The sequence below is a fragment of the Hippoglossus hippoglossus genome, chromosome 9 (genome assembly GCF_009819705.1).
Source record: "Hippoglossus hippoglossus isolate fHipHip1 chromosome 9, fHipHip1.pri, whole genome shotgun sequence".
Taxonomy (NCBI): Eukaryota; Metazoa; Chordata; class Actinopteri; order Pleuronectiformes; family Pleuronectidae; genus Hippoglossus; species Hippoglossus hippoglossus.
In genome coordinates this window covers 25898428-25968889 of record NC_047159.1, presented here as the reverse complement: position 1 = coordinate 25968889, position 70462 = coordinate 25898428, and the positions used below count along the sequence as shown (strand labels likewise).

At 39.1% G+C, this 70462-nt stretch overlaps 7 protein-coding genes and 1 long non-coding RNA gene across 14 annotated transcripts in view; 5 read left to right on the top strand and 3 right to left on the bottom strand.

Moving 5' to 3' along the window:
* Window positions 1–4091, top strand: part of LOC117767845 (radial spoke head protein 4 homolog A-like) — a 5022-nt gene extending 931 nt beyond the window's left edge. Inside the window, exons 2-7 of the mRNA XM_034595789.1 lie at window positions 322–544; window positions 792–1070; window positions 1438–1887; window positions 1986–2127; window positions 3350–3467; window positions 3573–4091. Of these exons, the coding sequence (XP_034451680.1) occupies window positions 322–544; window positions 792–1070; window positions 1438–1887; window positions 1986–2127; window positions 3350–3467; window positions 3573–3801 (1441 nt within the window). The 3' untranslated portion in view covers window positions 3802–4091. The remainder of the gene's footprint in view (window positions 1–321; window positions 545–791; window positions 1071–1437; window positions 1888–1985; window positions 2128–3349; window positions 3468–3572) is intronic.
* A 3676-nt stretch (window positions 4092–7767) lies between these two features.
* Window positions 7768–9141, top strand: LOC117767765 (leukocyte surface antigen CD53-like). Its single transcript, XM_034595617.1, has 4 exons — window positions 7768–7926; window positions 8628–8729; window positions 8843–8947; window positions 9049–9141. The coding sequence occupies exons 1-4, from the start codon at window positions 7876–7878 to the stop codon at window positions 9139–9141; spliced, it is 351 nt and encodes a 116-aa protein (XP_034451508.1). The 5' UTR covers window positions 7768–7875.
* A 4508-nt stretch (window positions 9142–13649) lies between these two features.
* Window positions 13650–19394, top strand: LOC117767885 (leukocyte surface antigen CD53-like). Of its 2 annotated transcripts, none has more exons than XM_034595851.1 (8): window positions 13650–13802; window positions 14592–14677; window positions 15470–15658; window positions 16603–16677; window positions 17375–17476; window positions 17590–17694; window positions 17796–17879; window positions 19166–19394. In XM_034595851.1, the coding sequence occupies exons 2-8, from the start codon at window positions 14615–14617 to the stop codon at window positions 19235–19237; spliced, it is 690 nt and encodes a 229-aa protein (XP_034451742.1). In that variant the 5' UTR covers window positions 13650–13802; window positions 14592–14614; the 3' UTR covers window positions 19238–19394. The 2 variants fall into 2 exon arrangements, with proteins under 2 accessions (XP_034451742.1, XP_034451745.1); XM_034595854.1 differs by having other exon boundaries at window positions 13682–13794; window positions 14579–14677.
* Window positions 19395–19873: 479 nt separating this feature from the next.
* araf (A-Raf proto-oncogene, serine/threonine kinase) lies at window positions 19874–40857 on the bottom strand. 2 transcript variants are annotated; one of them, XM_034595770.1, is made up of 17 exons: window positions 40699–40811; window positions 39230–39452; window positions 38124–38227; window positions 35550–35652; window positions 35214–35368; window positions 34364–34462; window positions 34109–34253; window positions 33459–33486; window positions 33200–33330; window positions 32816–33018; window positions 32389–32565; window positions 31938–31984; window positions 31032–31150; window positions 27727–27858; window positions 26249–26383; window positions 25848–26012; window positions 19874–25797 (listed from the first exon to the last, which is right to left on the bottom strand). In XM_034595770.1, exons 2-16 carry the CDS (start codon window positions 39338–39340, stop codon window positions 25872–25874), a joined length of 1830 nt encoding a protein of 609 aa, XP_034451661.1. In that variant the 5' UTR covers window positions 39341–39452; window positions 40699–40811; the 3' UTR covers window positions 19874–25797; window positions 25848–25871. The 2 variants fall into 2 exon arrangements, with proteins under 2 accessions (XP_034451661.1, XP_034451662.1); XM_034595771.1 differs by having other exon boundaries at window positions 19874–26012; window positions 40699–40857.
* A 484-nt stretch (window positions 40858–41341) lies between these two features.
* Window positions 41342–41870, top strand: LOC117767930. The gene is made up of 2 exons (XR_004614966.1): window positions 41342–41724; window positions 41767–41870. It is a non-coding gene; the product is annotated as an uncharacterized LOC117767930 (long non-coding RNA).
* An 84-nt stretch (window positions 41871–41954) lies between these two features.
* Window positions 41955–48582, bottom strand: imp4 (IMP U3 small nucleolar ribonucleoprotein 4). The gene is made up of 9 exons (XM_034595846.1): window positions 48484–48582; window positions 47868–47976; window positions 47686–47769; window positions 47465–47574; window positions 46155–46287; window positions 43508–43662; window positions 43304–43398; window positions 43145–43218; window positions 41955–42085 (listed from the first exon to the last, which is right to left on the bottom strand). The coding sequence occupies exons 1-9, from the start codon at window positions 48484–48486 to the stop codon at window positions 41973–41975; spliced, it is 876 nt and encodes a 291-aa protein (XP_034451737.1). The 5' UTR covers window positions 48487–48582; the 3' UTR covers window positions 41955–41972.
* A 1685-nt stretch (window positions 48583–50267) lies between these two features.
* On the bottom strand, window positions 50268–65390 carry rabl6b (RAB, member RAS oncogene family-like 6b). Of its 4 annotated transcripts, none has more exons than XM_034595753.1 (17): window positions 65238–65390; window positions 63502–63896; window positions 63257–63391; window positions 62852–62899; window positions 62654–62683; window positions 62229–62281; window positions 61943–62031; window positions 59338–59478; window positions 58034–58139; window positions 57698–57801; window positions 56726–57105; window positions 55487–55640; window positions 55101–55304; window positions 53930–54188; window positions 53380–53566; window positions 52821–52876; window positions 50268–52737 (listed from the first exon to the last, which is right to left on the bottom strand). In XM_034595753.1, the coding sequence occupies exons 2-17, from the start codon at window positions 63629–63631 to the stop codon at window positions 52546–52548; spliced, it is 2268 nt and encodes a 755-aa protein (XP_034451644.1). In that variant the 5' UTR covers window positions 63632–63896; window positions 65238–65390; the 3' UTR covers window positions 50268–52545. The 4 variants fall into 4 exon arrangements, with proteins under 4 accessions (XP_034451644.1, XP_034451645.1, XP_034451646.1 ...); XM_034595754.1 differs by having other exon boundaries at window positions 63502–63742; XM_034595755.1 differs by having other exon boundaries at window positions 63502–63650.
* Window positions 65391–69511: 4121 nt separating this feature from the next.
* Window positions 69512–70462, top strand: part of traf2a (Tnf receptor-associated factor 2a) — an 11032-nt gene continuing 10081 nt past the window's right edge. For both annotated transcript variants that reach the window (XM_034595776.1, XM_034595775.1), the window contains exon 1: window positions 69512–69918. In XM_034595776.1, the coding sequence (XP_034451667.1) occupies window positions 69731–69918 (188 nt within the window). In that variant the 5' untranslated portion in view covers window positions 69512–69730. The remainder of the gene's footprint in view (window positions 69919–70462) is intronic.

Sequence of the window (70462 nt, the reverse complement as noted above, 5' to 3'; positions counted from 1 at the left end):
AGCAGTAAATCAGATCCACTGATTTTGCACAGTGACGTCAGTATGAAGCAACACTCTCACTGAACTGGAAATTGAAATGAGTGAAAACCTGTGCACTAGCTGAGCTACAGCTATGAATGCAAATATATATAATTGTTTACTCAGTTTTACAACAAACACTAACAGAGAGAGAGTAATGTAAATACAGTAAACATACAGAATACCACTCTCTGAGGAAAAGGTCAATTATATGTGAGAATATAATTTCTGTGCGCTTATTCTCTTTAATGACCAATGGATGATCCAATGCTCAGGAACTGGTGTCGTTCTTTTATGTTCCAGCTATGACCACCTGACCCGGTTACTAATAAAGGTGATGGATGAGCAGCCACAGGATGTGGTGGACGTGATCGAGGATATGAGTCGTGACTTGAAGCGGGCTTTGTTTGAAGACAAGCAAAGCACCCTGCGAGACCTGCCACACACTACAGCTGCTGAGCTGCTGGCTGAACAGCAACTTCATCTTTTTCGTCAGCCAGAGGACAGTGAGCAGGAGGATGAGCTGGTATGGGCTACATACAACTAAATTGTCCATTTGTCTTAGCGGTATGATGGTGAAATGGAATTTAATTTAATTTGTAACCGTTTTTTAGACATCCAATGACACCATGTTACATACTTTCATTGGTGGCAGGTGGCAGAAACTTTCATTTTCACCTGAAAATATATGAGAAGAATATTTTGTTAATGTAACTGATATATATATGAAGCTAAATATTCATATTGTGACAGTGGTTATTTGTCTTCACCAGGAGGGTTACCCTCTTCCTAATTTGAATGAGATCGGCTTCTACCTGGAGCAGGCTGGAGTGGGTCTGGGCAGAAAGGAGATGCAGATGATTTTTCTCGCGCTCAAGCAGCTTGTTGAGTCGCAGGAGCTCCTGCGCTGCAGACTGTGGGGGAAGATTCTGGGATTAGAGAGCAACTATATTGTTGCTGAAACTGAGTGCAGAGAGGGGGAGGAGGAAGAAGAGCAGATCTCTGAGGAAAATGAGAGAGAGGCAAAGACTCAGGAGCATGACGAAAATGAGGTGAGGAATTGGAACGTAGCCAATCAATGTACCAGAAAATCCTCATTAATTCTCTGAGAGTATCTGCCTTAAGTGCAGAGAGGACGAGGACATTAAATATATATTTGTTCATATTTTAGTCAGAGGCCTTTCTGTTTTTGACCTAAATTATTATTGATTGCTAGAATGTCATTGTCCAATCAGAATCAGGTTTAAAGATAGGGGTTAACTTTCATACTTGTATCACACACAGTGTAGGAACTTTGAGTTTTACTCATACAGAATGTTTTCTGCTTTGAATCTTTACACAGATTTTCACAAAAAACTTTATTTTGAAGATAAAGAAATGATATTAATCTTTCTGGTCTTTTGATGGTTATATTTTCAGATGGATCCTCTTCCTCAGTCGACATATAAACCCCCACCAGTGTTGCCGAAGGAGCCCATAGGAACAGGCGTTAACAAGTTTGTTTACTATGTTTGTAAAGTGCCTGGTCTTCCTTGGGTAAAGCTGCCGTCAGTCAGTCCTGTCCAGATCGTTGTTGCTCGCCAGATCCCTAAATTCTTCACTGGGAAGCTGGACTCACCGATTAACAGCTACCCACCTTTTCCTGGGAATGAAGCCAACTACCTGAGAGCACAGATTGCTCGGATCTCTGCTGCCACACAGGTCAGCCCCCGGGGCTTCTTCCAGACTGTGGAGGACGAAAGTGATGAGGAAGATGAGGAACCACGAGACAGCTATGAAGTGAATCCTGATTTTGAAGGCATTCCAGCTGCTAAGATGGCTCAGTCTCTGTCCAACTGGGTGCATCATGTTAAGCACATCCTGCCGCAGGTACTAGTCTGATCAAAGCAAGTTCTTGAAAGCAAGTACCATTCTCTCAGCTGTTGTATGTGTATGCTTATTTAACATGTGAATGTGAACTGTTTCAGGGCCGTTGTACTTGGATGAACATGACCGTGGAACCAGAGGACTCGATTGAGGAAGGAGAGGCTGAGGAGAAAGAAGAGGAGGCTGATGAACCTGAGCCAGAAGTTGGGCCCCCTCTGCTCACTCCCCTTTCCCAAGATGAGGGTCAGTCTTTGTCTTTGATCATTGTTCTGCTAAACTAGGAAGGGGTACGTTTTTTAAATACTTGAAAATACATTGCAAATCCCGAACCACACTCTGTGATAAGTGTCCTCTGACTGTCCAGCTGGTAGGACCCAGAGAGAGGGGTCAGGAGGGTATAAATTGTGATCTGATGACAATTTTAGAATTTAACAACAATCAAAGATAAGGGTTGCTATGGTGCTTTCAGCTTCAACATGCAATTGTCACAACATTTTCAGCCTATTAACATTGAAACAGTATAGTGTTACTGCCCAATCAAAATAAGTGCCTTTTGTTCCTCTAACAAACTTAACCATACACTGCATGCCGCTAACCTCTGCTCTATTCTTATCATGCAGCCAAGTAGAGCAGCTTGGCTGTTTGAAACTGTTACATGATGTGTTTTAAACTGTAAAATATCAATGCACATCTTGGACAAATTTCTTAGGTTCAGTGTGTAAGATTTAGGTGAATGGGATTTAGTGGCAGAAACTGAATCTAAAATAATCCTTGTAATGTTTCCACTAGTGTGTTTCATCTAAATTGTTCAAATTGTTGTTTTTTTTACCCTAGAATGGGTTCTTTATATTTAACTTCTTTATATTTACATTGGGAGTAGGCCACCATGTTTTTTTACAGTAGCCCAGACTGGACAAACTAAACACCTTTAGATTTTTTATGACAACTGAAGGCTACCACAGGTTCTCTTTCATGTTTGAAAGGGGAGGAGGGGGGGTATTCAGCTGCAACATGAAACTTTCCCACTAGATGTCACTAAATTCTACACACTGAACCTTTAAATGAACTGGATGTATTCACGCTTACACTGTAACATTTACTGTTGTTCCGTCTTCTCAACCAACCTCAGAAATGTTCTTGTCAGTAACATTATGTGACATTATGCTCACTAGAACACGTATTTATGTTTTCGCATTTTTGCACTTCCCTTTCCCTCCCTCCAAAGTCAAAGGTTTTTGTTTAGATGTCTTAAAAAAGGTCTGTGGTTAACACAAGCTCAAGACATGTTCATGTTGTAATTCTACAACATAAAATACATCAGTAAATACCTGATAAATACCCTACTCATGGGGGCTACTTGTGAAGATTATCATGCTGTGCAAAACATGTAAATATCATAAACTTGTGTTTTATCACAGAGCTTGTTTTCCACAATAATCCAAACACCAACTTTATCTTGTCTCAGAAATATTCAACACCCCTCCCTGGAGCTCAAGGTTGTCCTCCACTCGCATCCCTCAGTATGCAATAAATGTGCTGCATTCTAACCTCTGGCCGGGGGCAATTGCATATGCTAGTGAAAAGTAAGTGAAAAGATCAGGATATTCTGACTTTCTGAATCTGTTTTCTCAGTATACTGAAAGCAATATTGTAATTTACAAACAACCATCTGCTGTCTCTTAATTTAGGAAGTTTGAGAACATCTATATTGGATGGGGTCTGAAGTATGTCGGGGAAGGGTACAGCCCACCTGTCCCACCACAACCACAGAGAGAATATCCCAGCGGTCCAGAAATCACAGAGGCACTGGACCCAACACCGGAGGAGGAACTGGCGCTGAAAGAAACTTTGGAAGAGGAGCAAGCTGCCCAGGAGGAGTTGGAGGAGACAGATGAAGAGGATGAAGATGATGACTGAGAAAACAGTTAAAGATTTTTAAAAATCAAAGTTTGACTTTTCAGGTTTTATTTATTAGGCAATGGCCAGTAAATCACTTTAGTTGGCTTGAACACTCGCAGCTTTATGAATCAATGTTTTACATGTGGGTCCTGTCATGACAAGATGTAGAGTTCCTGTTTTTATTGTTTCTATGTTTTTCAGTTTAGCCTTGTTTGAGTCTTTTCTAGATTCCGGTGTTTTTCTGTTTTGGGGATTCGTTTTTATTAAATGACCTTCACCTTAATTAAAGGAGACTTTTTGATATCTTACTTGTTTCTGCATTTTGGATCCACATGCACACCTTCATTCTGACAGATCTGACTGGTCCCTAGAATGCTCTAGCCTAAAAACATACATGGGGTGACGTGCTGACACACAATGATTTTAACAATGTTCCACTGGTCTAAATGTGGTGGCATTATACCAAGAAACACTATGTTCCAACAAAGGCAGTGCAGGAGAAGACTGCTGATTGAATTCAGCTTAAATGAGTTTCCAAACCTTAAAGAAAAAGGAAATGTATTATTTTATTATTATATCATTTTCTTCCATAGGGCCCAACATTTTTAGCAGCGCCCCTGATCAGCACTACTGATAACAATTCATATGAATTAATGCCGAAGCTTGCCATCTACCCCATCCCAACGTAAAAGTATATGAATTAAATATTTACCGATAAAACTAAAAAGGGTAGCAAAAAGGTGGCTAGGTAGCATTAGCTTCAAACCACCACCTATGTGTAGGGTTATTAAATGTTAAAATATATTTTTAGAACGCTGCATTATATTTAAATTGAAATAGCACTGTTATATTCATTTTCATTTAGTGCTTTACCATTGTTTTACCTTTGTAAAAGGAACAAAACAAGAAACAAGTATATATGGAGTTGTATCTAATAACATACAAACATACAAGCCAGGGTGTTGCTGGTGAGTCAACTTTTTAACAACGAGGGAGCCATTCGCAGAATCTCATTCTGAACCCAACTCTCAAAGAAAAGTGATTTGTTCTTGAACAGAATGTCTCTATTATTCCATATTAGATACCTGTGTAGCGAGAAGTTGTGCTTGTATATCAGAGACCAGGCGAGAACAACCTACCTCTGGAAAGTGGATAGCTTTACAGGGAGTTTATATACATTATAATTACAACTTAAAATAAGGTTCAGGCAACCAAAACGAGAGAAAATGTGGTGGGGACTAATATTCCACATTGAAGTAAGATTTTGTTAGAAAATGTTTAGCCCAATTAATATTATCAATTCATTTGTATTATTCAGGGTCGTAAATTCATCAGTTTTTGTGTTAGATTTTTCCAAATAAAATAAAAAAGCATCCAATCAATAGCTTTACTAACATTACTATCAAGATGTAAGGCCAGTGCATGTATGTGAACCGAGATAAAACATCATCCTTCCTAATTAAGACTTAAAAATAAAAGTCTCTTTGCAACCACTGTTCCAATTTCTTCTGAGTTTTTTGGATCGATTGATTTAAGTTTAAGGAGCATCTTGATTTTTGGTCTTTAGCAATGTGGATCCCCAAATAAGTAATTTGGTCTTTTACAGGGATATTGCAAATAGTGTGTACATTACAGTCTTTAACAGCCAACAGTTCACATTTATTTAAAGCGTAGTCCAGATCAGCAGCACCGAGAGTGAACCGGTGTGAAACAGCTCCGGGTTCTTTGTTACAGCTCCAACATCCAGCTGTTCCCCTGCTCCGACATCCACCACCCTGTGGGTGAAGAGGCTGTCTGGCAGCAAAGTCACCACCCCAACGTCTGCTTGGTATTATTATATCCTGTGATGTCAGCTCAGTGTTCATCGTCTCCACCATCACATTTTAACCCTCCATAGCACACAGGGAGTGACGCCTTTATCCTTCCCACGGCACACAAAACGCAAGCAACATGGAGCAGTTTCACCTGGTCCGTGTCTGATCGTTGCCCCGCAGCTGACCCCGACTTGCACAGGTGGGAGGGCCGAGGGGCGCTCCCACCCGCTCTCAGCTTAAAAAACAACTACAAAAAAAAAACAGAAATTGTTGACAAGTTACTGTCTAATTAGGAGGTGGAGAAGGGATACATGAGGGGGTCATTTGATGATCATCCATTTCTCATATTTCGCTTAAGTCCTATCTGCATAGCAACTCGCAATTACTCAGGTAAAAGTAAAATAAATAAATTGATGATAAATTTTAAAATAAATAAATCTTATTATAGATCTGTCAGCCTGCCCATGACTATGTTGCTTACAGCATTAATAGCCCATACCTCTCTCGCAGTTCACCTTATCCTATGCAACTGCTGATAACTGTCGTGCAGCATTTTCAAAATCCTTTCAGAAGCCCTTTGTCAGAAATTGCTCAATAATAATTGCAACTTGCATTTGTTTCCCCTACCCGTCAATTATCCTCAGTCGAAAGGTGTTTTTAGCTAAGTGTCCCGCTCTTAGAAGAGAACTCAAGGTTTAGACAGCGATGCTACAAAAGCTATTGCGAATTACAGAAGCCACGAAAGTGTGCTGGATGCACCATTACCAAACAGACACTCCTGTCTTTATTGGGCCATTTTAATTTTGCCCTGCATATAATTCCCCAAGGCAGATCATTTATCTGTAGATTATTGGACCTCTAACAAATTGCGGACAAACTGCATGATCTTGTCAATCTAGATGAAGAATATAGATCCGATCAAAAAGAGTCACTGCCGCGTGAAAAGCGGACAGCATATATAAATGTATTTATTTATATTTCTCTACAACAACAAATCAGTGCATCACTTGCCCTCAGATACTTAACTGATGCTGCTCCCTCTATTGGTTTTGGGGGATCTACAAAAATGAGTGGTTCGCTGATGTTTGGCCCAAAGAACTGCTCGCTCTTCCCTCGTATGTCAATCCACTGCTCTGTTAGAATTATATCCTATTGTCGTTGCATGCATTCTCTGGGGCAAATCCCAGTCATGGAAACATAATAGTTTTCTGCGATAATGAAGCAACAGTGCTTTTATTGTTCTCTGTTTTAAATCTCGAAACATGAAACCTTCATCCACCAAAGCTACCTGCTGGTATTCAGTTAATTTAAAATGCAAAGATCCTTCAGTATGTAGCCTGCTCGGGAATCCCTCCATTCGTCTCCTCCTCAATGGCCTTAAAAAGAACATCCAGGAAGCAAATGAAAATGAAATTTGGCTTGATTTTTGCCAGTTTTTTGGCTTTTTGACACCTGCTACGAAATCATACTCCTCCTAGAGCTTTCATCAGATCAACTTCAAATTCAGTATGTGCCATCTTAACAAAATTGAGATTCAAAGTTGTTAAAAGCGTGACTTTTCGTCACACGGTCTGAAGGTGGCATGGCATCAAATTTTGATGTCTCGCCATCCAAACACGGTGTTGTTGTATCTCGGACATATCTCGGACTTACAATGTCCTATCTACTCCAAACTGGACATGTATGACAAGAGTCTCAGCCTGATGAAAACTTCACAGAAATCAAGACTTAAAATCACAGCGCCACCTGGTGGCAACAGAAAATGTCTTGTTTTACACTTTGGTGTACTCCTCGTCCATTGACTGCAACCATGTCAAACTGTGTCAGAAGGGTCACAAGACAATGATGATGTAGGCATATGGAAACTGTGAGTTTTCATCAAACACCGTTAGTGGTGTGGCATCTAATTTCAACGTGTCTGCATATACATGCTGCAGACTAGTCATACAAAAGTGCCAAACACAATAAGGCCAACTTTTTCTATTCAATGCACAATATTCAAATTAATATCAATTCACATTTACAATGCACAATATGTAGCTTATCAGTTCCATAACATGTTCTGCAGAGGAGCTGCTACTGCAGCACAATGTTTTTACATATAGGCTTTGATTTTCATATGGCCACAAATATGATTATTGCCTTGTATATGAAAGTGTATATGAAAGTTGCAATAAACTTGGGTCAATTATGTGGGAATGTCAAATTGACAAATAAAAATGCAAATGGGTTTTGAAATATGCTCTGTTGACAGTATTTCCTGCTGCTGTTCCTTCTGATGCTGGTGGAGCTGACCGCAGCATGTCTGCTACTCGTGTTCGAGGGACAGGTAGGGTGCATCCGTCAGTTGTTTCGCTGTGGGTTGTTCTTAAAGTCCCATGAAGAAGCTTATTAAACCCCCTAAAACTCTGCTTTGTTCCTCAAAATTACATATTCACAAGGTTTGTCACAGAAAAGTCCCCTCAAGACATTAAAATGTCTTAAATATAACTTCACACCTTCCTTCCTCATTTCATAAGTGATTTATGAATATGCTAATATGGCCCGCCCCTGCCCCTAGTCTCCCAACCCAAATAGCGCCACCTGCAGTTGAGGAGCCTTTTCCAGCTACTGAGACCCGCCTACAAGTTGACAGGATGGGTTTCTTAGGCTTGTGACATCACAAACCCTGGCTGTTTGAATCTGCTTTTTATAGTCTGCCATTTGTTTACTGCATTGTCAGGGACCGGTCACACAAACGCAAATTTTTCAGCGGTGAACCTTTGCCTCCCGTTCACTTTCTGTGGTGAAGTAAAGCTTCACACGGAGTTCAACTTTGTTAACTTTCACCCACGATATTTGCTTTAAATTCACGTATGTGTGACCATGCCCTCAAGCTGGAAATACTCAACCATGCTAATATGTCTTTTATCATATAGAAGGTATAAGGTGGACATATTAACTTGTTTAAAAACTACATTTCACCAGAGGGGGAATTTAAAATCACGTTTAGACGAATGTATAACCTGCAGCTCTCACCTCACTTGTTAGGTTGCTACAATGATAGAAGACGATCTCAACAAGAGTTTGAAAGAAGCCAAAGCAAATTCTACAGATCCAGTACTGAGTGAGTGGGATCTGGTTCAGAATAACGTGAGTGTGCCCGAGCAGACATAATGACAGTCCACTCAATTCAATAACTATAGAGATCTCAGTCTGTTTTTGTTAAATATGTTTATTACTTCTCTGTGGATGATTTGTTTCAGTTTGACTGCTGTGGAATCAATAATGTGTTGGACTGGGAAGACAATGTGCCGAAATCTTGCTGCCTGAGCAATTGCAGCAGCCCTGAGCCTCATTACAAGCGAACGGTAGGAACAGTAAAGAAGTAGGATTAAGACCCAGAGGTCAGAGGTCATATTATCACATTTGACTCTGGGTTTAATCATAAATGCATGTTCTCTGTTTGCAGGGTTGTGTGGTAAAAATGAAGACCTTGTTTGAGGACAATTTCCTTACCACTGGAATTTCCGTCATCGTCCTCTGCATTATTGAGGTAAGCTGATGGTGGACATAATGGATGTATTTAAGATAAGACTTTATTAAGAATTATTAAATTATTGTGCCAGCTTGCTCCAAGATTACAGCAAAGAACAATGTAAAGTTGAATAGAATACAGAGAAAAAAAGAAAAGAATTAAGTCTAAAATACAAGTGAAGATTAAAATAAAGTAAAAATATAAATGTATTGTCAATGAAATAAAACTATGTGTAACGAATACTTAACCACAGTGGCGGTAAGTAGAAATTAAATGATCAAGGAGTTAGTAATATGGCATACTGCAAATGATATTGAAATTTAAATATTGCACATTATATTGAAATGTAATGACATAAAATATTGCACGATATTGAGAATATTGCACATGATAATAAATTAATGTGACGATGAACAAAAACAGTTTTGTTACACAAGTTCCACTCCCAGGACAGAGCCAGCTTTCCATTATATTACATTACATTACATTTGTTTTAGCTGATGCTTTTATCCAAAGCGACTTATAATAGGTGCATTCAACCATGAGGGTACAAACCCAGAACAAGAAGAATCAAGAAAGTACAATTTTCTCTCCCAGTGTGCTTGTTGAGTCTGTTAGTGTCAGCTGCCTTCAACCTTTATGAAATGTAACCACCAAACTGCTAGGAAAGAGGTTTTTGTTAATTTCTCCATTCAACATCTATTTGATGTTCTATTACATTCTATTTGGGGGGGGGGGGGGGGGGGGGGGGGTTAATATTAGCACCAATCTGGGCATGTTATTGTGGATTGTCAAGCTCTTAAGCGTAAAAACCAGCAGATATATTCTCAGAATGCGCCACAGCCAAAAGGCGTCGGGTTACTTAAAGCAGGGCCTCGAGACCCCTGATCCACCGTTGGCTGTTGGTCCGGTCAGCTCTGCTCTGATCGTGGCGTAGGCTCCCCCTGTGTCCGAGGGAGACGATGGTTTCGTTCTGCGTCATCAAGGTGCTTGGCAGTCTAACTGGATGTGGTGGGCTTAATAGGACGTTATCCGTGTCTGTTCTCTGATATCCCGAGCATAATGACCGATATTGATGTTAAAGGGGCGAAACCCATTAAACAACATCATTATCGTGTTAATCCTACCAAGCGCGCACTGATGAGAAAGGAGGCAGAGTATCTCCTGCAGCACAGATTAGCCACACCCAGCTCCAGTCCCCTCTCCCTGCCTTTTAGAAACTAAATTGAACGGTTCCCCCTGATTTATAACAGATTTTCATAAAGTACATTTACTTTATGAAAATCTGTCAGTCACAGTTCCTGACTCATACCCCCTGCTGCGGATGGAGGAATGTTTAGATAATTTGGGCACCACAAAATTCGTGAGTTAGACTTGCTTAAAGGTTACTGGCAGGTACCGCTGACAGACCGCGCCTCCACAGTCTCTGCCTTCGTCATCCCCGATAATTTTCTGCAATACACATTCATGGCTTTCGGCCTGTGTAATGCGCCAGTCACTTTCCAGCGAATTATTAATAATATTGTTCTAGAAGGTGTGATAAATTGTAATGCGTACTTAGATGATCGAATTGTGTATACCGTCACATGGGAGGAACACATGCAGATCCTTGACCAGGTCTTCACTCATCTCGCTGATGCATCGCTCACATTGAACCTGGCGAAATGCGCGTTCGGAAAGGCCACTGTCACCTATTTGGGGAGACAGGTGGGCCAAGGCCAAGTCCGCCCAGCCGAGGCAAACATTTTTTTATAAACCTTGTCTTGGATGTGAGAACGTAGAGAGCCTGCACACAGAATGCGTACAGGAAACCTGGAGTAATAGAAAATGATAACCTTTATTATTTAGTTCATACAGCCACAGCTTTGCACACAGGGTTAATCGATCACAGTCTGAGTCCTATACATCCCCCTAAGTGCCATCCCCCATGGGCAGAAAACTAGTGTAAGGGCACTGCCAATCTAACACACCACAAGAGAGTAACACACTCTTAGGACACTGCAATTTAATACAGCACTGCAACTCAAACAGGAACTACACCCCCTCAGGGCACAACACACAATATTGCACCACAGCAAACTCACATCCCACCATGAACTCACACGTGCTATCAGGGCACATACAAAGGCACATGAGGATCTGATCGAGGTCCTTCAGCTGTTTACTTCCACCCCAGTACTCGGCAATAAGCTGGTCCCTTTAAAATCAGTAACATTTAACATAAATCACAAATGACATGACACACATTACCAGCCTTGGTGCTGGAGCAGGGGTTGCTGGCTTCACCGCCAGCCTCGGTGCAGGAACAGGAAGTGGCGTGGAGACAGGACCAGGCGTGGAGACCGGAGCATCCATCGACGTCACAGCCGACGTACCCGGAACCGGAGCTGCGCCCTCCACCAGCCTCAGCGCTGCGCGAGGGGGCGCGGAATCGGCGACATGATCAGAAGATTGAGGGTTTGAGTCCCTTCGTGATTGAATATCACTCAATTTACACAAATATCAACACTGTAGTGCTGCCAGAAAAAAACTGAAATGCTGGCTGTGGTGTACATTTCTTCTGATATAGGGTTGAAACCATTACCATGGTGCTGTAACTGGTCATGTCCTCAATACCCTGTGATATTCCCAGCAAGCTTGGTAAAAATGTATGTCCATTTTGAGTTACTTTGTACACACTTGCTGAAAAAAAACAAGACCAACAATTGACCGAGACAAATCTAAGTGTATGATATGAGTAAATACATTTTCTATTCAATATCTTAGAGCAGTGGTCACCAACCTTTTCGAGCCCAAGATCACTTTTTAATTCCAAACGTAAGCCGAGATCTACCACCCTGATATCTTCCAAAAAAAACACTTAGGAAGGTCATATTTATTATTTTTTGCAATTTCTGTTCAAGGCTGAATGTACAAGAAATAAAAATACACAAAGAGAGGCAGCTGTGCAACTTTTTCTATTCAATGCACAATATTCAAATTAATATCAATTCACATTTACAATGCACAATATGTAGCTTCTCAGTTCCACATCATGTTGTGCAGAGGAGCTGCTACTGCAGCACAATGTTTTTACATATAGGCTTTGATTTTCATATGGCCACAAATATGATTATTGCCTTGTATGAAAGAAGTCCCTTGTACTCAAATAAATACCAGTACTGCACAGTATGAAGCCGTGCATCTTCCGCTCCTGCAAATATTTCACAATAAAAAAAACTTTTTTAGACAAGGGAATGGATTCCATCAACAGAAACGCTGGAGTGTTTTTATTTTGAAAAGGCATACAGAAAGTGTTGCAACCATTTGTTTGTGACATAAATTCATCAGAAAAACATTAAAACTCAGGTAATATAATTTTCTCTGTTTATTCTGCTGTGAACCACAATGTTTATCTGTTTATGACACAAATGTATTTACAACACTTTCAGAACCTGTTTCAAAGTAAAAGCACTACAGCGTTTCACTTTCTGAATCCACTCATTTGTTCCAACGGGGCGTTGTTTGTTATCAACAGACCGAAAGATGCGCATCTTCATACCGTAGAGTCCTGACATCTAGTCTCGTACATAATCCGACTTGTATTGAAGGAAATGCAGGAGATAAACCTGCAACTCCACCGCCAGTAGCAGACACACAGCGCGTGTGAAAAACAAACAACCGACACACAGCTGATCTGCGGCGCGACGACAGCCAGTGAGTCCAGAGAGTTGGGGGATCGACAGTGAAGACTGGGAGATCGACCGGTAGATCGCGATCGACGGGTTGGCGACCACTGTCTTAGGGGTTCAAGTCCCTTTGTGGTTGAAACTAGAAGCTCAATTGTTCTGAGCTGTCATGGTAGACAATGTTCACTACTTGGCTTGGATACTGGCCATAATAGTGAGTGAACAAACACACTGGTGCAGTTAGAACTCAGTTCATGCTGGATATTTCACTAAGTGAGCAATCTTTCTGCATCAAATACTTTTGTTGCATCTCTTACAAACAGCTGGCCAGTATGGGGGTTGCACCCATACTCTTATCATCTGACCTAACTGGCCATGTACCAGATTTCATTTAATATATTTTTTAAATGACAATCATTTACATTTTGGTTTTTTTTTTAGTTTTTTGACTCCATAACACATGAATTACACATACTGCAGGAATATGAGACTAGGTGACTAAGTTGACAGACAAACAATTGCACAGACACACAATGATACAAATAATTAAAAAAAACATCTTAGTATCTGCATATATTAACCCTAACCATCTACACATGCACCATGAGTCTGAACAGATTTCAATCACCATTGTGAATTGTTCTTCTTGTTCAGGGACATTTTTGCTTTTGAGTTCTTCTCATATTAAGTTATATAAACAGCACAGCTTTTGACCATGTCGGCCTCTTTTAGTGAAGCTTTAATTCTGAACGTACATCTTGTCTAAATATAAGCAGTGCATCACAGATGTGCACCTTCTGATTACGGTGCTGTTATTTTGGGTCGCCCTCAACTGCTCGTTGTGAGTCATACATTTTCCATGTAGTTCATGTTGACAAAAAGGAAGTGAGAAGTGCTGCTGAAAGCCCCATGAGGGGCTGCATTACGAGAAGGGGAAGTGTGAACAGCAGCAGCAGCAAAGTTTGCGAAACTGTCAGAACGCAGACAGACTATTCAGATACAGATTATTCTTCTAAGCAGGTAAGACCGTAACTTTATTTCTTCTCCTTTATTTGTCACCCCTTAATGTTTGAATGACAACTTTTAGAACATCAGAAGTGTTATAAATACAATGCTTAACAGATAGTAGATTCTTCTTTTATTTAAATTTAATTTATATAAAATTAGTTGACGTTATATCTCATGAGATTACTTGTGAAAAACGACTCTAGAAGAAGCTGAAAAGAACAACAACTAATCCAACACAGCTGTCTTTTAATCCTAAATATCAATAGCAAGTATTAGAAAAAATATTTATAGTTGTGATTCTTCTTTATTAATCTTTCTCAAAACAAAAACCTTTTGTTTTTGGATTTAATTAACATCTTAATCCTTTGTGATTAGTTAGTTAGACATATTCATTCTATTTTTGAGGAAGTGCCGATAATTCCACAGAACACCAAACCCCGGTGATGTCATCAGCAACATCCCAGCAACAGTTTGTTTAGGTTGTCGTTAATAAATAGAGAATGCATATGAAATGTACTTTCTTCCTATAAACTGAGCGGAAACACAGGAAGTGAGATGTGTCAGCATCACTTGTACATACAGTGTGAACATGATGTTCGGTCAACTTTAAGACACACACACACGCACACACAAACACACACGCACACACAAACACACACACACACACACACACACACACACACACACACACACACACACACACACACACACACACACAGAAACAAAGAGTAAAAGCAGCTTTTGAGTGTGGATCAGTCAGTCAGTAGTTTTGGCTTTGTCTGTTTATGTTTTGTTTTGCAGGTCTGGTCAGAGGGTGTCACATTATGGCTCAACGATGTCTCAAGTTTTTGAAATACACCATGTGTGTCGCCAACTTCCTTTGTTTTGTACGTATCTGCATCACATTCACAGATGTTACATTATGTTGTTAGTTTCCATTTTTGCATCAACCAGGGAATTTTTTATGAGGACCAGGTGCTGTGGGGAAAGACTGTGGTATAGCTCAGCATGTAACGTAAAAATGATAATCGAATAATATCGACATGTTTGTCAAGTAAAACCTGCTTTATCTGAGCATGTGAAAACGAGTTAGCAAAGTGGCAGAAGAGGCTAAATGAATAGATAAATGGTTTAAATGTTCAGATTGTGCCACTTTAAATGATAGTGGTGCACAGAGTTCAGAGCCTACTGACAAAAGTCAGTGGTGGAGGAAGGATGTAGATTCTTTAGTTTAATAAAAGTATTATCAGTGAAATGTACCCAAAGTAACAAATGATTGTCATTATGAAGTGCAGGTGATGTTGTTATTGTTATATTATTGTCTATACATTGTATAATTAGGTTGTTTTAATGCATTCACGTGTAAGAAGCATATAATGTTGCAGCTGCTTGAGTTAAATCAAATACACTGCAGTGCAGATCATTTTTGTCATATTTTCTTCTTCTTCTAATTTATTAAATAAATGTAATGGAGTAAAAACTACAATATTTCTCGCTGTAATAAAATGAAGAAGTACTTGAGTAAATGTGCTACATTCAACCATCAGATCAGACTGTCCATGAGCAAGGCACTGAAGCCCTAGTTGTTCCAGTGGTGCTGCTCAGTGAAGACACTGTTAGATGGATGTTTCTGTGACGATGTAATCAGGAACCTGTGGTGCACGTTGTTTTGCTGTTAGTGTTGCGGCATGGCGGTTCTGGGCTTGGGCGTGTACATGATGGTGAACTTCAGGATGGTCACACTCCTCCCCACCCTGGTCATTATCAACATAGACAAAATGCTGCTGATCTGCGGCATTGTCATCACCTGCGTGTCCTTCCTGGGGTTCCTGGGTGCTCTGAAGGAGAACCGCTGTCTCCTCCTGATGGTGACAAACACACACACACAGACACACAAACTATACACCCCATGAGTAGTTCAAGTGATTGTGTAGCACTTGTCCTGTTCAGTTATTAAAGCAGCTTTGTTGTTTCTACACATTTTATCTGACATAGCTACAGTTTGTGGTGTAGTAGTACTCACCTTTGTTTTAATGTTCCTTTGTGGTTGGACCATACATAATCATACTTTAGGTACATAGTCCGTTTACACTAAACATCCACACTGTAGTGCCAGCTGTTAAAACTTGTTCAATGCTAGATGTATCTGTCATGTACTTTTCAAAGAAGTGTATTGGAAGGCTCTTCTTATAAACTATTGGCCAATATTGCGGTTGAACCCTTGGTGTTATTAGCACCACACATGGTTAGGACACCTAACCATGTCCTCAATCCCAAGTTTGGTAAAAATCTGTCCATGCGTTTATGAGTTAATTTGTACACACCACACACACACACACACACACACACACACACACACACACACACACACACACACACACACACACACACACACTGAAACAAACCAATACAAACAATTGCAACACTCAAATGATACACATCTACAAACAAACCTGAGGATATATATATATATATGGTCTCCAAATCTCACAAATATTTTGTATTGACTCTCAATCAACAAGATGATGGTCTATAGCTCAGCCAAAAAGCACAGCAATGATTGAAGTAACCAACCAAAACAAGATTGCACTATATGTGGTCGTGCAGGGCTGCATCAAGTGGTGGAATGTTTTTTTCATCAGGTTCCCAGATCTCAATGATCCTGGTACCAATTATTATTATCACAGATAAGACTAACGGGTAATACCAAGACAATTAGAACCAAGTTGCAATAAACTTGGGTCAATTATGTGGGAATGTCAAATTGACAAATAAAAATGCAAATGGGTTTTGAAATATGCTCTGTTGACAGTATTTCCTGCTGCTGTTCCTTCTGATGCTGGTGGAGCTGACCGCAGCATGTCTGCTACTCGTGTTCGAGGGACAGGTAGGGTGCATCCGTCAGTTGTTTCGCTGTGGGTTGTTCTTAAAGTCCCATGAAGAAGCTTATTAAACCCCCTAAAACTCTGCTTTGTTCCTCAAAATTACATATTCACAAGGTTTGTCACAGAAAAGTCCCCTCAAGACATTAAAATGTCTTAAATATAACTTCACACCTTCCTTCCTCATTTCATAAGTGATTTATGAATATGCTAATATGGCCCGCCCCTGCCCCTAGTCTCCCAACCCACATAGCTCCACCTGCAGTTGAGGAGCCTTTTCCAGCTACTGAGACCCGCCTACAAGTTGACAGGATGGGTTTCTTAGGCTTGTGACATCACAAACCCTGGCTGTTTGAATCTGCTTTTTATAGTCTGCCATTTGTTTACTGCATTGTCAGGGACCGGTCACACAAACGCAAATTTTTCAGCGGTGAACCTTTGCCTCCCGTTCACTTTCTGTGGTGAAGTAAAGCTTCACACGGAGTTCAACTTTGTTAACTTTCACCCACGATATTTGCTTTAAATTCACGTATGTGTGACCATGCCCTCAAGCTGGAAATACTCAACCATGCTAATATGTCTTTTATCATATAGAAGGTATAAGGTGGACATATTAACTTAAAAACTACATTTCACCAGAGGGGGAATTTAAAATCACATTTAGACGAATGTATAACCTGCAGCTCTCACCTCACTTGTTAGGTTGCTACAATGATAGAAGACGATCTCAACAAGAGTTTGAAAGAAGCCAAAGCAAATTCTACAGATCCAGTACTGAGTGAGTGGGATCTGGTTCAGAATAACGTGAGTGTGCCCGAGCAGACATAATGACAGTCCACTCAATTCAATAACTATAGAGATCTCAGTCTGTTTTTGTTAAATATGTTTATTACTTCTCTGTGGATGATTTGTTTCAGTTTGACTGCTGTGGAATCAATAATGTGTTGGACTGGGAAGACAATGTGCCGAAATCTTGCTGCCTGAGCAATTGCAGCAGCCCTGAGCCTCATTACAAGCAAACGGTAGGAACAGTAAAGAAGTAGGATTAAGACCCAGAGGTCAGAGGTCATATTATCACATTTGACTCTGGGTTTAATCATAAATGCATGTTCTCTGTTTGCAGGGTTGTTTGGTAAAAATGAAGACCTTGTTTGAGGACAATTTCCTTACCACTGGAATTTCCGTCATCGTCCTCTGCATTATTGAGGTAAGCTGATGGTGGACATAATGGATGTATTTAAGATAAGATAAGACTTTATTAAGAATTATTAAATTATTGTGCCAGCTTGCTCCAAGATTACAGCAAAGAACAATGTAAAGTTGAATAGAATACAGAGAAAAAAAGAAAAGAATTAAGTCTAAAATACAAGTGAAGATTAAAATAAAGTAAAAATATAAATGTATTGTCAATGAAATAAAACTATGTGTAACGAATACTTAACCACAGTGGCGGTAAGTAGAAATTAAATGATCAAGGAGTTAGTAATATGGCATACTGCAAATGATATTGAAATTTAAATATTGCACATTATATTGAAATATTATATATTTCAATTATATTGAAATATTGCACGATATTGAGAATATTGCACATGATAATAAATTAATGTGACGATGAACAAAAACAGTTTTGTTACACAAGTTCCACTCCCAGGACAGAGCCAGCTTTCCATTATATTACATTACATTACATTTGTTTTAGCTGATGCTTTTATCCAAAGCGACTTACAATAGGTGCATTCAACCATGAGGGTACAAACCCAGAACAAGAAGAATCAAGAAAGTACAATTTTCTCTCCCAGTGTGCTTGTTGAGTCTGTTAGTGTCAGCTGCCTTCAACCTTTATGAAATGTAACCACCAAACTGCTAGGAAAGAGGTTTTTGTTAATTTCTCCATTCAACATCTAAGCACATGAATTGTGCTTTGAGTCTCTACAAAGGAACTTGTGGAGGAATGAGTAGTGTTATTAGCAAATCTGTGTAAAATAGCTCTGATAAACCCACCTCACTGGGGACTGTATATGACCGTGGACATCCAAATGTGCAAAAATGAAGCCAAAATATCCCGGACAGTGGCACTGCAATGTTGTGCTGGTGATGTCATTTCGATCCAGAGTCTGTGCAGTAGTGATCATGGAGCAGAGCTGTGTTGTCAAAGTCTCGCCAATACACGACCAGTCAATTCAATCTCAGCTGTCAATCATGATGTCTCACCATTATTTTAAAGCAAACTTTCAGAAACAAGAGCACTAGAAGATACATCAGTATGATGAGATCAACTTAAAATGACAGATATCATGGAAAAATGTATTTGACGTATACATAGATTTTTTAGTTTGGTCCATGTCCTATTTGGACACTGGAATAAATGGTGGTCGATAAATACAGCACGGCTATAATAATGCTATAATAATGTTTATTCTAGTGCAGAACCAAACATCAGGTAACAAGTTTATGTCATGTTCAGTATTTGTCTTTTCTTGTTTGTGACAGGTTTTGGGGATGTGTTTCGCCATGACGCTCTTCTGCCACATCAGCCGATCTGGACTGGGCTACAAGTTATAGACCAGTGGAGGGCAAACAGTGGCCTATGGACCAAATTAGGCCCCCTCAGAAAAATATTTTGCCGTTCAAAGAGAGCTGAACTTTTTGCTTTATTATTCACAAATCTACTGTAGGTAAATGTAAATAACTGTTGATTAAATGTTGGCTCTTTTCCGTGGCAAAAAAAACAGTATTTTTTTTAACCATAAAGGACACAGTTCTCTATGCTGAGTTTGAATAAGTTATCAATTACAATTTAAATCTAATTGTGCGTAAATCTTTTTTTCAAAATTGTTATACAGCAACACAAGCAGCACTCACTAGCTAAAATCTTGCTTAATAGAAAAAAATATTCTTAATACAACTGAAAAAAATTGAACAGGACATGAGGCTGCATCTCCAGTGTAGCTGTAAAACATTGTCCTGTGATAGAATACAAAAATAAACTTACTCACAGTTACACCTGCTGATGACATGTTATAGACTATATTCACTTTTAAACAACAAATCTTGCACCTTTGTATTTCAGAGTTATATATTGTACAGGTCTGCCCTTTAAAAACAGTTTTGTGTAGCGGGTTAGGTTTTTTTTTAGATCAGAAGCATGTTTGAAATCTTTTAACACAGCGGTGACCGCTGCATTGTGTTCCATTTTTAACTTGACAAACTTTCTCATGTACCCGAAAGTAAAACTAAAAATATTTCATACGTGATCACAGATCACTATTTGTGTCTGTGCAGTCAAACATCTACACACTTATATTTCATAAGGAATAATTGTTTTGAACATCACAATATTCCACACAATTTCACTGACAAATTTTATAAAACCTATAAAATACCAATAAAATATAGTTTACAGTATTAAATGATACCGTATCCTCCATTTTGAGGCATCTACAGGTTCTCAGCGTTTCCTGTTCAGCTCACAGTTCACTGATCTGTGATGGAGCTGTAAATTTAACCACTTCCTCTTTTGAGAGGAGAGAGTTCAATCAACAATTCTTTTCTGTCAGCCAGTTGTGTTATCTGTTCAGTTTCCCCTTGTTAATAACATTTAGGATGAAATATGTTCTTTTAAAATACAGACACAAACTAAATACGTTTCTTGTCGTCTCACAAGTGCGAAGCAAGCACAAAAAGTTAAATACAAGCAGGTAACACAGAAGAGTTTATTTATTTAAAGAATAAATCCTGCATCAATATTTTAAGACAAAACTAAAAAAATACTAAGATTTCCTTTACACTTCTTTTTGAAACATCACACAAAAAATAGAAACAAGTACAATTTTTTTTAATTAAAAAATGTAACTGTACACAGCAGAATATACCATTTATTGCAAACGGAACAACCCTGACACCTCAGTAACTATAAACACAAGTATTGTAATTCACCTACAGATATGAAAAGACAAAAAAAAAACTATTCTGATACAGCTCTCATCCTCTTCTCACTCAGACAATCAGCTGTGTTAAGACTGGTTTTCTCCTCCAGTGGCCCTGTGATTCTCCAGAGGCAGCACAGTATCTTGAATGAGACAAGACACCATTCAGGTCCATTTTTACAGGGATTTCCAGTGAGTGTGGCACTTGCTTCCCTCCTCCTTTCGATACCTGATGAACACAGTCGTCTGTGACAGTCTTTCACAGTCCACACTAACAAAAAACTGAGCCACAATGATTAAATGTCCTTTGTGAACAGGCAAATACATAGTCCTTGGCTACATCAAGTCCCTCTGAGCTCTGAGCAACGATGCACTCGAGTCATCGATTCACAGGAAACCTGGTCCGACATTGTTATAAAGTATTCCTGATCTTGCGTTCAGATTTTTAAAAAAGACATTCTGTCCTTGCTATTGCTCAAAGATTATACAAAGCGCCTTGTTTAGAAACGATGGGTTTGTTCCATTCAGCAGCTTCAGGCCATTCAAATACTTAAAAGCTACACTTAAATATCACAGGACAGGCTCAAGTTGATCACACCACTCACCAAAATAACAAGGTACTTTTACAGTATTCTGAAGTGTTGCCATTAATAAACGCTATCGTAGTGAAACCCTATGAACAAAATGTTGCCAAAACTACTTTGTGCTAAAGATGTCTAAAAGAACAGCCATGACAAATGCCCCTGCAGTAAACGGTATCAGAATAAAAGTGATTTGAAGGGACAGACAGTACCGTGCCTAAAATAACATCCTTGTTGGAGATGCCGTGGAGAATAAACGTTTCAAAGCGCGATCTGTCTGTGGAAACATTTCATCCACTTCAGAGAGCCGCGGTCTTCAATAAATAAGAGTAAGACAAGCACTGTCTTTTCCAACCCCAGTTCATAAATGCCCACCCCCCACACCTAACCATGATCCACCAGTATAACTGGAATGAGAAAGAATAGTTTGGGTTCCCAGCCCCTAGTTTCACAACACTAAAGTTCCAAGGTATAAACATCTAATCTGCTGACAGTTCGTCAACAACTGACAGACATAAACATCTGTTCCACTTCATGCTCAGTCGCATCACATACAGTATTACACAGGAAGCCAGTCAGCAGAGCACCCAACACCACCCAAGACTTCTCCCTCACAGCTGCTGCAAGTCTATTTAGACTTGAGTGTGACGCTAAAAACCAAGACTCATATGGATCATAAAGCTAATACAGTGAGCTCTGAACTGATCAAATCCAAACAATAGTAGCAACCAGTGCTTAAACAACTAAATAGAAGAGTAACCCTAATTGTTACCTTTAGATCCAGGAAAAAGACCAGTCACACACAGGAGAGTGCTACAGAAATGTAGAACATTTAGAGAAAATATGTCTGCGTAAAAGCTCTGGGAAAGGAAACTCTGAAAGAGTAGATACAATCTTAAGGAAGGTGCTGCTCTTTCTACACTCTGTATTTGTATCCACCCAACGATCACCATGTCTACGTAGGATCGCAGGTGTTTCAGTGGACGCCTTGACCACAAGCACAAACTGGACAAACAATGTGCAACTGCAGTGAACAGAGACATAAACTTAACACAAGGTCCTTTTAGTGGCTGTTCTGGCTTCTGATCATTTCACTCAACGCAGTCCCCATTTAGAAATGGAGTTCACAAGATACTTAATGGATCATGGGCTGAGATCTGCTGTTTCTGACAACAAGAATCAACTCCTTAACACATCAAGTCCTTAAAGTGCTTCGAAAAATGGAAAACTGAACATCCACAATTCTATGACCATTGGGCAAACTGTTACAGAAACTATTATTATTCAAATATCTACTTTTGTGTCTCGTTTGCTTTCCATCAAACAGGAAAGTTAAAAAAAGTACTACTTGTACTGTGACTGAAAAGATCAGGTATGAATCTACTGACAGAACCTTTATTCAACCCAAAGTACAACAACTGCTGCTGATGCTACCATTTGTTCTCTGTAACCTTTTTGGCAGAAGGCCAAAGCTAAAGTTTCTCAAGTAGTGCTTTTATTTTGTCTCTGATAATCTGACCACTTTAGGCGTGGTTACTTCTATTCAGAGCAGATCTGAAACCACTAAGCAGACGCCACATCCTGTTCTGTTGAAGCCCCACTGGAATCATTAACATTGGTAGTGCAGACACTAACAACAGAAATACAGTGTCTCCCACTAGTGTCACAGATCAGAGAAGCTGAGAGAGAGCAGCTCTCGGCATGGTTCAGCACAAAGTCCCACCTTCCACATGTCTCATGGGTCAATATCAGTGTACAGTGCTTTCACATGGGATTATCTTTATAATCCTTGAAAGGGCTCAGCGTGTCCCAAACTAAACTTAAATTCCATGATGTATTTTTGCTCTCAGTGGGAGCAGTGTTTCACTTAAGTCTGCACCCCGATCAACAAGGCACAGGAAGTAATCTCCAACAACTGGAGCAGCCGTCATGTTCGCCCAATCCTGAGCTGAATTCAATGTCAACAAGAGCCCATAATGCAGCAGAGACACTGACCTCTAAACTACAACCCAAACACCACTGTAGTTCCATCTTTGATTAGGAAGGTCTTAAAGCAGCTGTAGCCTGTATTTTGACCCTGTGCTATCGTTATGTAAGGCAGCTTGTATTAACCATTTCAGCTTAAGTTACGATACATCCACCTATTGGAAAGTTATTGCATCATGAAGCCTGATACACCTGAGCATTGCCTAAGGGGTCAAAAATTAACTGGGGGAAAAGAATGGAGGTTTCTGTGTGTGTCCATTTACCATGTTGGACAAAAGACATCAGGAACTAGTTCCATGACTAAAGCAGAGATAACACTGTGAGCAACATGGTCAACAATACACTGTTTAGCTCGATCGATTTAGCTTCTTTTCCAGAGGTGAGAGCAGGAAAAGGAATTTTTATTTAAGAATTAAAAAACTAGCGGAAGAATATGAACATGTTGAGTTACTGTCATCATACTTCCATCAACAGATTCCCATGCTTTGTTTCATTACAAACCTAATATTGCTTTTTGCATGGAAAAAAGCAACAAAACATTCTGACATTGAGTTCTAGTTTCCAGGTCGTCTACAACTTTCATTTTGAGGAACCAATTACCACGTCACTCACAGTGTCAATTCCTCCGCTCAAGAACCACAGTAGTACTTTAAGTGTATGCGTGTGGGCACATATGCATGAAATATAGTAGCTAATCCATGGTGCAAGGTTTGAGGGCATCAAGAATACGTTTTAAGACAGGGTAGCAAAAGACGTGTTAAGCAGTGTGCTGTCAGGTGGGACAAGTGTGTCTCATGTTCTAGGTGTAGAAAAAAAATGAAAAAGTCACAAAATGTAGCAGCAATACAACTTAACATTTACCTTAAGACTACATCTTACTAGGATCTGTCAGTTCCTCGTTAGGCTAAAATGACAATAATTTATGATATGACCTCAGTAAAAGCCATCCTATCTCCAATCCTGGAATCCGGAGAGTGATGACATTCTGATTTTAAACTAGTAGAAAAGAAATGTGGAATAAAACGATGCAAGAATTGTTCATTGTCCCTGTGTTGGGGTAGACCAGCAAACTTTAGATTTTACACAAGATAACATGTCAACCTGTCACACTCACCCATGTCTGAAATGTTGGGAGTTCTTAATAGTGGTCGGTTTACTGAGCCCCGAAACTGAACATTTAAATATTTTCCTGGGTGTCCTGTGATGATTTAACTGATGTTTTTCAAGGTTTTGTTTTACTGGACTGACATAAATGAAATGTGTGGGAACACAATATTTTGACTTGGAAATGTTGAATATCAGAAAGATTCTTCCCTGGAGAATATTGGTCCTAACAAATTAAACCTGCGTTCCACCTGAATTTACTGCAAAAACAAAAGTCAGGTAAATAACATCACAACTTGAAATACTTTTGATTCAGGAATTGATAGCGGATTAAAATGGAGCATGATTCCGTTATTAGGTTTGTAATAACTCTGAAAAAAATTACTGAATCCAGTTAAATTTGGCCAGTTGTATTGTTCCCAGATAATTTGGTTTTAAGACTAAACAGATTATAAAGGGAATAAGAATGCACATCTTTACCTAATGCTTATCTCTGGTTTGGATTTACAGCCAATATGACCAGGTCCTGCTGGGACAACTCCTCAACTTCCACACGTAAAATCCTCTTTTGGTGTTTGACCTGTGACAGTTGAGTCGATGGAAGCTTGGGTTCAAAAGGACTTGGTAATTTGAAAGACAAAAGAGTGCCTGCTTAAGGACATCTGTCCATATAAAGACATGTTATTCTAAAGAGTTAGTCTTTCACTGCTATGCTTCTATGTGCAGACAGTTTCACATAGTCCAATAGTTCTGCATAGTTCAGTGTATGGACAAACCTTTACAAACCTATTCTGCGCGTCTAAAGGTCTTAGTGTGTCTCCCTCTGCCTCCTCAGGCTGCTTTGTTGTTGTGATTAAATATATTGTTTGTGTCTGCAGTAATGACTGGAGGTTCCAATTGAGACAAAATATCCTATCTTTAATAAAAAACACTCTCAAACAGGCACTTCATCTGCTTTGAAATCACTTGCTTCACATCTCAGCACTTCAACCTCATTTACATTACATTACACCAAAAGAGGCGCATTACCACAGAGTATTTGAAGTATGTAAGCTAATCAGGTGACCTGAACCAACAGGCATCATGGCTAAGTTAAACAGATTAAAATGTTTGACCATGATCACAGTGCTCCTCAAAGGTCTGAGTAAGACTATTTTACTGTTTGAAATGGGCAGTGCAATTTTGCAGTGCACATGTAAAACATGATGATTTTACATTTTTGTCAAAACAAGTCAACATCCTGTAACTCGCGTAAGGTCAGTGTCTCATGAAGTCAACCTGTTAGATGAATTTTCTCTGTTGGCCTGATCTTAGGCATTTTAACTTATTTCTAGATACAGTCAACCATTCTTTCATGAGTGACCAGATATTTCTCACTTGTATAAAGAAGAACAACATTCACTATCACTCTAAGCAACATTTTAAGGTTATTTCTGCACTTTGTTACTGAGTGGTGAAGCTCCAAGGCTCTGTGGGGGCAGAGAGTGAGTTGGGGGGTCGTGGTCTGTCAGGAGTTCCAGCTGTGGCCTCTCCGAGGCACAGGAATGATGTGGTGTTGGACTGAGTGACAGCATCTCTCTGCCCACTGCTGCAGGGAGCTTAAAGGGGCAATAGCCTGGTGGTGTGGAACAGGAGGGGATTCAGGTCCTCGGCATGGACGGCCCGATGGAGCGATGGCTCTGAGCGACTCCGCTCGATTTTTGGCAGCAGGTCTTGTACCTGCTCAATGGCCACCAGGATCTGATGAAGGAAAACCAGATGTAAAGAAAACTGATAAGGTTTAGGTATGATGTTCATATACATGTGGTTGTTACTATCAGGTCTGGATTTATCAAACAACTGAGGAGGTGCTTAATTTAATAATTGCCGATAAGTAATCATTATCAGCATTTACAAATCAATAACTACATGACAGATGAAATTCCAGTGAGTCATGACAGCTACAGTACATCCACAGTTACCTATACACCACTCACCTGTGGAAACAGGGGCCTCTCATCACGTTTAAACTTCAGGCAGTCAATAATCAGCCTTTTCATTGACTTGGGAGAGGTACTATACAGCTTACTGAGGTCGGGAGACAGGTAACCACGTCCAACCATAAAGATTATCTAAGAAAGAAAAAACAGGAGACAGTTAGTGAAAAGTGCTTTTTAGGTGTGGGAATCTCTAGGCACCTCACGATACATAACAATGCATCAAAGAATTTTATTTCTATACATGATTCTTTTTTTTTTTATCAGTTTAACTTCTAGAGATGCATCTTCACTAGCCTTATGATTTGTGCTTTAAAAAAGTATTTTATTAACAAAACAAGGTTTTCAATTCAAAAATCAGACTATCAGTCTATAACAGTGATCAGTGCTCTCCACAACGATCTGCCCCCCCTTGGCGCATTACTCTGCACTGGTCAACAAGAGATTCTTCTATTTTCTAATCACTCACACTTAGAGCTGATCTTTATAAAAACCTGCAGAATTCATATTTATGTTCCGACTACTTCTGGTTTTCAAAATAAAAACGTTAACAGATGATAGACAAAATACATAATATGAAAATAAAATTGGCGGATATAAAACAGTCACTAAAGTTGAACAGCTCCAAACCTTGAAACATGACCATGAAGATGTTTAATATATTGTTTTTTTTTATGTCTGCATTTTCATATCTTGCGTTAATTAGTTAAATATTTTTAAGCTAAATTTCAGTTTGTTTTGGAAACTGAATGCGTGTGCACACACAATGCAGGCTGCATCCAAGCATTTCCTTGTATCCTAGGATCAAGTTTTATTCTTAAAGCAAACAGTGCTTAAGCTGCCACCAGGAGGAGTGAGCAAGATACAGGTATAATGTCAGCAGGTATATTTGAATTGTCATCTATGCGTTCGCTGAACAAAGATCAGTGTTGATCAGTGCTCTGTGATGATATAGCATCTAGAGTTTATTTCCTGTGTCCTTCCCTATAGCATTGCATGGACATCTAGCATTGCATCTTAGCACAAAAACTGTCTATGTTGTGTGTCCCTAGTGGAAGTTTGGATTCGTTGTCGTTAAGATGATCGCACCAGCACCAAGCGTCAGGCATGTCCACTGTCAAGCATTAAAGTACACAATGGGATTCAAGTTCACGGTTTCAATCCCTAGTAACACACGTGTGGATCAAGCTAAAGGTAGAGGCAATATGATCAAGTAAACCCGGACCTCTGCAAGTTGCTTCTGCGCACCCATTTTTCCCCATTGCGCACCAATTCATTCTTTCCAGGGATGTAGACAACTGTAACACACACTAAACGTCAATTGAGTGGCTATAAAAATCAAATGTGTTGTGTAGGTTGTTGGTGTAAGCATGTAACACAAATTAACTAATGTGAAGCATGTTCAATTGCCGTGCTCTGCAAAAATTAATAACTGGATGAATGAGTGGGTGTGATGTGAACACAGAGTGTGATATAACCTGGTCTCTGTTGTTGATATTGGAGTAAGGCAGGGTCCCCGACATCAGCTCAAACAGCACTACTCCGTAGCCGTATACGTCAGACTGGAACGTATATGGGTTGCTGTCCTGCATTCGGATCACCTCAGGAGCCTGAGGAAGAAAAGGACAACATTTATATTATATATTTAATAATTACTACATAATAGGTGCAGGAAATCTAATTGAATCACCATCATATTATCCAAAGTTGGACAATGATGACCCAATTACATTATGTATGGCACATCATCATCTTGGAGGCACATAAAGGTTAAAGGGGACATAGCATGCAAATTCCACTTTAGTTTTTTGTTAGTGCTTCTACACGTTAATGTGGGTATCTGGCATGTCTACCAACCCAAAAACATAACATGCCTCCATACTGCTCTTGTGGTGTCATCCAAGTGTCCGCAATCCCCGACATTCATATTCGACTCGAAACGGCTTCACTTACACCATGTTTTAAAGGGGACATAGCATGCAAATTCCACTTTGTTAGTGCTTCTACAGGTTAATGTGGGTATCTGGCATGTCTACCAACCCAAAAACTCTGGAAAAAAAACACTCGCGCGTTTTGTTATGGTTCCTCTAAGTCAGAAACGTCATGCTTGAGTGACTCAAATGAGCTTCCTGTGTTGTGTGTCGTAACAATACACTGGAAGTCTCCCTACTTGGCCTTGGCCCACCCCCCCGTCACGCCGGGTTTACACCGGACGCAGCGAGGCAGCACAGCGCCGTTCCCAAGCGCGCAGCCGCCTGGCTGTTCACACTGGACGCGCATTTCTCCGCGCTGGTCAGCCCGTGATTCACTCACATGTGGCATTTGTCTGGATCGTTGGGACTGGGAGGCTGCAGCAGTTGCTCGGGCGCGACCGCTCGCTCTCCCATGCATGAGCTGGAATTTGTGTCAACACCACACAGCCAGCAGTGTGGAAGACTTCCGCAGTGTTCAGCGCTACTGTAACACTGGCACAAACACACAGAGCCCCCACACTCGTTACGCCGGGTTTACACCGGACATGGAAGGGCCGCGCAGCGCCGTTCTCAAGCGCGCAGCCGCCTGGCTGTTCACACGGGCATTTCTCCGCGCTGGTCAGCCCCATAGACTGTATATATAAGGTCAGCCCGCGATTCTGCTTTCTCCGCTTGTTGTTGTACCCGTTGAATGTCGGGGTTCGGGGGTAAATGATGGTCTTCATAGCCCCCCCCCCCCCACCTCTCTATCTGCTTGTGTGCTTGTAGTGGATGGGCAGAGGGGGACATTTAATTATGTGATTGGGAAAATTAAAACTCCAGGACAACAGAAGGGGAATACAAAGTATGGGATGCATATTTGATAATTATATCATATAAAATATGTAATTTATATCGTTTAAAATCATGGGGGGAGAGGGGGGAGGGGGGAGCTGGCTCATTAGCATTTAAAGGAACAGGCACTCAAAACAGGTCACTCTGTGGAGGGCTGTTTTAGACAGGGTAAAAAGGGTGCTGTTTTAAATGATCCTTGTGGTATTTTGACCAAAGTATGTTACAGACATTTCATTAAGACCCCAAGGAACCATATCAACTTGTGGTAAAATGGGCATGCTATGTCCCCTTTAATGGACCAAACCAACCATGTCTCTGACTGAACTGTGCCACAGATATAAAACTGTGCCACATCTGATTTTTTGGTCCAATATTACCATACAAAATTTGGCTTCACACAAACAAAGACAATTTACCAGCATTGACAAGACTGCTCATATTGCTTAATCCAAATTTTTATTAAAATTTAGATGGTTAGATATGACAGGCTAGATCTATAATTGAGAGAAGTAAAGGAGGAAAACATGAAAAAGTAAATAAATGCAGAGATTGTGGCAAAAGCTCTTAGTCAGTTGACACAAGGTGTCACAAAGGGGATGTCTCTGTTGAATCCAAATCATCATATACAGGGATCCAGAACGCGACCATTTGTTGCACAGTGCGAAATCTGAATAAATATTTTAATTTGAAATTTATCAGGTCCTAAAAAATATTCTTAAATAAAAAACAACTGGGTGTATGGACATTTGCCTTTGACAAACATTAAAGTGATTGATTAATAATGATTATTTTGTCAGCGTATAGCGTGGATTTTGTGTACACACTCTCAGACAGGCATTGCACGCTTAATGTGAGCAAATGCGCAATGTGCCTTACTAAAGGGTGGAGAGCACTTTGTGTCGACCACACCCACATTCCTTGTAGGCAAACAGAACACACAAAACGAGAGGACAAACGTAAAAAAGAGGGTATATATATATATATATTCACAATGAAGAGAACAATTGATTCTTTTTTCGTCAAGATAAATGCTGCTGTGCCCGTTGCACCTGCTCCCGAGGTTGAAATGCCCAATGCAGACCCGACATCATTGGCCTATGTTGTTCCAGTTGTTACACCTGCCCCCGCTCCGAATCCTGATTTACTATCTTGCGTGAAGATGGCTTCATCCGATTCAGAGCCAGATCAAGACCCAGAGCCTTCTAAAACATAGCTGCGCTATGAAAAAGTGACCAACTTGATGCATTGTATTTACTGCAAAGACTGCGGCCAAAGCATTGCAGGGAAAAGTGCTTTTGCTGTTTCGACATCAGCATTCAGAATTGAAACCCTAAAAAGCACATCTTGTGCCGTGAGAGGTGCGTTGCTGGCAGAGCAGCTCCTCTCACAGCAGCGTGTCAGCAGCAAATCAAACAAGTGAGGAATCAGAAATGATGATCAAATTTAACACTGCCTTCACTAAATTCAAATCCCTGATAATCCTCATGAAAAATAACGGGTTAAATGTCAACCCAAATTACGCCAACGACACTGCCTGCGCACAGTTCATCGGAGTGATTGCTGACTCATCCCCCCCCAAAAAAAGACGTCTCTGAAGATCGCGGATTCCATGCACATTTCATTTATGAATGATGGAGACACAGGCATTTCCACGAAAGAGTGTGAAATCGTCTACTGCTCCTTTTGTTTGAGTTATTTTTGTTTGGTTTATCTATTTATTTGAGTTTTTCAAGCACTTAAAGTTTGTTTTATTATCACAATTTTTTGAGTGCTCTGTGATTAAAATAAAAAGAATTGACAATAATTTCTATAATTAGATATGAATTTACCTATGTCTATGGGAAGCGACGCTAAAAATGAAATATTGGGTGCAACTAAAATATGTAGTGGTGCACCTAAATGAAAGTTAGGCGCACCAGTGCAACCAAGGAAAAAGTAAGTCTGAAGCCCTGATATACAGTAAATGAGAAGCTCACCATCCAGAGAATGGATCCACTCGGCTGTTCCACCTGTTGAGAGCCGCTCCACCGAGACTTCACTGTGGCCAAGCCAAAGTCGCCTATCTTAACAGTCCAGCCCTCATGGAGAAAAATATCTAGCAGCAGAGCTCAGGAATCATCTCAACACACAGCTGGTGCAATAATCCCATCAACAAAAACTGACTAAACCCATCTTCAGATTTTATTATGTCATGTTAATAATAATAATAATAATAATAATAATAATAGCTTGAATTTATATAGCGCCTTTCAGGGGACCTAAGAACGCTTTACATATGTCCGTGAGGACAAAATAAATTTGAAGACTGTGAAAATATTACTTCGGTTACACATTTAACCCAATATGGATGCTATCACCTTTGCAGTTTATCTTTTTTGACCCTGACAGTTATTGTTACCTCTGCCAAAGAGGTTATGTTTTCATCTTAGTTTTTTTGTAAGTTAGTTAGCAAGGTTATACAAAAACTACTGAACTCATTCCCATTTAATTTTGAGGGGTGGAGCATAACCCAAAGAACCAATACAATTTTGGAGCGGATCCAAATAAACGGGCAGATCGAAGAATCTTTTTCACGTTCTTTAACATGACAAGTTAGGGCGCTAAACTTGGCAGAGGTATGTGGCATCTGAGCAGCTTTCTAGTTATATTTCAAATACAAATCACCAGGGTAGAGACAAAGAACGACCATCTTGCTGTGCTAATACTCTGCTACTGCTGTGTGCCTGGTTATGATTCATGTTTGTGGTTAGCTTGCTGCAGAAGATTGTGTTCAAAATTGCCATCGTGGTGATTGTTCGAGACTACAGCGGTGAAAGCTCAAACACCTACCTGTCTCACACACTTAACTGGCAGTCAAAAGCATTGGAAAATAAGAAGGATACTATTTGATTTCAGATCTCGATGAATTATGTTCTTCGCATGAAGGTAACTGAAAGAGAGAAAAATAATTCAATCATTGATTTCATCAAGGGAACAGCCAACAAATTTTAAAAAGACAGTGTCATCAGTTTTCTTACAGGTTCTCCTACACTATCAACAACCATTGCTGCAAGTGTGCCTCCAGCACTATGTCTGACACTGTCAAATACCTTTTTTGCTTTTTAAATCATATTTTAAACTAGTTAAATGGGCAAAGCAAGTTTGGCAAGTTTTAAGTTCATTAATGCGATGTTAAAGTGATGCAACTCAAAGAATTATCCATCTCTACCACATTGCCATCTATTATTACAGAATACTATTGTGTTCTAGAAAAAGCTAAACATACACTAACAGAAAACGTGTCAGTGGTGAGTATGTAGCTATGGTGAAATGGAAACTAGTGGCAGGGCTTACTCCATGCCCTGTGCCGTCTGTCTGGCCACATCAATGCGCCTCATAGTCTCAAACTTGGTTTCAGAGACATGCAGATGGCGGTACAGGCTGCTGCCTTCACACCACTGTGTGATGATGGCAAAGTTGGGCTTAGTCATGTAGCCCATGAACAGCAGGATGTTGACGTGGCGGGTCTTCCTGCAGAGAACAGCAATGATAACAGGGTTAGAAATTCCATTGTCTCATTCAGGGCCAGATGAAGTTGAAGTTATTTAAATGTAATAGTTATGTCAGAGTAAGTGTGATCATGACATGAAAAGAAAATTATATACATAAAAACCAGTGTGAAGACTAAGAAAAAGCTGCTGTGTTGTTTATCAGTGTACTCCCTTTAAAAAAAAATATATATATATATATATATAAAAGGCCTAAATATATCACTACTGACCGTAAGACCTGCATTTCATTTTTGAAGGCCTGTAACTGTTCAGGCGTTGGCTCAGTGACCTTGAGGATCTTGATTGCCACGTCTCCATGCCATTTCCCCTTGAAGACTGTCCCAAAGGAGCCAGAACCTATTCTCTTCTGAATGTTCACTTCTCGAGAGTGGACCTCCCAGTAGTAACTTGAGTCTCTGCAGCCACCTCGGTGCTGAAACAACACATGGACTGAAAGTTCTGAACTAATAACTCACACCATAAATGAAACCTGTTCATTTTCTGCCGAACGCTTTTTTGAATGGATGTTCAAGGTTTTTCCAGCCACTATTAGCTTTCTGTACACCTGTCTAAAGACAATCAGTGATCTGTAAATAAGGTCAAAGACTACCTACCACTTTCTTTTTGTCATCGGATGAGGAGGGCTTGCGCTCCTTGTGCTCTGAGGGAGACTTTGGTGGTCTCCTACCTGGAGAGCCAAGGGAAGAGGGTGGGCTGGTGGAGGGCTTCGGTGAGGGCTCAGGACCTGCAGAATTGTGAGGCAGCACAACAATATGACAGCTCAAAAGCAGAATGACAAAATATGCAAGATCACAAAATACTGATATATACTGAAATAGCCCCAAAAAAATTACCAAAAAATTAAAACCCTACCCGTTGGGATGTGGAATTTCAGTGCTTCCTAAAAAGAAGGAAACCACAGCATATTGTTAATTCACATTAGACAACTTCATACATTGGTAATAAAAGAGTTTACATCAAATCAGAGGTCTGACGAGAATCTGGTTAATGATTTCTAACAAAATACAAAAAACAATATCAAATCTATTAATTTTATTTCAATGTGCAGAAAGCATATTTAGACGTATTAATTTTTTATTCCATGTTACCAAACTGGAGCAACATAATTATTTGTTGTATATTTCCTATGTTTCAAAATATTTCCAACCAATTGACCAAAAGTATTTTTGGTCAATTGGTTGGAAATATTTCACATGCAATAAAGATACTCTTTTTTTTATAGACTGCAACAATATTCAGTTTCTGTAATAGGCCTAACTAAAGGGGAAGTTATTCTGGGTTCAAAAACTGTATTTAGCTTACTTGTTTACAAAATGACCTAATTGTTAGCAGATTAAATAGAGACGCTGTATTGACTCTTGTATCGAAAGGTCCAATCAGCTAAGGAGAGCTGATAATGGCTTAACAGTTCAAGTGAACAGCAGTTATTTAGTTAGCCCATTTTTATTATTTCCCAATGAAAGACAGTTACAATAATAACCAATCTAAACATGGTCACTGACCTCGATCATGCTGGCACTAACAGGGCCCACTGTGCTGACCATATGAACATTGGGAGTGGAGGTGGAGCGATGCCTCTGTAGGGACTGGCCATCTCCTCCAGGCATGGGGAAGTGAAAGGCCGAGGTTGGGGACAAGAGGTCCATCCTGTGTGATGAATTGAAATAATCAACTATTTGTATTTACGTATCAATTTCACAGACTATGACCTTGCTGTCCTTTTAGTTAAACATAATTTACTTCATGAGGGAGCTTACCCAGCAGGCTCTGGGGTTAAGGCTAGGTTGCTCTGTGAAGGGGAATTTTCTGGCAATAGTATCTGTGGGTACTCATCTGTGCAAGGATTAGGATCACACCTGGACAAAACATAGGGGAAAAGTGAGGGGACGAGACTCATGAGACAAAATGAAACATGATGAAACAAGGGGAAGACAAAGGACATCCAATTGGCGAGGCTCTGGTTATGTGAAATGTTTGCTTTTTTTAACATGGACCTAAAAAAGAAAGCCAGCTAACAATGAAACATATTGATCAACAACCTTTTGTTTGATGACAAAGGTCTTTCTGATCTCATAGTATCGAAGATGAAAATAAAGGACAGTAAATAAAAAGACATGTGATAATCAACTATTTACAGATTTTTAACCCATCATGCTCATCTGTGGATGTTGACATATTTTTTTTCCTGATAATTTACACCCAAATTCCCTTCACTGTAGCACCAACATTTCAGCTTGCAGCAGAAATGTTTAATCCCTTTTTAACAAGAGGATAGTTGTCTTATATTTGTTGGATTTATCTTATCCTTAACACTACTTTTTGGACTGTGACTGTTAAATCTTGACCCCAGACACAGTACTATTAACTCTAGACAACAGTAAAATATTATTGGAAGCACCTGAAAAATCTAGTAAGTGGACTATTAGTGATGTATTTAGTCAAACACCATTTTTAAAAAAAATTGCATCTACTATAGCAGGTGCAGTTTTGTTTAATTATGAACAATTATTTGAAGTTCAGGAGACCTATACTATGTGTGGCAGACCTGTTACAGAAAAAGTGACAAGGTGAAAAATAATTCTTTGACACAATTCTTCTCTAACTCACCGTTTGCTCACAGTATCCATGTCGACGCAAACAGTAGGGACCTTGCTACTACAGTGCTGGTGAAATTTGTAGCCACATGTCTGACATCTGAAGCCATTAAAAAGAAACTTGTGGCAAAAATCACAGTAAGCTAGCTTGAAGAAGGTTTTCCGTACCTGCAAAGACAAAGAAGCCATGGTAAAAAAAAATAAAATAGGCAAAAAACAAGAAACTAAATATAAGGTGAGTTATTTTTTTCAAGTTCTGGATAGGCTGGCATTGTGTAAATAGAAGGTATTTTAGAGAAGATGTTAAAAAAAAAAAAAAACAGGGCGCGTGTGTTTGCCAGCTACTTACAAAGTTGTGCATGGTGAGGGGAATATCATCAAGGACCTCGACTAAAAGCTCCTCTCCAACCAGAGGAGTGATGTCTGTGTCCCAGTCTGTCAGTCTCTTACGACTAAAGAAGCAAAGACACAAAAAGGAAAAGAGTTAAATGGCAAAACTCAGGTTGCAGACTTTCTCTATTTTACAGTCGTTTTACAACCTTTCCTTTTCCCTTGATTGTGTATGGTCTGTTCCGGAGGGGTAACCAGCTCAAACATTGGTTTTTGAAACAGAGCAACTTCAATATAGCTTTTCCCCCCCTTCTTTGTGAAAATCAAGTTACAGCAACATGCTAATAAATGTGATTTTTAGTCTTATAATAAATTTATAAATATGGTTACACAAGTAAGTGGGTAGCTGACCTAGAGATCACATCTATGAGAGGGACAGACTGAAAGAGACTATGCACACTGATCTGAACTTGCTTTGTGTCTGTTAAAGAGATATATGATCTCTGGATATGAGATGTGAAGCACTCGAGCAGTGTATAGATTTTTCAGTCTGTGTCAGGCAGATCACTTATCAACACTAATAGTGCAAATTAATTAGACAGCAGTATTTTAGTTTCAATCCTGTCTAAAAGTGACTATTAAAGAGGATTTGCTGAACTTAGTTGAAGCTAATGACAGGCAGTGCATTGTTGCCCAACTGTTTTGCAAACCTTGGCCTTAAAACTGACATGTGTTATGTTTAAATAATTTTACATTTGCAAAGGAAAATAATCTTTTAATCAATGTTTTTTTTTGTGTGTTGCTCCCTCGGCGAATGTTCACGAAATTTAAGATCCCAGGATAAAGAAATAGCCCTTACATACAATAGGTGTTAGTCTGATGTAAATGAATTGATTCTGCACTTTGTGATTAAAAATGTAATCAAAAGATCAGTGCCAATAACTAGTTCAGAACAATCATGTTTTTTGAAATTGTATAACTTTAAATTTACTATGTACCTGTTTTTTTCAGTCAAATTTTACAGAGCAATAATTTCAATAGAATTTATATTTGAACCGGGTTTCAGTAGTAATTCATTTTTAAAATTGGGCTTTCAGCAAAGTGTGAAGTTGATAAGATGAACGGTTCGTGGGATATGCATTCCACATACAGACAGATGTTTGTGGAATTATAAGGTAGATAATACACAAATCTTATCATATCAATCTAATCATATTGTTCTCATCCACAGTGAATACATCAGTCAAACAGTCACAGTGTGAGTTAGAACGGCTGTGTGAACCTCTACGCTAATCACATCAACCAAAGCTAACCGCAGTCACTATTTAGTAAACCTGGAGTCAAGTCACTGAAAACTGATTTGAGATGTGTGGTCTTTCTTTGATATGAAAAACACTCATTTTTTGTTATTCACATAAAATATTTGATGATGTGAACAAAGAACCAACAAATCTCAGAAGAGAGATGATCAAGAATTAATGATTTGCATAAACCTGGAAAGTTAACAAAGTAATGTCAAAGAGTTTAAACATTCATCAGTTCACAGTTAGTATGGTTGAATTGTTTGGGAACAAACACTATAATTGGTGTGAAAAGGGCACCATTTGATGATGACAATTATGTAATTTTCCCCATGGTCTGGTGTTAAATAAGTAAATTGTAATATCGATTTTAATATTTCTAATACAATTGCAATACAAATCTGTAGCCAAGTATCATATAATATTGACTATTGAAATGGGAGATACAGGCATTGTCCCCACACACACTCTATTTATACTTGTTTGTTTTACAAAGTAATCAAAACTTAAATACACAAGATAAGCCTGCACAACACTTAATTCTCTGCCTTCAGTCTCAAAATGTATAAATGTAGCAACAAAACACATGGTACAATTATGTAGCCCTGGGACTTGTGACAATTGTTTGAGGTTGCTTCTTCATATGACTGTATAACTCCTCTCAGACATGGCGAACTGAGAGCGATTCAATGCATTAATCACCAACATCTGTTACTAGGTTGACTGCCACCATTACAGGCTATGTTAGCCATTTGCACACTTGCATTTGTGTCTTTATATATGTTCATATATTTATGTTTATTTGATCTTCATATTTTTATATCTCTAGTGTTATAGCATATATACAAGTTTTATTCTTGCACTATTTTTTAATACACTTAACATCTGCTGTACCATAATTTACAGGATATAGTCTAATGCACAACTTTTGTATTGTTTCATTATTTATCTTTAAATCTGTATTTATATTTGGTTTCAGTACTCAGGCTCAGTTACTTTTCTTACCTTATACTACTTCTCTCATCTCAAATTTTCAATCATCTTGTACTTAAAATATCTGTATTGTCAATATCTCCATTAGCACATACTTCTTTACAGTGACAGCTTTGTATTAGTTCTGGTGGCTAGGCTATCATTTCACTGCAGATTATGTGTACTTATTCTTGACTTTTTACAATTCTTATGCTCTATCTATCTATCTATCTATCTATCTTAATATCTTATGTGGTTGTTGCAGCCCATTATCCCTGTATGGTGTATGGGGAAATTCAGCAGACATAATGTAATCTTACCCTTCTAGAAGGCGGAACACAGCACAGCAGTCTTGGCTTAGGCCTCTCACTTTGAGTGCTTTGTCTAGACTCTCGTACACAGTCTGTCCTCCACGAACATTCACCTGTTAACAGGAAATTGTATTTGTACAAGTGTGACTTTGGATTGACATTTACACAGATAACATGGAGGCATACTCAAAATACTAAGAAGCATAAATGACAGTCACATACAGAATTAATGTTGACACTACAAATGACCTATGTTGTGACAGAGAATTTCCAGACTAAAAACTTCAGTCCAGAGCACAGATCCCTTTTTTCACCCCAAACAATGTGACATTCCTGTTCTCACCGCAACAAAGCTGACGGACAACACTGGGATGTCCGTCAACCCCAGCTGCTGCTTCAATGGCATTTACCACACAAGATTTTTCACAACTATTGTATTGTCTATGCTACCAATCAAATTACTATGAACCTTTTATAAAAGCACTGCATCTCTCTAACCATCAGTTTTTTCAGTCCCCCAAGCATATCAGAGCTGAGCGCCTATATGGGTTGTCTGCAATATTAAAAGAAAGGCTGTAAAAAATAGAATCAAATTTTAATCAAGTGTAGAGAGTAGATATGTGGAGATTGAGATTTACAGATGCTCTGCACTGTAAACACTAGAACATGTGGTTTGGTGTCTTACAGGGAGATATGAATAAGATGAACACATTGTCGACAACACCACTTGAACTACCACGCACAATCAGTATAATCTCTAACATAACAATTTAGCACAATGGCACCAGGAGAGCACAATTTATCAACTATTTCTAAGAATAATTAAATCTATGTCTGATAGGAATAATGAGTCAAATAAGCCACAGATGGCAGCAAGCACCATCTGCGAAACTTGACACCAACTGCCCACTAGCTTACTCATTTAATGTGTTGTGATGGATGTAAAATTTTGGTGCGAGTAATTACACTTACACCCCACAGTGCTGGCGTAAAAATTCCACAGAGGTGGCAACTGTCAACTCTCACTCACTCAACTAGTTACAACATAGTCATATTTTTATTCATTGAATGTATTGTATGCCACTGCATCATTGTTATAGAGCCAATCATCTCACCACTGTCCTCTGTTTGTTTGGGAGGTAGACTCGGATGGTGCCCCCACCTCGGGGTACATCCTCTGGACTAGTCTCCCCCGAGGAGGAGTAGGAGGAAGAGGTGGAGGACATGATGAGATGCAAGAGGAGCTTGGGGATGTAGTACTTGCACTTGCAACACTGCAACCTCAGGACAGCTTCATGCACAGCAGCATGAACCAGGAGTTACCTCTTTACTTACAACCTGCAACAACATGGACATATTTCAGTTAGAGGAAAATATACCTTGTGTAAATATAATGGAGCTGATTTTCGGGGGAAAGGGGCATTTTCTATCATATTTAACATAATAGATCTACCCAAATCAGAATGTGACTATTTCAATTGCTTTCATCATAAACAATTACATTTTTAAAAGGAAAATACATCAAATTCGCATTTTTGTTGAGGATAAATGCATCTACACTCTTTTAACACTGCTCTTAGTTGTATGGAGACAAATTGATGGCAAACACTACAGAAACATACTGTGTCTCAGACAACAAAATCAGTTCACTTAAAAATCCTGACTTCACAACATCATTGAATTTACACGATACTTCAGGTCTACTTTAAACAGTCATGAAGGCTACATAGTGATTCTCACACGAGAGGAAAACAATTATCTTAATTACTTAAATGTTAGGTCTGGCTATACAAGCGAGAATGACACGTAACCGAGACGTAACCGAAACGTTATCGAGTATTAACGTGACATTTAAGTATTTTGCTGCACGAACGACAACGGTGTTTACAGTCCCGATACCAAACACAACAAATATTAACTTTCCCTGCTGTGACCAACCACGTTATCAAGCAGGAACTTACATTAATGATGAAATAAAGCGCTGACAGTCGAAGTTGTAACGCAGCAAACTTGCTAATAACTCGAATGATGCTAATGCTAGCTGACGTTAGCCAGTTAGCTTAACATGGGATTTGCCTGCTATGCAATATGACATTTTGAGCTTTAGAGGCCACGTTTCTCTAAGGGCGCAAGTTGAATGACTTAAGCTAACTGACCAAACTACTTAAGAGTGGTCGTTAGTAGTTGAGAACTGACATAATGACGAAATAATGCTAACAACGATTAGTTATCGAGGTATGTACACTGAAACCGTGTTAGCTAGCTAGCTAGCTAATTGCTCACGGGGATGGGAGAGGAGATTACCCAGCTAACTCAGTAGCTAGCACCCTGCAACAGTCACTGTGTCGAGCTTTAATGCTAACATCACTACTAGCCAGCTAACGTTAGCCAACTTGGGGGGTTTTACCACCGCATCAGTTTGTTGGCTACTTCTACTTTTCGCAAAACACACAACCGTGACTTACTTATCTCACATGCGCAAAACAGCACGGCTCAGTCATCAGTGTATATTTGTCATAGTAGCAGCGAAACAACGCTCCGTCAGAGGGTTTTAATACAGTTGGCATACAAAACACACTCTTACCTGTAGCAGCCATCTTGAATTCTCTCAATCTGGAGTCGGATCTGTCAAGAACTTCGGGGGAAGCGGAAAACCTCCGAAACGCTGCGTCGCCATTGGTCGATTCTTGTAGCCGCGTCCAGTCATTTGACAACATCAGCTGTGCGGGTAGGATCTCACTGTGTCTCAGTCCCGTCCATCACACTTCTCAGCCATACCGACCAGTACTAACAAGTTAATACATACATTGTTTGTTATTCATGCACCTGAGAATTATAATCTTTTGCAAGAGAGGTGGGAAACGTGTGTGACAAATATACAAATGCTTACAACGACAAGAGGGACACACAATTATTATTTGCCCATTGTGGAGAAAATTCTACTGGAAACTAAAAATGAGATATTTTAAACCCCCTTACATTTCTTAAAAATGTGATACAAATAAAACAAACAAGTGTTGGAGAGATTGCAAATGAATTGGAGATCCTACACATCTTTTGTTGGTGGCAAGGAAAATTGTGACTTTCTTGTGTTAAACTGCTGTTATCCACTATACAGCAATGAAAGGAGAGAATAAAGAATATGTACCTAATGGAAAAAATAACTGCAAAATTTGATGTAAGAACTAATGAATTTTGGGAAGGATAGGCCCCTGCTATGAAAAATTTAAAACCATGATGATAAGAGTTGTACAGAATGAAACGAAATTAGACACCATACAACTTCAGGAAAACTTTGTAACAGTGTCGTCCTTTTTTCATACAGCATTTGTTTTTTTGTCATCGTTAGTAGGGCCTTTTTACCTGCCTAATGTAAACAGTTATTTTGTGTATTTCATTGCACTTTGTTTCAATAACAGCAGCTTATAAAGTAAAATGCAAATTTTACGAATGGTATTAAAAAACTGGTTCAAAAAGGTATATATAATTACTGGGATTATATGTTAATATATTTTATACATGGATAGGTAAGATTTTCTTTCCCACTATAGACAATACAAAATACCATTGCGCCTTTACAGATTATTACAACAACTTTTATTACAACACAGTTATAATACAGTCAGTACTGTATGTCTTATGTTTAACAAAGGGTTTGACAAAACAGTTTATTTAAAAAATACTGACACTCATGATGGATATGATGCAGTCTGATCACCCATTTACTACAAAGGTGACCATAGTTGCTGACTTAAGTAAAAACTGACAGCAGATTATTCTAACAAAACCTCATGTAAGACTTTTACGAGTCCAAAACGCAGTTATTGAGGACAACTTTGGTGGAGCTTTTTAAATCCTTTATTGCACACTGAGGAACCTCCTCTTCTTTGCTGTGTGTGTATACGCATGGTGACGCCACTCCACGTCTGCCGTGCTCTCGTTCTCCAGGGTGCCCAGCTTGATCATGTACACTAAACAACAGAACAGATGTTAACACTTAAAACATCTCCAAAGAACTGCAGCAGAAAAGAGAAATTTGACCGAATTTTGACAAATTTCTCATTTATTCTTTTTTTTTCCTCATTCCAGAATGATTACCTCATGTGTAACACATTTTCAGAAGGGTGGTTTATGAACAGTGATGATTTTACATATGATAAAGTACTTTCACTAAAAACCTTGCTCCAGCTGCTGTTGGCTTCTTTCGGTGGTTTAACACTGATCCTGGATTTAAAAAGGAGCAGTTTGAAACCTCAGGTATCAGACCGTAAATTTAATTAATGTACATCCGGTACAGACAAAGGCCTGGTTAAATAAAACTAACTCAAAGAAATCTCACGCATGAATTTTGTCATTGGTATTGACTGATTTGGGAAAGCTTATATTGGCTTATATATTGACTTCTCCAGTTTCCAGATATAAAACAACCCCTTCACTAAATAGGATATTCTGGCAAAAACAAATGCAGCATTTTCTCGTCAAAAAATAATCCTGGGTTGAGAAGTAAAATGTAGAAACATTGTTAACATGGTGTATTTTGTCAGTCATCCGTACACCCCCCTGAATTTTGTTAATTAAAAGGCAGAACATCCCTGCAAACATTTTATCAACCTGATGGCAAACGGCAGGTCGATGACACAACCTCTCACGTGACACCTGTTGAGATTGAGTTGGAGGTTGCACCTAAACCACTAAACAACCAGACTTACTGAAAATTAAATGGAATATAAATTCATACCATAACAAAGTTATGTGGTATTAAGTTGTGTTTGCATAACATGTGATAAAATTAGTCTGAAATTTAAAGCTAGTTGAGACGATGTTGACGCAGCAATCTGATGTCAGTTCAACTTTCACTTGGACGAAATATTTCAACCCCTGACAATGTAAAGGTTTAAACATTTGTTTCATTTATTTTAAATGTTGAAATGTTTGCTGAGGCTGAGTCTGCCTTGCTTCTGTTCTTAGTTACCCTCACCAGGCAAGGACCCATCTCTGTACTGCAAGAATCTTTATCTGTCCATACTTACATTTCATTTCAAACCTGGGTCCTACTTCTGTCAGCTCAACATTTTTGTGGTCTGTTTTCTTGTAGGTGTGATGTCTGCAACAGAAAAGGATTACTGCTATTATTACTGTAACACAGGATCTGTGTAGCATTTATATAGGGGGAGCACTTTCCCACTGACCTGAACGAGATGAAGTCCTCCTGGTTGGCAAATGTGATTACACGCCTACTGTCCTCCTTCGGCACTGGAAAAAGATACTTGAGGATATTCGATACCTGTGTGAGCAGAATTAATTAGTTTTACCCACAAACCAGTGGTGAAAGAAGATATCAGCATTGTGTTTGTGTGTGTTCATGTACAGCACAAGGTCCAGCACTCACTCACCCTCTTGCCGAGCTGTGAGGAGAAGTTATGAAAAATTAGGTGGGGGTAGGCCTCCGACATGGTGCCTATGTCTGGAACATCATGCCTCATTACCACATTGTAAAGTGTGAAATAAGCTGTAGGTCCAAATGGCAAGTGGCACACCACCAGGCCATCTGTAGATATATTAGAACAAAAAATTAAATCAGATACACTACTAATTGCAGTTATATTATAACTGCTGACTCGAAACGGCGTAATTTAAGTTGTGTTTTAAGCCTAAAAGTCCACAACCGGAAGTAGAGATGCTAGCAGTCGTAGCGATGCTAATGCACACCCCGGGTGTGCCCTTGGACGAGAGCTTGTGTGCAGTATGTGCGATTTTCCGGTGTGTGCGAGCGAACATGACTGCGGCCCTAGAGGAGGATATCAGTGGACTTTTAGGCTTAAAGGGGACATAGCATGCCCATTTTACCACAAGTTGATATGGTTCCTTGGGGTCTTAATGAAATGTCTGTAACATACTTTGGTCAAAATACCACAAGGATCATTTCAAACAGCTCCTTTTTACCCTGTCTAAAACAGCCCTCCACAGAGTGACCTGTTTTGAGTGCCTGTTCCTTTAAATGCTAATGAGCCAGCTCCCCCCTCCCCCCCATGATTTTAAACGATATAAATTACATATTTTATATGATATAAATTATCAAATATGCATCCCATACTTTGTATTCCCCTTCTGTTGTCCTGGAGTTTTAATTTTCCCAATCACATAATTAAATGTCCCCCTCTGCCCATCCACTACAAGCACACAAGCAGACAGACAGAGAGAGAAAGAGAGAGGGGGGGGGGGCTATGAAGACCATCATTTACCCCCGAACCCCGACATTCAACGGGTACAACAACAAGCGGAGAAAGCAGAATCGCGGGCTGACCTTATATATACAGTCTATGGGGCTGACCAGCGCGGAGAAATGCACGTCCCGTGTGAACAGCCAGGCGGCTGCGCGCTTGAGAACGGCGCTGCGCTGCCTCGCAGCGGCGCTTCCGCATCCGGTGTACCCCGGCGTAACTACTGTAACCCGGCGTAACTACTGTAACCCGGTGTAACTACTGTAACCCGGCGTACAGTAGAGCTGAACACTGCGGAAGTCTTCCACACTGCTGGCTGTGTGGCGCTGACACAAATTCCAGCTCACGCACGGGAGAGCGAGCGGTCGCGCCCGAGCAACTGCTGCAGCCTCCCAGTCCCAACGATCCAGACAAATGCCACATGTGAGTGAATCGCGGGCTGACCAGCGGAGAAATGCTCATCCTGTGTAAACAGCCAGGCGGCTGCGTGCTTGGGAACGGCGCTGCGCTGCCTCGCAGCCTCGCAGCATCCGGTGTAAACACGGCGTGACGGAGGTGGGGGGTGGGCCAAGACCATGTAGGGAGACTTCCAGTTCCTTGTTACGACACAAAACCCAGGAAGCTCAATCGAGTCACTCAAGCATGACGTTTCTGACTTAGAGGAACCATAACAAAACGCGCAAGTGTTTTTTTCCCAGAGTTTTTGGGTTGGTAGACATGCCAGATACCCACATTAACCTGTAGAAGCACTAACAAAGTGGAATTTGCATGCTATGTCCCCTTTAAAACATGGTGTAAGTGAAGCCGTTTCGAGTCGAATATGAATGTCGGGGATTGCGGACACTTGGATGACACCACAAGAGCAGTATGGAGGCATGTTATGTTTTTTCACGTCTGAAGAAGCTCACCAGTTTCTTCAATTGTATTGGATTTGGCTGCAACGCTGCTTACCCCTGAGAATCTAGAAGTGTTTTGTGGTCTCAAACACTTCCTCTGGGTTCATGTTTGCATGACAACCCATTCACTATCTGTGAGATATTTCAGTCGAACCAATATAGTGTATAAATACATCAAATGAAATCATCCCCATACCAAGAAGTGAGGCTAAAAATTAACAGGAAGCATGTCTGGTGTCATTCTAACCTATTGATAGCAAATGTGTCCAAAGTTCATCCATCAAAGTGGTTCTTGGCTGTTTCATGAAATAAAAATTATAAAATAACAAGGCTGCTAATGTGGATATAAACTTTATAAAATAACGATGCTGCTAATGTGGATATCAATTTTCATGAAGTCATAACACACTGGTGTTGCAGTTAGTTTTAAAGAAATCAGTGTACCTCTTGTATAGTACTGAAATAATGAAACATTATACAATCTCCCCTTCTGTTCCTGAGCTATGTCATTGAAAAATGTCCAGAAAACTGTATTTACAGAACATTATGATGTTGTGTAACAGTCTGCCCAAAGGTCTTAAGGGCTCTACATCTATTGACAGTTTCAAAAGAAACCTAAGACACATCTTTTTACAACAGCCTTCTCCCACTGTGTGTTTTACTGCAAAATGTTTACCCGATGGCTATTCTATCCTGTCTGAATTTACCATAATCTGCTATTTATATTCCATTTAGTTTTTTTCTCATTTTGTATTATTTTTAATATCGTGTAGTAACCTCAGGGATATGCACAATTCTAGTTCTAATGTGTAACAATCATGGTTGGTGAATACTTCACGAGGTTCCTATAGGACATGTTAACACAATTTAAAAGAGCAATCAAATGTCATGAATATGTAACGTAAATTAACAGGCGTGCGTACCAGGCTGTCCTCTTGTTTCGTGCATGATAACGAGGTCTGTAACATTGTTGGCTTTGCAGGCTCCCACCAGCGAAGCGATCTCATGGTTTCCTCTGTTCATGCGCTGGGCTCCAGGGAACATCAGCTTTACCTCCTGTAACAAGTTCCACACCGCACGTCATGTTATTCTCTGTTCAATATTTCCTCCCACTCTTTACCGATTGATTGTTCAGTAGAAAATGGAAAGTAAAATAGGAAGCTGTATGAGGCTTTATGTTGCTCTTTAGTGTGACATGTAACTGATGTATATTTATGGCTCTTAAGCCAGAGAAACATGTCTACCCCAGATAACTGTTCTTTTTTTCACTTTCAGACAGCAGTTTCTAAGCAGCATTACTTCTTGGTTGGTTAACAGTGATGTTACCCACTAAGAGTCCTTGTAGCTGTAATGTCAAATCAATGCAGGATTATGTCTCTGTGCAGATATGGAGCGATGACCTGTCAAAGGTGTTTCCCTGCCTTTCACCCCTTGTGTTTGCTGGAACAGGCTTCAGGCTGTTTAAGGCCCTTAACAATGGCCAAAAATTGAAGAACGGATGATTATTATTATTATTATGATGATTGCTGGTGGACTGAATTTAGTGTCATCATCTTGTTCTAAGGTCGGAGAGCTGTATATAATGTAATGTAATGCTTTGTATTAATATTTCTTAAATATTCTGGATTGAATGTCATCAGGTACCAGGCAAATCATTTTGTAGTATGTGTTATTATATTTGTAAGGTCAATTGAATCCCAATTGATTATTCATGTATGAATCATTGAATATTAGAAACTTTACTCTGAATTGTTAGACAAATTTCAGTTTTGCATAGTCAGTGCATGTGCAGCAGTGCATTGACTAAAAGATTATCCTATATTTGGTGGTCCATTTACAATATAATCTATACTAAATTACATTGTTGATTTGAGGAATCTTTAACAATATTTTTAAGAAATGTGTGAAACTACATAGCAGGGCGATAACAATAAAGTTTTCTAGTAAATATTTAACATTCATTGTCAACTACTGTAGATATCACGTCACACAGCTTATACATATGCAGTTAATAATGGGGATCAGAGTGAAAGGTGTCTGCAGCATAACTTTCACTTCCCTGCTCACAGACACTTAAACAGTGAGCTGTGACAGATACATGGACCTTTGAGAAGCTCCTTACATGTGGACTTCATTGTTGTCCCTGTGGCCCTGAATCACACTAGTGTCTAGCAACCTCATGATCAGTCTGCTGTCCGAACTGAGTGAGTCACCACAGAGAAACTGGCCTGACCTTAGCAAACATCTTGAGTCTGGAGCTCGGGTCTCTGGACGTAGTGACCATGACTTTGGGATCTTCCACTCCGGCCCATTTATACTCATCATCCATGTGAGAGCTGATGCCTGCACAGACAAAATGACAAATGTATAATTTAACGGGAAAAAAAGAAAAGAAAACTGATAAATCAGTGTGATGAGATGTTGTTGATAACGCCAAGAAATCGTGACACCAACCTTCTGCCCCTTCATCGTCATACTCCAGTAGATTCTGTAGCTGCAGAGCTTCTCTGCGTACCTCAGTTGGAATAAGCAAATTTTCTGCAGAGAGGGAAACAATTTAAGCTTTTGATTAGGATCATCCTAAAGTGCAGACAATGCAAGGAGTAAAACAGAATCTACTGAACGTGCCATCCTACCTTCAAGTGCTCCCTTCAACTTCTGTTTTTTCTCCTCTATTGTTCGGAGCCTGTCCTCCTGTGCCTTCCTGTACAGGTACTCTCTCCTCTGTCTCACCTCCCGACGAAGCTGTCCACATTACATTAAGATCATTACATCAAAGTTTTTCAAGCAAAAAGATTCAGGCTCTAACTGGACACATGATATTTCAAGAGAAAAATGTGACTGATGAGACATGGGATAAGTTCTCCGTGAGACAGACAGGCTGATACAGGCTGATTTTTACTGTGTGTACATCTACATCATCATTCTGTGTATTTGATTACGTGTGGGTTTAAGGTACGAAATGTCCAAGATTTACTGATCCTAGTTTTATTGATCAAACCAATTTAACAAGATTTAATGTTGAACGATAGTTAACATTTGAACAAAGCTACACACTCGTTGGGAGATGGTTTCATCAAAAACAACGTGTATAACTGTGGCAGAGAAACATGGATAGTTAGGTTAGTTCGCTGAAGTATTAAAACATAGAGGGGCCAAAGTGTGTCGGTAACACCAGTTAGGATATCAACATGAATTAACGATAACATACGTTTCGCTTCATATATATTTTTCAGTTAGTTTTCGACTTACCATGTTTTTATCTCGCTGGTTGTTGCATGGAAGAGAAACTCACATGGAAGGAGGAAGTCCACGAACAAGAGTTTGTTTCATTGGCTAACACAGTAGCCAATGAGAGCGCTCGATACTGGCCGGTGAGCTTTTCAAAATAAAAGCTCGAGATTCAAGGATCAGGTGCAGAAAATCCATCTTTACCAACAGAGAGTTTAGAGTGTGTGTAGTTTTAGCAAGGTGTTCCTAATAAACTGCCAGCTGAGTGTATATTATACATTTTTAATATAGATTTGAGCCATACAGGTTTAAAAAAAAAAAAATCACCTTTACAAAAGTCAATTTTAACACATTCATATCCACAGGGGAACATTCCTTTTTAAAATTTCCTTTGCAGCACCCAACATCCTGAGCAAATTCCAGATCTATTGATTTTATATATATATATATATATATATATATATATATATATATATATATACACACACACACACACACACACACACACAATGAAACTGCTGTACAATGAGAGCTCTGACCGAGCCTCTGAACAAGAACGCAGCATCTCTCTGTGATCACGAACAATGAGGGATTCAGATGCCGTCTCATACTCCATCTTATTCTGTGTTCATCCCAACAGAAAACTAACTTAACATCCTGTTTTTTCTCCACAGAGACCTTTCACAAAATCCTATTGAAGGTGAAACTAATTTTAAAGAATTGACACATGAAACAGCCTTTATGAAGAAATGTTTGCATTTATTGGACAAACCAAACATAAGCAAACTCACACACAGTGTAAAGATGAGACATGTCATGGGGTGAAAATTAAATGAAGGATTTCATTCCTAAATAAGATATATCCATGCAGAAAAAAAAATCCCAAATCCAGTATTTCTAATATACACTCAGCTGGCAGTTTATTAGGAACACCTTGCTAAAACTAACACAGTCTAATACAGCATTCCTCAATGAAGATATAATTTTAAGAGGAAGTAGTCTGCGCTGCTGTGTAACTTCATTACTTCATAACAGGAACAACTGTCAGCATAATACAATGTAGTTCAACAGCATCTCACAAACTGATGACTGACATTATTCTACAGTTGAATCATCACCTCTTTAACAATATCCACACAAACTGAACATTATAAAGTCCATTAAGACTGCAAACATTTTAGCTATATATAAATGTGTAAACTGACAACTGAGTGTATAATATTAAATGGTTACTTTAGTTAACATGATTTTTAGTAACTTATCCCTTCCGGGAAATTTCCTGTTAAAATCATTTGATAAGATTTCAGGGACAATGTTTCTGCATGGTGTAGACAACATTTTGGAACAAAGCTCTTCAAATATATATTTATATATTCATTTATATACTTTATACATTCTCTTTTTACTGTACATTTAAGTATCATGCTTAGCTTGAAACTGCTATCAGCATTTATCCTCAATCACATGACAGACCAGAAAAAAAACAAAAAAAAAACAGCGTACAGTATTCAGGATCAATGCTGCATAGTTTCAACTTTGGAATATCAAATATTATTTCTTTGTAAACCAACAGTGTAACCATGTGTATGGGAGATGGAAATGTATGAAATCTGTCACTTGTCAAAACAGGTCTAAAAATACACATTATATTTCTTAGATGCAAGAATACTTTACTCATTTGAAACATTTTGGTGATGCAGTTCATGGAAGATACTGAACGTCATCTCTGTCTCAGCCACGGTTTGAGGCGTCTGGACAAAAGAAGTTACACATGAGAAGAGCGGAAGTTCATGTCACTGTATTTTTCCTCCCAAAAGAAGTGGAGACAAACCGCTGGAGAATAGTTTACAGGACAAAGTTCACAAAGTGAACGCCATAAAAAAAGCTACATGATGTTTTGGACTGTTGATGACAGTTTCAGCACAAATCACACAAACAAAACTGACATGTCAGAACAACAACAAAACCAAAGCAATAAATAACACAAGAATAAAGAGAGTTTTGGAAATGTTGCACTTACAGAAAAATAATACCCTGTTTATAAGAATGGTGTTGTTGCTGTCCGCTGAGAATCAAACAAAAATAAACAAAAAGACAAACAAACACATGTAGTGATTCACTGCAATCTTACAACAGGATGACAGATTCTGTTCAACAAATAAAAAGGCTGTAGGACATTCTTAAGCCCACCAATTACCAAACCGTTTACATTAAGAACACTTAATAATGGTTCATGAGGAGAGCGGCACACCAGTCCTTTGTAGTAACCTCCATCAAGGCAACAGCAGAAAACATGAAGAGGACTTGTACAGTATCTAGCCTGTGTAGCGTGGCAGAGAGGAGGGCAGGGTGCAGGGCAGGAAGATAGTTTGTAGCAGCAAAAGAAACTTCAGGTGGTGACAAAGGCCAACGCTGGCCTGGAGACTGTTAATAGTTTCACTAAATCCACACTAAGCCAGCTAATTTCTAAAAAGGTGTGAAAACAATACGTGTCCACGTTAGAGCTTTTGTAAAACATTTCCATTCACACTGAGACAACATGGAAACGTGAGATCCATTAACAGTCTGAGCCTGACTTCACATACAGTCTGGCTGATACAAAACTAGAATGAGACACAGTAGAGCATATACATCCATCAAGGCCCAAAAGTCTCCTTATGAAACCAAATTCAAATTCACTACATCCAGACTTTTATTTGGATCTACACCACATTGCACACACTCATAGATATCAGTCCCCTAAACATGCCTCATTTTGTCCATTCAAATGCTTGAATTATTCTCAGACAAATCAATGATAAAGATGAAAAATGCTGCTCTTATAACGTTAAAGTGGGAAAAAAACTGGATCTTTCCCCTGATCCACACCAAAATGTTATGCCTTCTCTCCTAACCCATGCCACATCCTTCAACCATTCAGTAGTTTTTGCGTAATCCTGCTAACCAGCAGACATACATACAGACAAACAAATGCACACAAAAACAACCTCCTTGGCTACAGGAGATAGGATATCCACTTGAATTCCAGCCGTAAATGGAAGTATTAATAGAATCGAGCTCATGACTCACCTCGTTTTTGTGGATTTTTATTTTCCGAATGTAAACAGTGATTTCATTACGGTTTGTTAAAAGTACCTGATGGCATTTCCTGTTCTGCTCAACCTAAAAGTTAGTGCAATCACTATTACAATGAGAAAGTCGGACCAAGCAGCCTAATGACAATCTGTGTCAATTAAAAAAAGGTCATCAGAGAGATAAAGGCAACTGAAAGGTGTCTTCTTGACTTATTTAACACACAGCCACAGCCTGTCAGTCTACACTCAGATGTCTCAAGATTTATCAACTGTTTGAGAAAGCAACACATTTGGATAAAAATGGGTTTAGTGTGGACAAAGGGCCAAAGGAGAGAAAATGGAGCCGGCTTAGTGTGAACAAAGAGGAGAAGTAATTTCCTCTCTTAGTAATCAACAAGATTCTCATATCAAATCACTCTGGACTATTCTTCATTGCTCATATTTAGAGAGACTAGACTAAAGAACTGCTTAAACCCATTTCAGCCAACAAGCAGGGAATAGAAAAAAAATAATGAACAGTATGGAGTCTCTAAGGAGTCAGTCATCACTTTGAGCATGCTCTCAATTATTACACCAACCACACAAACACTAAGACACAATGATAACCTTATTTACAGCAGCTAAATTTGGAGTGGATCACTTGGAGAATGTATCAAATCAAAGACAAATATTAAACCCAACATATTCCATCATGTCAAAGTACAAAGAATCAATTTTTTTTTTTTTTTACGCCAAAGCTCACTACAGTACATGTGGGCGTCCTTGCCTTTTCTTACTGGTTGGAATGGAAGTGACAGCAGAGGTGCAGATTAGGAAAATCAGTCAGAAGGAGCATACAGGTACCAGAGTCCTTGGTTATTTTACCTGGGTGTTGTTGGTAGCCTTGCGTATTGCGTATGGCTTGGAGATGCTGCTTTATGCACATACAAGTCAAGGAACCAGGAGTTTTTAAACAACCATGTCCCTTGTTGCGGTTCAGTGGCTCCATTTCCTAATTAAACAGGAACCTTTATAGTTCTTCATAATCCCCATCATCTCTTTTAATCAATCCTGCTCCTCCGCCCAGAAAGTCCTCCAGTTCATCCACTTCTGTTTTCTTGGTCCGGGATTTCTTTTTCTTCTTCTCTTTGTCATCTTCTGTAGCAGCATCTTCTTTTTCCTTTTTCTTGTGTTTGTGTTTCTTCTTGGTTTTATCATCCTCCTGAAAGATTAAGGACAGAATTTGCTGGATTGACATCACACATCACTGCTTATAGTGTATAATATGAACAAAATCCACTTTACCTCTTTGCTTTTCTTCTTCTTTTTCTTTTTTTCTTTTGAGTATTTGCTTTCTTTCTCTGAAAGAGAAGCAGATACATCCAGTGTGATATATAAATTAAGTCATCAATATTGGACTTAGTCCATTTTTAATCAAAATATGTTATTGGGTCTGAAAAGGAATATGTTTTGGACTTCAAGTAAATTATTCAAAACACAAAATATTTACAAAAATATTAATATAACAGGTGCATATATATATATATATATATATAATAATCCAGGTACCACATAGCCACTGTATTTTTGGATAGGAAACTATGTAACTATAGTTTTGTTAATTATGGATGAGCATCAGATGCCACTTGAACAAAGAATTAATTATTAATTGAGAGTCATTAGTCAGGAATCGCATAAAATCGTGCCTTTCCCAAAGATTCCTTCCTTTTCCTTTTGTATTTATATAGCGCTTTTCTGGTTTTGACTACCACTCAAAGTCCACATATAAATAAAATTAACTACCTCATCTCAAAAGCAGATATTAAGTGAATATAATCATCAGAACAACAATTTCATTACTTGCCTTCCTGTTCCTCGCTGCTGTCCTTGGCTGCAGGAGCCTCCTCTTGGATGCCGAGGCCAAACAGATCGGTATCGTCCTTTTGTTTAAAGGAGATCACAGTGGGCTTCAGAGGTTCTGGTACTTTGGCTATCTGCATGTCATCATCAGAGAGATCGGACAGGAGCTCATCCCTGATTGGAAATGCATCCTGGGAAGAACGGGGCAGTCAAAAATTAACTATTACATATAGAAATGAGAGGAAAATAAAACGGCATCTGATGTGGCAGTGTGGCAGAAATGCAATTAAATCTTACTAGTTGCTGTGTCTGTGTGCATTCTGTCTGTTTTCTATCATGCTGTGAATTCAACCGAATGGCAGATTAAATAATACCTCAATCAAAGCTCAGCAGTAATAATAATAATAATAATAATAATAATAATAATAATAAATGTATCTTGTATAGCACCTTTCATACAAGACATGCAGCTCAAAGTGCTTTACATACAATATAGATAATTAAATATATATTGTGAAAATGTAAAAAGAAGCTGTGAATTTGTTCTACTTCACCGTTGCTATTTTTGGTGTGTCTGATGCTTCAGACTCAAAGTCGGGGTCATCCATGACAAAAGAGAGCATTTGCTGGGCGACAGGGGCCTCAGGGTCTGTGTCAGAGTCCTCAGCTTTGGGTGTGTTTCCCTTCTTCTTGCCTTGTCGGGCTGGCTGCTCTGTTGCTGGGATTAAAGTGAGGGAGATGGGCGCTGTGGTCTGGCCTCTGGGCTCTGGCGCTTTAGATGTCACCTTTGGTTTTGTGATATGAATCACAGGCCTGGAAAAGCATTTGAGTATTTCACATATACAATTTTATACTTCTTTCATTCACATATTAACCCTCCTCACTCCACATGTAGAAGGCAGAAACTGTCATGTTACATTGTCCTTTACACAACTTTATGTGGCAGATGTAAATGCAAGTTAAGTCTATGCATTGGCATTAAACTCAACTAGGGTTTACAGAAGGACTGGGGGATTCTCAATTTGATCCTATCACGATACATGGGTACCAATTCAATGTATATTGCCATGCTAGAAGAATTTTGATATGATATTACGATTTATTCCAATTTTTGTATTCTGATTTAACATTAGAACATGGGAAAATGTTGAATCCAACGCTCCACTTGATATAAACCCATTGCCAGTATTGACAATCTAGGTCGGTAGGCCAATATATAAATATTTAAGCTTATAGTTAAGTACAGTTAAAGCTAAATGAACTGTTGTGATTAAGTTACATAATGAATTTAATCAAATATTCAATCAATTATTATTTTAAAGTACATATCTTATCTCTGGCAGGACATGTTCATGCAGTTGTTATAAACTTAGCAAAGTGTTAATAAACTAGCAGTGTGAAAGAGTGAGATATTATATAGATATTTCTAAGATATTTCTAAGATATTTCTTTAATTTCTATCTCTGCTTATCTTCTTTTTGCTTTGTCTGTTTTTCTTTGTAAAGAATTTTGTATCATACATCCACCCATTATTATATAACAAGTAGCAATAATCCCCTGGTGATGTTGGTTTTAATTTGAGAAACATGCTCAAAGTCACACACCTTTCCTTTAAATCCCTGCCAGGCTCTGACATGGAAATCAACCCTCAATACCAAAGCATTTACATTGGATTCTGATAAATTCTGGCGGTGAAGAGCTGTATTGTTCTGAAAAAAGACTTACGCCTTCAGTTCAGGTTCACTGTCCAGGTCTTGATCCTGTGTGATGGTGAGGGCTGCTGGTACTCCCTCCTCCTCGTCACTGGTTAGAGTGATATCTTTACTGGGAGGCAGGGTCTTAGGCTGAGGAAGACTGGGCTCAGTGTCATCAAGGTCAAGCTCATCCTGGAAACCAGACACCATGGGGTTTCCTCTGCCTTCACCATCACTGGAACAAAGAAAAAGATAACTGCTCTTTTCAACAATTTCATACCCAACTGCAAATAACTATTGATTTTTCATCATGATTTCCATCATGATACAAGCTAACACTAATTTCAAGGTTTATACAACAAGATGAAATGGACTAATTCTTCCTTTCCGAGGATTAACTACAAACAAATAGCTCACCTGTCACTGTCCACAGCTCGAGCTGGTGCAGGTTGAGGAACCCTGTTCTTCGAGGGCAGGCTGTCCTCCAGGAAACTCTTGTCCAGTCTCTCATCTGGCACAAAATCATCCACACTCTGAACCTTAAGAGGACACACTGGTGCAGCAGGGTCCTCTGAGGAAAACATAGAGGCAAATGAATGTGAGTAGCAATCAAATAGTTCAAATTAATAAAAATCTGCAATTTAATTAAAAAGCTCTCATCACAACTCCCCACTTTTGTACAACTTTTAACAACTTTTTTTAAATCTAACAAAAGTGCAGGATAAATCATGAGGTCTTGGATGAGGTGCAATTCCAGTTCTTCCTGTATTTGTGGAAGAGATTCTTATAAGCCAGCATTTTGAAACAACTCTCTTATTTGTGAGCACAAAAATTGTCAGGAGGTAGACAAACAAAACCTTCAGAAATAACAAAGATACAGGGAGAAAAAGTACCCACCACTATTAAAGCCCACATTCCTTGATATTAATAGCCCCACTTTCTCCCAAAAAGGCTGAGTATGTGAACAATGCTATAAAATGTTGGCATCTTATGATCCACTTCAGTTATGTCCATCCTCATAGATTTAGGACCTTGAATCTCCTTTAGTGGTCTTGTTAGTACCTATTAAAACCCTGTTCAGTCAGTTGGGCAACTGCCTAAATCTGCGATTGTTCATTGCTGGTGTGAAGTGTGGATCATAAATTGGCCAATTTAAAACTTTAAAAAAAGCATCAAAAAGGTACAGCCCCTTAGCTTACTAGTGCTGTGCCACTAAAGAGTATTTTAATATAGTCTTTATACAACAAACCATCTTACAGAATACATACATACATGCAGCATGTACATTTACCATTTACTTTAGTCACACTTTTGATCGGCTGGTAGAGAGAGACGTGGATGAGTTGCTAAAGAGAGAGACGAGGACCCCGAAACCCAGATTTTTCTCAAACCCTCATACCTAAATGATGCTCAGTTTTGTGTTCAGTTTTCAAATAATTTATCTGCAAGTCTCTGGAACAGCTCCAGCTCCAAGTTGTGGCTGGCAGGGAATCAGACTTATACATGCAGCGATACTAATCCCTTTCAATTTAAAATCATGCTGTCGTGACGATACATTTTACTCTCTTATGATATTCAAAAGGAACTAATGGCTTTTAACAATTATTTCAATAGCAGCACACATTTCATCTCTGCTGCTAGTAGGAGGAGACTCACCTGACGCAGGAACAGGAGCATCAGCAGCAGGTGATGGACCAAACCAGCGAGAGATGAAGCTGCGTTTCTGGAAGGACAACACACTAGATGCTGCGGAGGCCTGTTGGTGTTCGGGAGACTGAGCTGAGGGTTTTGTCTCAGCAGTAGGTGAAGCTGCCCCGCTAACAACTGCCGTGGGAGGTGGAGGAGAGGACACTGACACAGACGGTGACTGTGGGAGCACTTGGAAGGGGATGGGGGGCTGAGGGGTGCTGGGGCTGGAGCTGCCCGTGGAGGCCCCACTGGGAGGGACAATGGGGGACTGGGAGCCTGAGGAGGAACCGTTGGCTGGACCAGGAGAGCCATAGCTTTTACTGCGAGTCTCCAAGTTCTCAAGGAAACTGTGGAAATCAAAGCAAGACTGGTTAATAAACTGATTCACCTGCAATAATATCTTAAGTTAGGGATACAGGACAGTATGATCAGCATAATTTGCCATACAAAGAAATACAAAGCATTGGGCAAATAACTTAACACATCTGTTAGTCAAGAAGACCTCACTCGCAGTATAATAAATCTGCAATAACCATCAACTGAAGTGGTCTATTGGTTAAATTATTTTGTAGACTCAGCAGTGACTAAACAAATAAATGTGGATTTGTACTTACACTACCACCTTAATATGTTTGAAACACCAAGCCAAAGTTAGCTGAGAGCCAAGAACCATAACTGCACTAATGAATTCTTAAGAAAAAGATATAAAAAAAAATCTCACAAAGACAATGAAAACTTACAGGAAACGTGATCAAAACTTTTGGAAGATGGATAGAAGCACAGCTATCTATAGTGTTTTCAGCAGTAAGGAGCCCTGAGTTCCAACCAGAACAATTTATTAACTGGTGTGCACCACAAACTGCAAGATAAAGATGCTAGTTTCCCTGTAGGGGCTCCATGCAGCAGTAAGCTGGCAGAGAAAAAGAAAAAAGATAGTACATCTCATAGTTTTGATCCTCAGTTTCCTGCTGGACACAGAGCTCCTCCAGGGTGGCGTCCATGTCCAACTGGTTGGTCTCCAGCTGCCTCAGGAGGGTCTCTCTCTGTAAACACACACACACACACACACACACACATACCATGAATACCTGGGCACGGAGCTGAGATGAAGCCTTCACTGTATACTCATCTCAGTATCATTCTGTCCCATTTACAGAACTGTATTGTCTGAATTACAGAAGCATATAAATATTCCAGTCACACAAGTTGAGTGTGGAAAAACTAGAAATAAAATGATCATGATACAAATGACAATTGCAAAAATAAAAAAATAACCTGTAGCTGCAAGAAGGGGATGTTGAAAAATCTGTGCAGGTATTTCAAGCCAAAGCCGTTCTTCATTGACGACTCAGCATAGTGGATGTAAGAGGATCCCATTGGTCTGTAAAACACAAGTATCACCAGTTTACTCATCATCAAAGATTATATAGATTTAAAAACTATGAAAGTATATTTGTACTGTATGTGGCGTACATGTCCTATTAATTAATTTAAGTATATTACGAATAAAATAATGAGCATATTAAAGCTGCATAATACATTTTTGGGCCATTTGTTTTCTGGGGGGTTGTGATAAACAATATTATCACCCTTAGTTGTTATATATCAAACGAACCCAGAACAACAGGCTCATTCATTAGGAATCAAGTTTGTACACATCTGATGAATCAAAGAAGTCACACATTTACTCTTTTAGCTCAATCTTTGGTGTCTACCAACTCAAGAGAAATATATCTATAATATATCTAGCTCTTAAGCTGTTAGCTCTACTATGATGACCACTCAAAGGGCTTTACGGTACAGTTTTGCGATTCACCCTTTCACAAACACACACACATTCATACAGTGCATCTATGTGCAGCACTTTTTCTATCACAAATCAAACACTGCCAGCACAGTTGCTGAGGCAATTTGGGGTTCAGCATCTTGCCCAATGACACTTTTGCACGCAGAGTGGAGGAGAGCCTGAGAGAGCCAGCCTATTGTTTTACAGAGCCAGGAAGGTATCTGTCTTTCAATACTTTCTGCTAATTTGAGAAAACAAATTATTTATCATAGACAGGGAGTAATATGGAAAAATTATTAATTTGTTGTACAAAGAATTTTTATGAGGAAGAATTGTGTGTGGATAAGGAGAAATCGTCAACAAAATCCACATAAGAATAATAAGTTGAGGACATCTCAAAAAGAGTCATACATTTTTCTAGTTAGAGTTGGATAAATATGTTCAGATTTCTCTCATCTCTAATATCAAATACTTTTCTGTGAGTTTCACTCATTTTATCCTTGTTGCTGTCATTCTCTAAAATGTTATATTTTCATTTGTGCCACCCCTGCTTGTCAATACATCATCACATAATGAAATGCTGATGGAGCCTATAGGGACCATATAAAACACTGTGATGGAATTGTTATTTAGGTTATAAAAAATAACTGTGCCTTAATTCAACAGCTACATGAATCTAATCCAACACGGTATCAGGTCGGTGAAACTTCCATATTAACCATCACAGAGAGTTTTTGTTTGAAAATGAGTGAAGAATTAGCTGATTTAGAATTAGCAGAGTGCTGATTTCTACCTGTTCAGTCCAGCAATCAGGTCCCTTATATCATCAGGGAGGATGACACGGTGCTCGCCCATATCCCTGTGGTTTCCCAAAACACACACCGGCACATGGGTGGGTACTTTGGGCAGTTCCCTCAGGATGTAGTTAAATGTCCTGCAATTGACAAAGTAAATACACTGATGTGTGCGTGGGGGAAGGAGTATTAAATGAAAATGAAATACTTCAGTGGAGGTCGAAATGGAAAGAGGAATACTCTTAATTAAACTGTTTTTCAAAGTTTTTGTTATTTACAAAATATTTGATATGGTTAAGTTAGAGACTTTGATATATTACGTATTTATCAAAGACTGTTATAGATGTTTTCTAAGACACACATATATAAAATTTAAAAAAGCTGCTATAAACACTAATTTACAGGTTAGTGCAGTTCTGTTACTACAATAAATACAATACAAGTTGTTAAGTTTCAGAAAAAAATGGTTCACAAGGTATATTTCAGAGAAGCAAGAAAAAGGTTTAAACAGGTTAAATGCCTATTCACTTGCACACATTCCATTGAGAAATAATTTACCAGTTCGGCCAGTGTGCATGTTATCTTATTGCTGCTTAATGTCGCAACCTTAAAATAAATGAGGGCAGAATTTATGGGTCTTAAAGGTGCTATTGTGCACGTACTGTACATATCAGCACTGTTAATACAGAATATGAGGCTGTTGATGCATTTTCCTTGTTGTAAAACACTCTTTGTCTTTCAGTACTATCTGACTTCTCTGCCGACCCAATACCAACACCGAAGTATTACGAGTCAAAATCAAGTATTTTTTTCATTTTTTAAACACCGTTATTCATACAGGAGGAAAGAGTTTGATAGGGACTATTTTCAACTGCAGATTAATTCACATTTGGTGCACTGATGGATATTAACAGCAGCTGTGTGTGTGTGTGTGTGTGTGTGTGTGTGTGTGTGTGTGTGTGTGTGTGTGTGTGTGCATGCATGCATGAAGGAACAAGTCACAACAGTGTGTTTGGACAACAATGAAGCTCTGTGATGAATCATGCTTTGTTACACAGAGTACTTGTTAATAGGATTAATTGATGCTTGATTCAGGTTTCTGTGGAATTTGCTTAAATAAAAAAGGAATATTTTAACTTTAACTACTGATCAGATAGTATAGCACATAGCAGCTCTGTTTCCGAAGTTCCCACTAACGCATTGCACTTGCTGTTTGCTTTACTTTAATTTTGTGTTCAGTTCATCACAAAGCATCCATTAGATTAATTTTATTGATTGTAAATCTGGTAGACATACACAGCTTTATATTTTAGTGCAATATTGTCCTAATTATGTATCAGAAGCTGTAGTAGCATTCTGTTCCAACACTGTCTTTATACAGAGAGAGGGTGAATTTCAAGTCATCATCTTTGCATCAAGTTTAAAAGTTTTGATTTCATTACATTTGCTGCAGAAAATGTGTAATTTGTTAACTCATAACTTAATGAAGAATTTCTAACCATAACATTTACATGATTTCCTGGTTTTTGGTGACCTAAACTTTTTTTAACCATAGACCTTTGTACCACTTAAGATTATTCACAACTGCTTGTCAAAACTAGTTGTTTTAAAACTTTTACAACTACTTAAATGTTGACCATTGATAGAGTTATGTCAAGTATATACACAAAAAACACCTAATACTGCATAAACAAGTGTTCTGTTGTGTAGTTTATACAACTATGAAGGCCCCTGGTACTTTCCTTCACGAGGGACAATCCTCCAGTTTCACAGTTATGAGCCAACATGGCAGCCAGGCTGTGTGACTCAGTATCAGTGACCATCCCAGTGTCTATGACTTAGTATCAGTGACCATCCCAGTGTCTGTACCAGCCTTGTTAAATAATCTGGCCAAGCTTAATATCACCAAGCTTTAAAGGTGCATTGTACCAACTGGCCTGACAGCTGCTAAAAAGAAGATGTCACCTCGCTCTTTCACCACGAGACACAGTTTTCACTTTTTGGGATAATATTTACCAAAAGATGTCAGTGCCGGAAAGCCCTTTCTTTTCTACATGGTATGATTTATTTGTCTCCCCTTTATTTGCTTTCTTGTGCAGTTATGTATGTATTTTACAGTATAATTTACAACACGTTATGATATTTGATATATTTATAGGATTACAACTAGTATTTTTATTTATTGTAATTTCTCCAATGTTCATTCACTGTTATTCCCCTTAAACTGCATTTCCTTTACAATAAAAACATTTGACTGCAAAGTGTAAATAGCAGAAAACATATGTGCTGAATTATTGAAATATTTCTGAATGTATATAGTAAAATACACATGGAAACCAATATATATTTAATTCAATATTGGTGCATGTCTCTTAAGACATGCAAGTGTTTAAAAAAAAAAATCTCATCCAGTTCCTTTAGGATGCTTAAAATAGGAACGCTGAAATGTCTTTTCAAGGTTTAGCCTTTGAAGCTGAAGAAAACGCACCACTGGAGGCTCTGAGCTTCACAGCCACTGAAACCTAATCTGTCCATGCATATTGTAGCATTAGAGCTCACTGATGAGACAGTAGTGGAACAACAGTTCAGACAGACGAGTCTTACCACTGCTTGGTAATGTCAAACATCATGATGACTCCATTGCAGTTCTTGTATACATCCAGGAACTCAGCATCCAGGGCCACATCATCTGACTACAACACAGATATATTATTATTAAGCTAACTTGATTAATCACAAAATATATACAAAGGAAACATTATACTTTTGTTTTGACAACTCATATTATTGTTTAGATCCAATAAGGGCTCTTTGGTTAACTCCATTACTGACCCACATACTTTAAGTGAGCCTTTTTTGCCTGAACACATGACAGTCATGTGATAGTCACCTCTTGGGGCTCATTCTCCAGTTTCAAGTTGTCTCCTCGCTTTTTGCCTTTTCCTGAAAAAAAGAGTTACATTTAATTGAGCTGGTGAGGAAAAGCTCACAATCAAGGCTTAGTTTGTTGTTGGTTACTTTATGATGAGTTAAGCAAGCAGAGCAGCACAGGTGCTTTTCTTAAGGAAAAGCAACTTTCAGCTTAATTCCAACAAACTTCATCCTCTAAATACCGGCTGCTGGCTCACACTGTGCAGACACCTATGCTCTCTACATACAAAGCGCAAAAAAAGACAAACTGTGACAAATAGCCACACAGCAAACCTGGAAATAGTCAAACCTTTACAATATTGACTTTTAGATAAGAGAAACTAGGCAGGGCAAGCCCACGGCACACAATCAAGTTTAGTTTCTACACACTATCGTGGCTCTCACCTACACCTTCAGGAAGAGGATATTTTTGGCCTGAGATGAGTGCAAGAGAGGTGCAAAAAACATAAGACAACATCAACACTGGGGGGGGGGAAAGCATCTATTTGATGTCACGAAATACTGAAACAGGTCGACAGGTAAAGGGTGTAACTTCTTAAAGCAAGGTCAGCCTCAGTAGAACGTCAAGTGTCTCACACTCACCTTTGTCAACCACGTCCCAAACCTCCACCTTGACGACATCATCAGTAGCTGTGAGAAACAGAAAGGATCAGTTCATTATTCATGTTCTAGGAACACAGAGTAAAAGCATTAATACACAGAGGCTGTTAAGTGACACTAATAAGGATCCAGTAACTATAACTCTACAAGAATAAGTGTTGGAAAAAGGTTTGCTTGGTATGGACGTCCTAACAAAAACACAGACCTACTCTAAAAATAGGTTAACTAAATCTAAATGCAGTCTCTTTTTTACCTTGATATGGAGCCACTGAAATAAATCACCAACGCACAAACAGAGGATGTCAAATACAAACCAGAATAGAAACATAACCAAAGCAGTGGTGAAGAGATAAAACAAGTAAAATGTTCCAACATGTGCCAACTTACTTTTGTAATTCCAATGGATGCTTGTGGCTTGGATCTCCTGAGTGGGTATGTAGTCCTCCACAAACTTCTTGCCCTGGAGTCGATGCCATAAAGTACTCTTTCCAGTGTTTCTATCACCCCGGATGACTATTTTCACTTTGAGTGGGAAAAAAGATTATTCATTCATTTAGTCAGAAAACAGTTAATTTGATATTTACAAAGGGGAAAGACATTCTTTACAGCTGAAGCCTGCATCAACTACTTACTATTATACTGAACCCCCTTGGCGAAGCGCCTCTGCAGACTTTGGTTCATCGACTGCAGGCCAGCTGGAATATTCTTGTCCCTGAGCTGGCCTGGCTCAGATCCCACCAGCTTCTTTAGCGCTGAAAACATCTTCACGAGGCTTCACAAGCTTGTAGAGAAACGAGCGGTAGTACAGTGGACCTCCCCGGACAATTTGTCACACCACAACTGACGGTATAGAGAACCAGTGTGTGCTGATGGCTGAGGAATTTAAGGGTCCATGCTTAGAAGCAAATCTGATGCCAAATTACTAAATATTTTCTCTGAATTAAGCAGTTGTTCTCTTAGACCTGGACGAACGTTCTTGCTTGACAGTCAGCAGTGGAGGGAACTACCATGTTGATATAAGCATCATCTATAAAGAAAAAAATAACAAAGAAATACTGATGTTATGTTTAACGGCCATTCCCTTTCAGGGTGAGGGCATGACATAAACAAACACATAAGCCAACACATTATCATGTCTTCAATAAAATGTGACAGAAATTTACTGCCAGATACAGTAACGTTTAAGGACATTTTTCAGCAAAATAATTATACATCTATGATTAAAAACACAGAAATATGTTTATACCACTGTTCTGGCTAAAGCCAGATACTTCAAAGAGTCTTTGAGCCATATGGATGAAACAATTTACCATCACCTGGAAACACACTAAACAAATGATTTTTATTATAGTAAAGAGAATACTTGGGACCATTAGTCAGACAAAGACAGCATTAGGAGAGGTTACAGTTGGATTACATTTCACTGACCAAACTAATACAAATAATCTGCATAGTAACATATATTAACAGCAGCACTGTGACATAAATATTTTTGTGCACTACACTGAGGACTTGCATATTCATATATCACACAAAACTGTGATTTTATTTTTGTCATGTCAATCAAAAGAGTAAGGACTTATGTTGTCCAGCTTTCAGGGGGAAAGGTCTCTTACACGGAGGAGTTGACAGAGAATCGTTTGTCTGATGCGTCTCTGAGGTATCTGATCAAATCTTCAGAGCAGCTGTAGGTGATGTTAAAAGATGTTCTTGCTTTTCAAAAGATGAAAATCTGATATTCAGCTCTGTGCCACAAACTGGATGATTAAACATGACTGTCACAAACAGGGGCGGCATTTGAGGATGTGGTCAGGTGGTACTTCTTTCAGTAAGAATCATGTGTGATTGGCTCATATGATGAAAAGTGAAAAGCAGCGTCGTTTAGTGATACGTGTGCAGCAGAGCATGTTACAATATTCACTATGAAGATCAGCTGAGACATGCGTCTGCCGTTAACAGCATCTGTACATTGTGCCTCTCTTAAGCTGAAAGAGAAACTAGCCGAATGGAACACTGGAATAACAACACTGTGAAATTTCCCTTTAACGTTATCCGGCTAGCATTAGCTGCGCATGCTATCAGCCGCTGATAAGAGAGATGTTTATATATTTTAGAAGCAATAACGACTAAAATGCTGAAGTCATATTAGCTAACGGGCATTTCAAGGTCAGCACAGGCTCGTAACAGTGATGAGGCAGCCCGGTAAGTAGCCTGTCCTGTCTAAAAGGTAACGTTATCCTCTGGCTCTCGTTAGCTAGCTACCCAGCAGATATTAGCTTAGCTTCCCCTCTACGCTCACTGACATTTAGCGGCAGCTCGACCGGGTCTCTTCCTCCAGCTGACATCATCGTCAGCGACAGATACTCACGGTTATTCAATATGTCAGCAAACTGCAGTCCCGACATCTTTTACTCAAAGCATCTGTCAGACCTCCATCCAGTCTGGTCCTGACACACACACACACGGCAGCGACATTCCTCTGCAAAAGAGAGCAGCTCCCGATCCTAGCGTGTAGCGTGACACAGAAACCTTTCACTTCCGTAAACACCTTCAAAATAAAGCTAATGTTTCAGATCCAACAAGACACAATCCCCTCAAAAACACACACACACGCACGCACACAAGAGCATTTGATCAGGATGTTTTGGGTGTGACGTATATGTCACACATGTTCTATCACATTATTTTCAGTGTTTGGTTTTAGTTTGCAAGGTTCTCCGGTATCCGGCTGTGGTCACCTCCCCCATACAATAAAACATAATATAATTTAACCTGAAATTTTGTTTTCATCATATTAAACCAATATTCATCAGCAGGTGGAGTTTCCAAGATCAAGAATGAACTTTGAACCTCAGCAGGTGTGGGGGAGAAATTCCAAATGTTCTCAAAAGGTGAAATTAATTTATATATAATTCCATAACAGGAACTCTGTCTGCTAGTAGGGATCATATGACGTAGTAAAAGGCTCCACAGCAGCTACTAACTGAACATTGTGATAATTTTCTCTACATCGGAAAAAAAATCATTATTAACGTACAGCATCTCCAAATAAAACAATGTCAATGTTTATTTATTTATTTGACAGGGACAGAGCATGTCAATGAAAATCAGTTTACACTACATGTAAACATGCCAGATTCCAGCAAAAATGCTAATTTACATCTGTAGTCCCTACAGGCAAGCAACAAACAAAGACAGACACATCACAAGCAACAACATAAAGAAACAAATATAAAACATCACACACAAGTAAAAGTGGACAAAGTCTGCATGTATCCTATATGAAGTGATCTCAGTTCGGGTTTGCCTTAAGCCATCATTTAAGATGGATATGGTTATCCAGCATTATCCAGATTCTGAAGGACAACCAAAACCACGTTTTTTAAGTACATCTTGTGAAACTTGGAGAGGCAGCAAAAACATTTGTGATATATAAAAAATACCTGAATATATGGGAACATAATACTCAAAAGCAGACATTTTTGTTGTAGTGATTTAATGGGAGCAGCTTAAAACCTGCTATTGTCTACTGGAGGACACAATCTGTGAAACATACACAACTAAAATCCCAGTTACCAAATTTAAGCACCAAAAGAGTAACATTACTTTGATACTGGCAAGAGGGATGGGTGCAATTGTAACACTCAGAACGGGGTTGAGATATCTTTAGTATGTATTAAATGAGCACAAAATCAATTTATCTTCGTTATTATCTTTCTGCACATCATAAAACTGAAAACAAACAAAGCCTTTATTTTGAAAATAAAATTACAACATTCAACTAAGTATTGCTAACTTGCTGCTGCTCCAGTGGTCCAATTCATGGAGTCCATTCAACACCGTCTGCTTCCTGATAATACATACGGGCTTAAATATTCTTATTCCTGATAAAAAAAAAAAAATCTGAAAATGTGGCAATGCAAACCAGCCGAGCTGAACTGCAAATCCAATCAATTAAACAAGCATAACGAAGAACAACAATGTCAAATGCAAACAAATGTGGTTCCCATTCAAAATCACTACTTGTATTTGCTGTCTTTTGGTTTGTTTTTCTTATTTTCGAATAAGCACGATTTTCTTTGCACTTCTGTTTTTCTTCTGTCTGGTCATTACTGTAACAGGGGAAACGTTCAGGGGGCGGGGATTCTCTCTGCTGCTTTTGTATTGGTCAGATAAACTATCAGTCACGTCCTTCAAAGGATTCTGGGAAGTGACTACAGAACTCATGCAGTGTTGCATGGTCAGCATTTATACTTTTTAATATTTAAAATCTCAATAAGTTATTTTTTTATTCATCGCTGCCAACATTGATAACTTACTGGAAAAAATGTTCTGGTGTCTACACAAATAATTTAATATAGTTTATATAGATTTTTTGGTTTTCTATTCAAATGTATGTACAGTGTTGACTGGTCTGAATTGTTTATAAATGTAAGCTTTACATTTAAATTCATCTCTATAAATCTTATTAATGTTTTTCATGTAATGTGTTATGTACTGCATGTTAGGTGTGGACCCTAGGACGATTAGCTGATTGCTGTATCAGCTAATGGGGATCCTTTTAACAAACAAAAACAAACACACAACAGTAATGCATTGCTAGCTTGTTAGCACATCCTTGCTAGATTAGTTCACAGTAAAGTAAACGATGCAAAACACCACTATGTCCAGTGCGACCCCACTGAACCAGTGAAAAAATTGTTAAAATCTATTCATGTTCCTCCTTATTTCAGAATGAAAAAGCCTGTGGACAGAGAAATCGCCTGGTGTTGAACAGAGCGACAAGAGAGCGACAGAGTCCAACCTCCTTCCACCCCGGTCTTCATCATCACCTACAGCAGCAGTTAATGTACACACACATAGACACAAGCGGCCTAACTGCACATTTAATCATTTCAATATTTTTCTGTTTCTGTTGTCAGACAACCAACTGAGCTTAAATAGTGGTTTGACTGTGGGTCTTAAAGCAGGAAAGTCCTGCTCTTTATAAACACATCCATTCCAATCAATCTGTTCACTGACCAGAAATGATCTTTAGTTATATGTTGGGGGATGAAACAGATACTGCAGGAGCATCTTTGACAGGCCACATAAATCACGACGAGATGACAGAAACCCCAACATTTCTGTGATCTTGAAAACCTATTTAACAGCTCTAATCACAACCCTGCTCTTTGAATACATCAATGTTCAAAATGTGAATGATTATAATGAGGACCATCCCTAACACTAACCCTCCTGAGGTCCCACTTCACATTAGAGATGTTATTTGGACATGAGATTCAATGTGCTTGAGTTCTAAATCACAGATCCAGATCCTACACTTTAAAATTTACCGGTTTATATAAGTACCAGGATGTAGGAGTGTATATGGAGATTAGGTTTCTCTAAATGCAAAGAGTATTTAGATCTGACCAACTTTCAGACCAAGAGTTCACGGCAAAGCTTTTCATTCTTTATGGCAGACCAAGCCCTAAAAGTAAAATATCTGGGTCACATCATTACGGAGGATTTATGCAATGATGACGAATGTGCAGCGTCAACGCTGTAAACTATGCACAAGCCAACAACGTTTGAAAAACTGTACAGTGTACAACATAAGGGCCTTAGCCGAGACAACACTGAGTGACACAATGAACTCATCTTGTTTTTGTAAACAGTGGTACAAAATTCTGTGCGTGTCCTTAATCCCATGTGGACTTGTTAAGTGTGATGATTGTATTTTATATTTTTGTGCTTTATTTCGTAATTAACTTATTTTATATTTATACTCATATGAACCTACGAGTCTGAAATGATGCTAAAACTATAAGCTAAAAGCTGTGCAACCAACCAACTAAATCTGTGAAACTTCACTGAACTGCAGCAGCCAACCAGGTGCTGTAAAATGGATGTGACAGAGAAGAAATCAGGAGCTCAGAAGATCATGTGTGGATTTATGTTATGTTCTCTCCTGCCGCCGCGGCCTCTGGAAGGCGCTGTTTCACTCAAATATTTAATGAAGGTATATTAAAACAGAGAAGAAGGGCTAAGGGGTGACACACGATTGGGCCTAAATGTAAGATCTGTGTCTCGTATGAAACTGAAATTTGATATCTTACGAAGTTTCCGGGAGATTTATAAAGGGCTCTGATGTGGAGGAAAGCTCATACAAGTGGAGAAAATTAGGTGATCAGGAAATCACCTTTTAGTTGTGACAATGATATTTATATTTAGTTGTGATGATTATATTTATATTTGCATTGAGTTTTGATGATGATAATTCTATTTATTTGTGATACTCATATTTATATTTAGGTTTGATGATGATATTTATATTTATTTGTGATACTAATATTTATATTTAGTTTTGATGATATTTATATTTAGTTGTGATGATGATGTCTATATTTATAATTATCTGTGACGATGATATTTATGTTTAGTTTTGATGATGCTGTTTATATTTATATTTAGTTGTGATAATATTTCTATTTAGTGTTGATGATGATATTTATATTTAGTTGTGAAGATATTTAGTGTTGATGATGATATATATTTTTAGTTGTGATGGTTGTGAACTCCAAGTTCAAGCAGCTTGTTCTTCACTGGACAGGGTGCTCTTGCGGCCCCTAGTGGCAGACATAGTAACCTACAGGTGAATGCAGCATCCCCATCCTCAGCTGTCACTTTTATCACATCACACAAACGCCTGGTGTGTTTTTAGTCAAATGAACATCAGCCACATGGCATCAGCAGGAAAACCCTGGTAAATTAAATCATACACACGGCGATGAGTCGTGACCTGTAAACCCACAGTGATCAGTGTTTGCTGGGCTAAACACACCCCACTGAGTACCCCGATATTGTTCAGGGGAAATAATGGCTGCTCAGGAACCGTCTCCACCATCTTCCCTGGAAGGCATCAGACCGGGCTTCCCAAAGAAAATCCTGGCCAACAGCCTCGAAGACAAGCATCTGTGCAACTCGTGCCACAAAGTCCTGAGAAGACCCTTGCAAGCTCAGTGCGGCCATCGCTTCTGCTCCTTCTGCTTCAACAAGATAGTGAGGTGAGTGCTCTCATGGCTGCTAGCACGCTAGCTAGGTGTGTGTAGCAGCCAGAGCTCGGTACCAAACAACCTTCAAATATCTGTCAATTTAACGCTGCGCTGCTCATTGCCACAGCTGACGCGGTGTGAAGAGACGATATGTATTTCGAAGACCTACTGCAACATTCGGCATACATGTTATTCACCGGCCACCACTTTATCCCAGTAAAATCTCAGTTTGAGTGATGGGTTTTCCTGCTGTCTTCAGAGACAAGTCCCGCTAACCTCGGACCGAAGCAAACAGTGAACATCTCCACAAGTGGATCACGACACCGTGTTGTATTAAAGTAAAAAACCTGATCAGTGTGTGTGTGTGTGTGTGCGTGCGTGTGTGTATGTGCATAAATGTCTTTGTCGATGAGGCGAGCCAACATTACATTTGATGATGCGAGTTTAGGATGACTTCCATATGTCAGATGAAGTGACCTGGCAATGATCAGTAAATGTAATACGTCTGCTTTTTACAATAGTGTTTTCTGTATGAGAATGACAGTAATATATGTCT

Bases quoted from the DNA above. Each gene is read 5' to 3' on its own strand.
- rabl6b (XM_034595753.1), bottom strand. From the start codon at position 63,631: ATGTTTTCAGCGCTAAAGAAGCTGGTGGGATCTGAGCCAGGCCAGCTC. The intron at 55,641-56,725 runs GTGAGTCTCCTC...TGTTTTCCTCAG, and splicing joins TGCTCCTGTTCCTGCGTCAG to AGGACCCTGCTGCACCAGTG. The intron at 52,738-52,820 runs GTAAAGTGGATT...TTAATCTTTCAG, and splicing joins AGAAGAAGAAAAGCAAAGAG to GAGGATGATAAAACCAAGAA.
- LOC117767885 (XM_034595851.1), top strand. From the start codon at position 14,615: ATGGCTCAACGATGTCTCAAGTTTTTGAAATACACCATGTGTGTCGCC. The intron at 17,477-17,589 runs GTGAGTGTGCCC...GATTTGTTTCAG, and splicing joins GGGATCTGGTTCAGAATAAC to TTTGACTGCTGTGGAATCAA. The intron at 17,880-19,165 runs GTAAGCTGATGG...TGTTTGTGACAG, and splicing joins TCGTCCTCTGCATTATTGAG to GTTTTGGGGATGTGTTTCGC.
- LOC117767765 (XM_034595617.1), top strand. From the start codon at position 7,876: ATGCTGGTGGAGCTGACCGCAGCATGTCTGCTACTCGTGTTCGAGGGA. The intron at 7,927-8,627 runs GTAGGGTGCATC...CTCACTTGTTAG, and splicing joins TACTCGTGTTCGAGGGACAG to GTTGCTACAATGATAGAAGA. The intron at 8,730-8,842 runs GTGAGTGTGCCC...GATTTGTTTCAG, and splicing joins GGGATCTGGTTCAGAATAAC to TTTGACTGCTGTGGAATCAA.
- araf (XM_034595771.1), bottom strand. From the start codon at position 39,340: ATGTCCTCCACCTCTTCCTCCTACTCCTCCTCGGGGGAGACTAGTCCA. The intron at 32,566-32,815 runs GTCAGTAGTGAT...TGTTCTCTGCAG, and splicing joins AATGAAATGCAGGTCTTACG to GAAGACCCGCCACGTCAACA. The intron at 31,985-32,388 runs GTAAGCCCTGCC...TCTCTCTTTCAG, and splicing joins CAGACGGCACAGGGCATGGA to TTACCTTCATGCGAAGAACA.
- imp4 (XM_034595846.1), bottom strand. The intron at 47,770-47,867 runs GTAGGATGGCAC...CCCTCTCTGCAG, and splicing joins GTTGAAGGGAGCACTTGAAG to AAAATTTGCTTATTCCAACT. The intron at 43,219-43,303 runs GTCAGTGGGAAA...TTTCTGTTGCAG, and splicing joins GAGGACTTCATCTCGTTCAG to ACATCACACCTACAAGAAAA.